We start from the raw sequence: 71,896 nt of genomic DNA on the forward strand, positions 1-71,896 counted from the left end.
GAAGGTGAAATATGATCTCTCTTTCCTAATCCAGTCAGCACTCTTGCTGCAGCATTTTGGATTAATTGAAGGCTTTTTAGAGAGTTATTAGGACACCCCAGAAGTAGGGAATTACAGTAGTCCAACCTAGAAGTAACAAATGCATGGACCAGTTTTTCGGCATCACTTTGAGACAGGATGCTTCTAATTTTAGCAATGTTCCGTAGGTGGAAGAAGGCTGTTCTAGACATTTGTCTTTTATGTGACGTAAACGCCAAATCTTGGTCAAAGATAACTCCAAGGTTCCTCACCGTAGTACTAGAGGCCAAAGTTATGTCATCTAGAGTAACTATATTGTTAGACAGCATATTTCTCATGTTTTTAGGCCCAAAGAGGATGATTTCAGTTTTGTCTGAATTTAGAAGTAGGAAATTGTAGGACATCCAGTTCTTTATGTCTTTTAGACATGCTTCAAATTTGACTAATTGGTTAGTATCTTCTGGTTTCACAGATAAATAGAGCTGGGTATCATCTGCATATCAGTGGAAGTTTATGGAATGTTTCCTAATGATTTTGCCTAAAGGTGACATGTAGAGATTAAAAAGTATTGGTCCTAACACAGAGCCCTGTGGAACTCCATAGCTGACTTTGGTGCATAAAGAAGAGTCATCATTAACATGAACAAGTTGGAATCTGTCTTACAGATAAGATTTAAACCAATATAATGTGGTTCCTTTAATCCCAAATCCATGTTCTAGTCTCTGTAATAAAATGTTGTGGTCAATGGTGTCAAATGCGGCACTAAGGTCTAGTAAGACGAGTACAGACACAAGTCCATTATCTGAAGCCAGGAGAAGATCATTGGAGACTTTTACCAGTGCTGTTTCTGTACTGTGATGAGCTCTAAATCCTGACTGAAAGTCTTCATACAAATTATTCCTGTAAAGGTGATCACATAATTGTTTTGCAACTACTTTTTCAAGGATTTTAGAAATAAACGGGAGATTTGATATTGGTCTATAGTTGGCTAAATCCCCTGGATCAAGACAAGGTTTTTTAAGTAATGGTTTGATTACAGCAACTTTATAGGCCTTTGGTACATAGCCAGTTTCTAAAGATAGGTTAATCAAATCTAATATGAAAGTGTCTATTAAAGGTAGAACATCTTTAAGCAATTTGGTTGGAACAGGGTCTAAAAGACATGTTGTTAGTTTTGAGGAGGCGGTAGTTGAACTTAGCTCAGTGAGATCTATGGGTGAAAAGCAGTCTAAGATGGATTGGGGCCTTATTGAGGATTCTATAGCTGTTGTACATGAAGATCTAGCCGTAATATTTGTAGGGAGGATCTGGTGAATCTTTTCCCTAATGGCTACAATTTTACTAGTAAAGAAAGTCATAAAGTCATTGCTGCTCAAAGTTAAGGGAATACTAGGCTCAACAGAACTATGGCTCTTAGTCAGCCTGGCTACAGTGCTGAACAGAAACCGGGGGTTGTTCTTGTTTTCCTCTATTAATGCGGAATAATATGCTGTTCTGGCATCACGGAGAGCTTTTTTGTATGTTTTTAAACTGTTTTTCCAGGCTAACCGGGATTCTTCTAAATTAGTGGAACGCCACTTCCTCTCTAACTTTCGTGTTGTCTGCTTTAAGCTGTGCATTTGTGAATTGTACCATGGAGGTCGGCTCCTCTGATTCACTGCCTTCTATTTCAAAGGGGCAACTGTATCTAGTATGCAGTGAGGCGGCAGAATCGTCAACTAAATAATCAATTTGCACAGGAGTAAGATGGCTACTCACCATAGTATTGACACATGGTGGTGAAAAAGATGAAGAAATAATTTCTTTAAATGTATTCACAGCATTTTCAGATAAACATCTGCTGTAGTGGAATTTTTTCCTAACTGCTGTATAGTCCGTTATTGTAAATTCAAATGTTATTAGAAAATGGTCAGACAGAAGAGAATTATGAGGAAATACTATTAAATTATCAGTTTCAATGCCATATGTAAGGACAAGGTCTAACGTGTGACTAAAACAATGAGTGGGTTTATTTACATTTTGGGAAAAACCAATTGAATCTAATAATGACTTAAACGCAGTGCTCAGACAGTTACTGTCAGCATCTACATGAATGTTAAAGTCACCCACTATAATGACTTTATCTGTACTAAGCACTAAATCAGATAGAAAATCAGAAAATTCAATCAAAAACTCTGAATAAGGGACTGGAGGACGGTACACGATAACAAATAATAGTGGTTTTTGAGTTTTCCAGTTTGGGTGTGAAAGGCTAAGAGTAAGACTCTCAAATGAGGTATAACTATGTTTAGGTCTAGGAATTATTGATAAGCTAGAGTGAAATATTGCTGCTACTCCTCCACCTCGGCCTGTGCATCTAGGAACATGATAATTAATATGACTTTGGGGGGTTGACTCATTTAAACTGACATATTCTTCCTGCTGCAACCGCGTTTCAGTGAGACAAAATAAACCAATTTGATGATCATTTATCAAGTCATTTACTAACAAAGATTTAGAAGAGAGAGATCTGATATTTAATAATCCACATTTGAAAGTTTTGGGTTTTGGTTCAGTATGAGCAGTTGTATTACCCAAAGGGTTCGAGTCCAATCTGGTGTGGTTCAAAGCAGAGTGGCGCAGCGGAAGCGTGCTGGGCCCATAACCCAGAGGTCGATGGATCGAAACCATCCTCTGCTAACTGTGTTTTGTAAGCTGACTTAGGGCCTTTACAACCTTTTAGTAAAGTGAACCAGATACAGAAAGTACATATTCACCTACTGTACAATTCCAGATGCATATGAGCTTGGGAATGCAATTTTTGTATATTTCACATTCTTTTCTCTGCTCTTTCAAATGCTTTCCTCCATCTTACTATACTAACTGCTTTTATTGTCATTATTGTGTTACCCAAAGGGTTCGAGTCCCATCTGGAGTGGTTGACAGCAGAGTGGCGCAGCGGAAGCGTGCTGGGCCCATAACCCAGAGGTCGATGGATCGAAACCATCCTCTGCTAACTGTGTTTTGTAAGCTGACTTAGGGCCTTTACAACCTTTTAGTAAAGTGAACCAGATACAGAAAGTACATATTCACCTACTGTACAATTCCAGATGCATATCAGCTTGGGAATGCAATTTTTGTATATTTCACATTCTTTTCTCTGCTCTTTCAAATGCTTTCCTCCATCTTACTATACTAACTGCTTTTATTGTCATTATTGTGCTACCCAAAGGGTTCGAGTCCAATCTGGGGTACAATGCCAGTTTCATATCAGCATGGCAATCTAGTTTCTACGTGTTTCACATCTTTTTCTTTGCACTTTTAAAAATTTCCCTTCTACTCACTATATCTACTGCATTTGGGGCCATTATTGTGTTACCCAAAGCCAACATGGCATGTCTCACATTATGCTCTGTCTAGGAAGCAACTGTTTGGTGGAAGAACTGATGAGTAAAGGTGTTTGAGATGCCCCAGTGGCCTATTGGATAAGGCACTGGCCTCCTAAGCCAGGGATTGTGGGTTCAAGTCCTATCTGGGGTGGTTGACAGCAGAGTGGTACAGCGGAAGCGTGCTGGACCCATAACCCAGAGGTCGATGGATCGAAACCATCCTCTGCTAACTGTGTTTTGTAAGCTGACTTAGGGCCTTTACAACCTTTTAGTAAACTGAACCAGATACAGAAAGTAAATATTCACCTCCTGTACAATTCCAGATGCATATCAGCTTGGGAATGAAATTTTTGTATATTTCAAATTCCTTTCTCTGCTCTTTTAAATGGTTTCCTCCATCTTACTATACTAACTGCTTTTATTGTCATTATTGTGTTACCCAAAGGGTTCGAGTCCAATCTGGGGTACAATGCCAGTTTCATATCAGCATTGGAAACTAGTTTCTATGTGTTTCACATCTTTTTCTTTGCACTTTTAAAAATTTCCCTTCTACTCACTATATCTACTGCATTTGGGGCCATTATTGTGTTACCCAAAGCCAACATGGCATGTCTCACATCATGCTCTGTCTAGGAAGCAACTGTTTGGTGGAAGAACTGATGAGTAAAGGTGTTTGAGATGCCCCAGTGGCCTAATGGATAAGGCACTGGCGTTGAGTGAGGATTTTTAACTATAAGCTTTATCAAAAAGGAAAGTTTTAAGCCTAGTCTTAAAAGTAGAGAGGGTGTCTGCTCCCCGAATTTGGATTGGAAGCTGGTTCCACAGGAGAGGAGCTTGATAGCTAAAGGCTCTGCCTCCCATTCTACTTTTGCAAACTCTGGGAACCACAAGTAGGCCAGTATTTTGGGATCGAAGTGGTCTAATTGGGCGATACAGGACTATGAGATCTTTTAAATATGATGGAGCTTGACCAAAAAGAGCTTTGTATGTAAGGAGGAGGGTTTTGAACTCTATTCTAGATTTTATGGGAAGCCAATGAAGAGAAGCTAGTGAAGGTGAAATATGATCTCTCTTTCCTAATCCAGTCAGCACTCTTGCTGCAGCATTTTGGATTAATTGAAGGCTTTTTAGAGAGTTATTAGGACACCCCAGAAGTAGGCAATTACAGTAGTCCAACCTAGAAGTAACAAATGCATGGACCAGTTTTTCGGCATCACTTTGAGACAGGATGCTTCTAATTTTAGCAATGTTCCGTAGGTGGAAGAAGGCTGTTCTAGACATTTGTCTTTTATGTGACGTAAACGCCAAATCTTGGTCAAAGATAACTCCAAGGTTCCTCACCGTAGTACTAGAGGCCAAAGTTATGTCATCTAGAGTAACTATATTGTTAGACAGCATATTTCTCATGTTTTTAGGCCCAAAGAGGATGATTTCAGTTTTGTCTGAATTTAGAAGTAGGAAATTGTAGGACATCCAGTTCTTTATGTCTTTTAGACATGCTTCAAATTTGACTAATTGGTTAGTATCTTCTGGTTTCACAGATAAATAGAGCTGGGTATCATCTGCATATCAGTGGAAGTTTATGGAATGTTTCCTAATGATTTTGCCTAAAGGTGACATGTAGAGATTAAAAAGTATTGGTCCTAACACAGAGCCCTGTGGAACTCCATAGCTGACTTTGGTGCATAAAGAAGAGTCATCATTAACATGAACAAGTTGGAATCTGTCTGACAGATAAGATTTAAACCAATGTAATGTGGTTCCTTTAATCCCAAATCCATGTTCTAGTCTCTGTAATAAAATGTTGTGGTCAATGGTGTCAAATGCGGCACTAAGGTCTAGTAAGACGAGTACAGACACAAGTCCATTATCTGAAGCCAGGAGAAGATCATTGGAGACTTTTACCAGTGCTGTTTCTGTACTGTGATGAGCTCTAAATCCTGACTGAAAGTCTTCATACAAATTATTCCTGTAAAGGTGATCACATAATTGTTTTGCAACTACTTTTTCAAGGATTTTAGAAATAAACGGGAGATTTGATATTGGTCTATAGTTGGCTAAATCCCCTGGATCAAGACAAGGTTTTTTAAGTAATGGTTTGATTACAGCAACTTTATAGGCCTTTGGTACATAGCCAGTTTCTAAAGATAGGTTAATCAAATCTAATATGAAAGTGTCTATTAAAGGTAGAACATCTTTAAGCAATTTGGTTGGAACAGGGTCTAAAAGACATGTTGTTAGTTTTGAGGAGGCGGTAGTTGAACTTAGCTCAGTGAGATCTATGGGTGAAAAGCAGTCTAAGATGGATTGGGGCCTTATTGAGGATTCTATAGCTGTTGTACATGAAGATCTAGCCGTAATATTTGTAGGGAGGATCTGGTGAATCTTTTCCCTAATGGCTACAATTTTACTAGTAAAGAAAGTCATAAAGTCATTGCTGCTCAAAGTTAAGGGAATACTAGGCTCAACAGAACTATGGCTCTTAGTCAGCCTGGCTACAGTGCTGAACAGAAACCGGGGGTTGTTCTTGTTTTCCTCTATTAATGCGGAATAATATGCTGTTCTGGCATCACGGAGAGCTTTTTTGTATGTTTTTAAACTGTTTTTCCAGGCTAACCGGGATTCTTCTAAATTAGTGGAACGCCACTTCCTCTCTAACTTTCGTGTTGCCTGCTTTAAGCTGTGCATTTGTGAATTGTACCATGGAGGTCGGCTCCTCTGATTCACTGCCTTCTATTTCAAAGGGGCAACTGTATCTAGTATCCTACGCAGTGAGGCGGCAGAATCGTCAACTAAATAATCAATTTGCACAGGAGTAAGATGGCTACTCACCATAGTATTGACACATGGTGGTGAAAAAGATGAAGAAATAATTTCTTTAAATGTATTCACAGCATTTTCAGATAAACAACTGCTGTAGTGGAATTTTTTCCTAACTGCTGTATAGTCCGTTATTGTAAATTCAAATGTTATTAGAAAATGGTCAGACAGAAGAGAATTATGAGGAAATACTATTAAATTATCAGTTTCAATGCCATATGTAAGGACAAGGTCTAACGTGTGACTAAAACAATGAGTGGGTTTATTTACATTTTGGGAAAAACCAATTGAATCTAATAATGAATTAAACGCAGTGCTCAGACAGTTACTGTCAGCATCTACATGAATGTTAAAGTCACCCACTATAATGACTTTATCTGTACTAAGCACTAAATCAGATAGAAAATCAGAAAATTCAATCAAAAACTCTGAATAAGGGACTGGAGGACGGTACACGATAACAAATAATAGTGGTTTTTGAGTTTTCCAGTTTGGGTGTGAAAGGCTAAGAGTAAGACTCTCAAATGAGGTATAACTATGTTTAGGTCTAGGAATTATTGATAAGCTAGAGTGAAATATTGCTGCTACTCCTCCACCTCGGCCTGTGCATCTAGGAACATGATAATTAATATGACTTTGGGGGGTTGACTCATTTAAACTGACATATTCTTCCTGCTGCAACCACGTTTCAGTGAGACAAAATAAACCAATTTGATGATCATTTATCAAGTCATTTACTAACAAAGATTTAGAAGAGAGAGATCTGATGTTTAATAATCCACATTTAAAAGTTTTGGGTTTTGGTTCAGTATGAGCAGTTGTATTACCCAAAGGGTTCGAGTCCAATCTGGTGTGGTTCAAAGCAGAGTGGCGCAGCGGAAGCGTGCTGGGCCCATAACCCAGAGGTCGATGGATCGAAACCATCCTCTGCTAACTGTGTTTTGTAAGCTGACTTAGGGCCTTTACAACCTTTTAGTAAAGTGAACCAGATACAGAAAGTACATATTCACCTACTGTACAATTCCAGATGCATATGAGCTTGGGAATGCAATTTTTGTATATTTCACATTCTTTTCTCTGCTCTTTCAAATGCTTTCCTCCATCTTACTATACTAACTGCTTTTATTGTCATTATTGTGTTACCCAAAGGGTTCGAGTCCCATCTGGGGTGGTTGACAGCAGAGTGGCTCAGCGGAAGCGTGCTGGGCCCATAACCCAAAGGTCGATGGTTCGAAACTATCCTCTGCTAACTGTGTTTTGTAAGCTGACTTAGGGCCTTTACAACCTTTTAGTAAAGTGAACCAGATACAGAAAGTACATATTCACCTACTGTACAATTCCAGATGCATATCAGCTTGGGAATGCAATTATTGTATATTTCACATTCTTTTCTCTGCTCTTTCAAATGCTTTCCTCCATCTTACTATACTAACTGCTTTTATTGTCATTATTGTGTTACCCAAAGGGTTCGAGTCCAATTTGGGGTACAATGCCAGTTTCATATCAGCATGGCATTCTAGTTTCTACGTGTTTCACATCTTTTTCTTTGCACTTTTAAAAATTTCCCTTCTACTCACTATATCTACTGCATTTGGGGCCATTATTGTGTTACCCAAAGCCAACATGGCATGGCTCACATTATGCTCTGTATAGGAAGCAACTGTTTGGTGGAAGAACTGATGAGTAAAGGTGTTTGAGATGCCCCAGTGGCCTATTGGATAAGGCACTGGCCTCCTAAGCCAGGGATTGTGGGTTCAAGTCCTATCTGGGGTGGTTGACAGCAGAGTGGTACAGCGGAAGCGTGCTGGACCCATAACCCAGAGGTCGATGGATCGAAACCATCCTCTGCTAACTGTGTTTTGTAAGCTGACTTAGGGCCTTTACAACCTTTTAGTAAACTGAACCAGATACAGAAAGTAAATATTCACCTCCTGTACAATTCCAGATGCATATCAGCTTGGGAATGAAATTTTTGTATATTTCAAATTCCTTTCTCTGCTCTTTTAAATGGTTTCCTCCATCTTACTATACTAACTGCTTTTATTGTCATTATTGTGTTACCCAAAGGGTTCGAGTCCAATCTGGGGTACAATGCCAGTTTCATATCAGCATTGGAAACTAGTTTCTATGTGTTTCACATCTTTTTCTTTGCACTTTTAAAAATTTCCCTTCTACTCACTATATCTACTGCATTTGGGGCCATTATTGTGTTACCCAAAGCCAACATGGCATGTCTCACATCATGCTCTGTCTAGGAAGCAACTGTTTGGTGGAAGAACTGATGAGTAAAGGTGTTTGAGATGCCCCAGTGGCCTAATGGATAAGGCACTGGCGTTGAGTGAGGATTTTTAACTATAAGCTTTATCAAAAAGGAAAGTTTTAAGCCTAGTCTTAAAAGTAGAGAGGGTGTCTGCTCCCCGAATTTGGATTGGAAGCTGGTTCCACAGGAGAGGAGCTTGATAGCTAAAGGCTCTGCCTCCCATTCTACTTTTGCAAACTCTGGGAACCACAAGTAGGCCAGTATTTTGGGATCGAAGTGGTCTAATTGGGCGATACAGGACTATGAGATCTTTTAAATATGATGGAGCTTGACCAAAAAGAGCTTTGTATGTAAGGAGGAGGGTTTTGAACTCTATTCTAGATTTTATGGGAAGCCAATGAAGAGAAGCTAGTGAAGGTGAAATATGATCTCTCTTTCCTAATCCAGTCAGCACTCTTGCTGCAGCATTTTGGATTAATTGAAGGCTTTTTAGAGAGTTATTAGGACACCCCAGAAGTAGGGAATTACAGTAGTCCAACCTAGAAGTAACAAATGCATGGACCAGTTTTTCGGCATCACTTTGAGACAGGATGCTTCTAATTTTAGCAATGTTCCGTAGGTGGAAGAAGGCTGTTCTAGACATTTGTCTTTTATGTGACGTAAACGCCAAATCTTGGTCAAAGATAACTCCAAGGTTCCTCACCGTAGTACTAGAGGCCAAAGTTATGTCATCTAGAGTAACTATATTGTTAGACAGCATATTTCTCATGTTTTTAGGCCCAAAGAGGATGATTTCAGTTTTGTCTGAATTTAGAAGTAGGAAATTGTAGGACATCCAGTTCTTTATGTCTTTTAGACATGCTTCAAATTTGACTAATTGGTTAGTATCTTCTGGTTTCACAGATAAATAGAGCTGGGTATCATCTGCATATCAGTGGAAGTTTATGGAATGTTTCCTAATGATTTTGCCTAAAGGTGACATGTAGAGATTAAAAAGTATTGGTCCTAACACAGAGCCCTGTGGAACTCCATAGCTGACTTTGGTGCATAAAGAAGAGTCATCATTAACATGAACAAGTTGGAATCTGTCTGACAGATAAGATTTAAACCAATGTAATGTGGTTCCTTTAATCCCAAATCCATGTTCTAGTCTCTGTAATAAAATGTTGTGGTCAATGGTGTCAAATGCGGCACTAAGGTCTAGTAAGACGAGTACAGACACAAGTCCATTATCTGAAGCCAGGAGAAGATCATTGGAGACTTTTACCAGTGCTGTTTCTGTACTGTGATGAGCTCTAAATCCTGACTGAAAGTCTTCATACAAATTATTCCTGTAAAGGTGATCACATAATTGTTTTGCAACTACTTTTTCAAGGATTTTAGAAATAAACGGGAGATTTGATATTGGTCTATAGTTGGCTAAATCCCCTGGATCAAGACAAGGTTTTTTAAGTAATGGTTTGATTACAGCAACTTTATAGGCCTTTGGTACATAGCCAGTTTCTAAAGATAGGTTAATCAAATCTAATATGAAAGTGTCTATTAAAGGTAGAACATCTTTAAGCAATTTGGTTGGAACAGGGTCTAAAAGACATGTTGTTAGTTTTGAGGAGGCGGTAGTTGAACTTAGCTCAGTGAGATCTATGGGTGAAAAGCAGTCTAAGATGGATTGGGGCCTTATTGAGGATTCTATAGCTGTTGTACATGAAGATCTAGCCGTAATATTTGTAGGGAGGATCTGGTGAATCTTTTCCCTAATGGCTACAATTTTACTAGTAAAGAAAGTCATAAAGTCATTGCTGCTCAAAGTTAAGGGAATACTAGGCTCAACAGAACTATGGCTCTTAGTCAGCCTGGCTACAGTGCTGAACAGAAACCGGGGGTTGTTCTTGTTTTCCTCTATTAATGCGGAATAATATGCTGTTCTGGCATCACGGAGAGCTTTTTTGTATGTTTTTAAACTGTTTTTCCAGGCTAACCGGGATTCTTCTAAATTAGTGGAACGCCACTTCCTCTCTAACTTTCGTGTTGCCTGCTTTAAGCTGTGCATTTGTGAATTGTACCATGGAGGTCGGCTCCTCTGATTCACTGCCTTCTATTTCAAAGGGGCAACTGTATCTAGTATCCTACGCAGTGAGGCGGCAGAATCGTCAACTAAATAATCAATTTGCACAGGAGTAAGATGGCTACTCACCATAGTATTGACACATGGTGGTGAAAAAGATGAAGAAATAATTTCTTTAAATGTATTCACAGCATTTTCAGATAAACATCTGCTGTAGTGGAATTTTTTCCTAACTGCTGTATAGTCCGTTATTGTAAATTCAAATGTTATTAGAAAATGGTCAGACAGAAGAGAATTATGAGGAAATACTATTAAATTATCAGTTTCAATGCCATATGTAAGGACAAGGTCTAACGTGTGACTAAAACAATGAGTGGGTTTATTTACATTTTGGGAAAAACCAATTGAATCTAATAATGAATTAAACGCAGTGCTCAGACAGTTACTGTCAGCATCTACATGAATGTTAAAGTCACCCACTATAATGACTTTATCTGTACTAAGCACTAAATCAGATAGAAAATCAGAAAATTCAATCAAAAACTCTGAATAAGGGACTGGAGGACAGTACACGATAACAAATAATAGTGGTTTTTGAGTTTTCCAGTTTGGGTGTGAAAGGCTAAGAGTAAGACTCTCAAATGAGGTATAACTATGTTTAGGTCTAGGAATTATTGATAAGCTAGAGTGAAATATTGCTGCTACTCCTCCACCTCGGCCTGTGCATCTAGGAACATGATAATTAATATGACTTTGGGGGGTTGACTCATTTAAACTGACATATTCTTCCTGCTGCAACCACGTTTCAGTGAGACAAAATGAACCAATTTGATGATCATTTATCAAGTCATTTACTAACAAAGATTTAGAAGAGAGAGATCTGATGTTTAATAATCCACATTTAAAAGTTTTGGGTTTTGGTTCAGTATGAGCAGTTGTATTACCCAAAGGGTTCGAGTCCAATCTGGTGTGGTTCAAAGCAGAGTGGCGCAGCGGAAGCGTGCTGGGCCCATAACCCAGAAGTCGATGGATCGAAACCATCCTCTGCTAACTGTGTTTTGTAAGCTGACTTAGGGCCTTTACAACCTTTTAGTAAAGTGAACCAGATACAGAAAGTACATATTCACCTACTGTACAATTCCAGATGCATATGAGCTTGGGAATGCAATTTTTGTATATTTCACATTCTTTTCTCTGCTCTTTCAAATGCTTTCCTCCATCTTACTATACTAACTGCTTTTATTGTCATTATTGTGTTACCCAAAGGGTTCAAGTCCCATCTGGGGTGGTTGACAGCAGAGTGGCTCAGCGGAAGCGTGCTGGGCCCATAACCCAAAGGTCGATGGTTCGAAACTATCCTCTGCTAACTGTGTTTTGTAAGCTGACTTAGGGCCTTTACAACCTTTTAGTAAAGTGAACCAGATACAGAAAGTACATATTCACCTACTGTACAATTCCAGATGCATATCAGCTTGGGAATGCAATTTTTGTATATTTCAAATTCCTTTCTCTGCTCTTTTAAATGGTTTCCTCCATCTTACTATACTAACTGCTTTTATTGTCATTATTGTGTTACCCAAAGGGTTCGAGTCCCATCTGGCGTGGTTGAAAGCAGAGTGGTTGAAAGCAGAGTGGTTGAAAGCAGAGTGGTTGAAAGCAGAGTGGTTGAAAGCAGAGTGGTTGAAAGCAGAGTGGTTGAAAGCAGAGTGGTTGAAAGCAGAGTGGCGCAGCGGAAGCGTGCTGGGCCCATAACCCAGAGGTCGATGAATCGAAACCATCCTCTGCTAACTGTGTTTTGTAAGGTGATTTAGGGCCTTTACAATGTCTTAGTAAAATGAACCAGATACAGACAGTACATATTCATCTACTATACAATTCCAGATGCATATGAGCTTGGGAATGCAATTTTTGTATATTTCACAGTCTTTTCTCTGCTCTTTCAAACGCTTTCCTCCATCTTACTATACTAACTGCTTTTATTGTCATTATTGTGTTACCCAAAGGGTTCGAGTCCAATCTGGGGTACAATGCCAGTTTCATATCAGCATGGCAATCTAGTTTCTACGTGTTTCACATCTTTTTCTTTGCACTTTTAAAAATATCCCTTCCACTGTTATGCTGATGATACCCAGCTATATTTATATATGGAACCAGATGAAAATAATCAGTTAATAAAGCTTCAAGCATGCCTACAAGACATAAAGGCCTGGATGTCCCACAATTTTTTACTTTTAAACTCAGACAAAACTGAATTCATAGTATTTGGGCCCAAAAATCTCAGAGATATGATGTCCAACCATATTGTTACACTAGATGGCATAAGCCTGGCCTCCAGTACTACTGCAAGGAACCTTGGAGTTATGTTTGATCAGGATCTGTCCTTTAACTCACATATAAAACAAATCTCTAGAACAGCCTTCTTCCACCTACGGAACATTGCCAAAATTAGGAGCATCCTGTCTCAAAGTGATGCCGAAAAACTGGTCCATGCATTTGTTACCTCTAGGTTTGACTACTGTAATTCCCTACTTTCAGGATGCCCCAGTAACTCCCTAAAGAGCCTGCAATTAATCCAAAATGCTGCAGCAAGAGTGCTGACTGGAACTAGCAAGAGAGATCATATTTCACCTTCACTAGCTTCTCTCCATTGGCTTCCAATTAAATGTAGAATAGAATTTGAAACCCTGCTTCTTACATATAAAGCTCTGAATGGTCAGGCTCCATCATATTTAGAAGACCTCATAGCACCATATCATCCCAGTAGACCACTTTGCTCTCAGAATGCAGGCCTACTTGTGGTTCCCAGAATTTCCAAAAGTAGAATGGGAGGTAGAGCCTTTAGCTATCAAGCTCCTCTCTTGTGAAACCAGCTCCCAGTTCAGATTCGGGAAGCAGACAGCCTCTCTACTTTTAAGTCTAGGCTTAAAACCTTCCTTTTTAATAAAGCATATAGTTATTTATAGTTATGCTGCCATAGGCTTAGACTGCTGGGGGACCCACCCCCCAATGCACTGAGCTCCTTTCCTCCTCTTGACCATCTCTCCTCTCCTCTCATCCCGCAATTGTCACCACTGTATGTCATTAACTCTGTGTGTTCTCTCCCGTAGTTGTCTTTGTCATCCTCTGTCCCCTTCTCTCTGTCCCTTTCTGCAGGTGTCCCCCCGGCTTTGAAGCTGTGTGTCTTCCAGCGTGAAGCTACTGGTCCTACCAATCTGCCCAATGTTTTGTTGTTGCTTTTTGTTGCTCTGTTCTTTTCCCTCTCCCCTTTCCACTCACCCCAACCGGTCGAGGCAAATGGCCGTCCACCCTGAGCCTGGTTCTGCTGGAGGTTTCTTCCGTTAAAGGGAGTTTTTCCTCTCCACTGTTGCCTATGGCTTGCTCCAGGGGGAATTGTTGGGTTCTCTTTATATATCTTTATAATCTTGACTTTATTCTGTAAAGTGCCCTGAGATGACTTTGTTGTGAATTGGCACTATATAAATAAAGTTGAATTGAATTGAACTCACTATATCTACTGCATATGGGGCCATTATTGTGTTACCCAAAGCCAACATGGCATGTCTCACATTATGCTCTGTATAGGAAGCAACTGTTTGGTGGAAGAACTGATGAGTAAAGGTGATTGAGATGCCCCAGTGGCCTAATAGATAAGGCACTGGCCTCCTAAGCCAGGGATTGTGGGTTCAAGTCCCATCTGGGGTGGTTGACAGCAGAGTGGCGCAGCGGAAGCGTGCTGGGCCCATAACCCAGAGGTCGATGGATCGGAACCATCCTCTGCTAACTGTGTTTTGTAAGCTGACTTAGGGCCTTTACAACCTCTTAGTAAAGTGAACCAGATACAGAAAGTACATATTCACCTACTATACAAATCCAGATGCATATCAGCTTGGGAATGCAATTTTTGTATATTTCACATTCTTTTCTCTGCTCTTTCAAATGCTTTCCTCCATCTTACTATACTAACTGCTTTTATTGTCATTATTGTGTTACCCAAAGGGTTCGAGTCCCATCTGGCGTGGTTGAAAGCAGAGTGGTTGAAAGCAGAGTGGTTGAAAGCAGAGTGGTTGAAAGCAGAGTGGTTGAAAGCAGAGTGGTTGAAAGCAGAGTGGCGCAGCGGAAGCGTGCTGGGCCCATAACCCAGAGGTCGATGAATCGAAACCATCCTCTGCTAACTGTGTTTTGTAAGGTGATTTAGGGCCTTTACAATGTCTTAGTAAAATGAACCAGATACAGACAGTACATATTCATCTACTATACAATTCCAGATGCATATGAGCTTGGGAATGCAATTTTTGTATATTTCACAGTCTTTTCTCTGCTCTTTCAAACGCTTTCCTCCATCTTACTATACTAACTGCTTTTATTGTCATTATTGTGTTACCCAAAGGGTTCGAGTCCAATCTGGGGTACAATGCCAGTTTCATATCAGCATGGCAATCTAGTTTCTACGTGTTTCACATCTTTTTCTTTGCACTTTTAAAAATATCCCTTCCACTGTTATGCTGATGATACCCAGCTATATTTATATATGGAACCAGATGAAAATAATCAGTTAATAAAGCTTCAAGCATGCCTACAAGACATAAAGGCCTGGATGTCCCACAATTTTTTACTTTTAAACTCAGACAAAACTGAATTCATAGTATTTGGGCCCAAAAATCTCAGAGATATGATGTCCAACCATATTGTTACACTAGATGGCATAAGCCTGGCCTCCAGTACTACTGCAAGGAACCTTGGAGTTATGTTTGATCAGGATCTGTCCTTTAACTCACATATAAAACAAATCTCTAGAACAGCCTTCTTCCACCTACGGAACATTGCCAAAATTAGGAGCATCCTGTCTCAAAGTGATGCCGAAAAACTGGTCCATGCATTTGTTACCTCTAGGTTTGACTACTGTAATTCCCTACTTTCAGGATGCCCCAGTAACTCCCTAAAGAGCCTGCAATTAATCCAAAATGCTGCAGCAAGAGTGCTGACTGGAACTAGCAAGAGAGATCATATTTCACCTTCACTAGCTTCTCTCCATTGGCTTCCAATTAAATGTAGAATAGAATTTGAAACCCTGCTTCTTACATATAAAGCTCTGAATGGTCAGGCTCCATCATATTTAGAAGACCTCATAGCACCATATCATCCCAGTAGACCACTTTGCTCTCAGAATGCAGGCCTACTTGTGGTTCCCAGAATTTCCAAAAGTAGAATGGGAGGTAGAGCCTTTAGCTATCAAACTCCTCTCTTGTGAAACCAGCTCCCAGTTCAGATTCGGGAAGCAGACAGCCTCTCTACTTTTAAGTCTAGGCTTAAAACCTTCCTTTTTAATAAAGCATATAGTTATTTATAGTTATGCTGCCATAGGCTTAGACTGCTGGGGGACCCACCCCCCAATGCACTGAGCTCCTTTCCTCCTCTTGACCATCTCTCCTCTCCTCTCATCCCGCAATTGTCACCACTGTATGTCATTAACTCTGTGTGTTCTCTCCCGTAGTTGTCTTTGTCATCCTCTGTCCCCTTCTCTCTGTCCCTTTCTGCAGGTGTCCCCCGGCTTTGAAGCTGTGTGTCTTCCAGCGTGAAGCTACTGGTCCTACCAATCTGCCCAATGTTTTGTTGTTGCTTTTTGTTGCTCTGTTCTTTTCCCTCTCCCCTTTCCACTCACCCCAACCGGTCGAGGCAAATGGCCGTCCACCCTGAGCCTGGTTCTGCTGGAGGTTTCTTCCGTTAAAGGGAGTTTTTCCTCTCCACTGTTGCCTATGGCTTGCTCCAGGGGGAATTGTTGGGTTCTCTTTATATATCTTTATAATCTTGACTTTATTCTGTAAAGTGCCCTGAGATGACTTTGTTGTGAATTGGCACTATATAAATAAAGTTGAATTGAATTGAACTCACTATATCTACTGCATATGGGGCCATTATTGTGTTACCCAAAGCCAACATGGCATGTCTCACATTATGCTCTGTATAGGAAGCAACTGTTTGGTGGAAGAACTGATGAGTAAAGGTGATTGAGATGCCCGAGTGGCCTAATGGATAAGGCACTGGCCTCCTAAGCCAGGGATTGTGGGTTCAAGTCCCATCTGGGGTGGTTGACAGCAGAGTGGCGCAGCGGAAGCGTGCTGGGCCCATAACCCAGAGGTCGATGGATCGGAACCATCCTCTGCTAACTGTGTTTTGTAAGCTGACTTAGGGCCTTTACAACCTCTTAGTAAAGTGAACCAGATACAGAAAGTACATATTCACCTACTATACAATTCCAGATGCATATCCGCTTGGGAATGCAATTATTGTATATTTCACATTCTTTTCTCTGCTCTTTCAAATGCTTTCCTCCATCTTACTATACTAACTGCTTTTATTGTCATTATTGTGCTACCCAAAGGGTTCGAGTCCAATCTGGGGTACAATGCCAGTTTCATATCAGCATGGCAATCTAGTTTCTACGTGTTTCACATCTTTTTCTTTGCACTTTTAAAAATTTCCCTTCTACTCACTATATCTACTGCATTTGGGGCCATTATTGTGTTACCCAAAGCCAACATGGCATGTCTCACATTATGCTCTGTCTAGGAAGCAACTGTTTGGTGGAAGAACTGATGAGTAAAGGTGTTTGAGATGCCCCAGTGGCCTAATGGATAAGGCACTGGCGTTGAGTGAGGATTTTTAACTATAAGCTTTATCAAAAAGGAAAGTTTTAAGCCTAGTCTTAAAAGTAGAGAGGGTGTCTGCTCCCCGAATTTGGATTGGAAGCTGGTTCCACAGGAGAGGAGCTTGATAGCTAAAGGCTCTGCCTCCCATTCTACTTTTGCAAACTCTGGGAACCACAAGTAGGCCAGTATTTTGGGATCGAAGTGGTCTAATTGGGCGATACAGGACTATGAGATCTTTTAAATATGATGGAGCTTGACCATTAAGAGCTTTGTATGTAAGGAGGAGGGTTTTGAACTCTATTCTAGATTTTATGGGAAGCCAATGAAGAGAAGCTAGTGAAGGTGAAATATGATCTCTCTTTCCTAATCCAGTCAGCACTCTTGCTGCAGCATTTTGGATTAATTGAAGGCTTTTTAGAGAGTTATTAGGACACCCCAGAAGTAGGGAATTACAGTAGTCCAACCTAGAAGTAACAAATGCATGGACCAGTTTTTCGGCATCACTTTGAGACAGGATGCTTCTAATTTTAGCAATGTTCCGTAGGTGGAAGAAGGCTGTTCTAGACATTTGTCTTTTATGTGACGTAAACGCCAAATCTTGGTCAAAGATAACTCCAAGGTTCCTCACCGTAGTACTAGAGGCCAAAGTTATGTCATCTAGAGTAACTATATTGTTAGACAGCATATTTCTCATGTTTTTAGGCCCAAAGAGGATGATTTCAGTTTTGTCTGAATTTAGAAGTAGGAAATTGTAGGACATCCAGTTCTTTATGTCTTTTAGACATGCTTCAAATTTGACTAATTGGTTAGTATCTTCTGGTTTCACAGATAAATAGAGCTGGGTATCATCTGCATATCAGTGGAAGTTTATGGAATGTTTCCTAATGATTTTGCCTAAAGGTGACATGTAGAGATTAGAAAGTATTGGTCCTAACACAGAGCCCTGTGGAACTCCATAGCTGACTTTGGTGCATAAAGAAGAGTCATCATTAACATGAACAAGTTGGAATCTGTCTGACAGATAAGATTTAAACCAATGTAATGTGGTTCCTTTAATCCCAAATCCATGTTCTAGTCTCTGTAATAAAATGTTGTGGTCAATGGTGTCAAATGCGGCACTAAGGTCTAGTAAGACGAGTACAGACACAAGTCCATTATCTGAAGCCAGGAGAAGATCATTGGAGACTTTTACCAGTGCTGTTTCTGTACTGTGATGAGCTCTAAATCCTGACTGAAAGTCTTCATACAAATTATTCCTGTAAAGGTGATCACATAATTGTTTTGCAACTACTTTTTCAAGGATTTTAGAAATAAACGGGAGATTTGATATTGGTCTATAGTTGGCTAAATCCCCTGGATCAAGACAAGGTTTTTTAAGTAATGGTTTGATTACAGCAACTTTATAGGCCTTTGGTACATAGCCAGTTTCTAAAGATAGGTTAATCAAATCTAATATGAAAGTGTCTATTAAAGGTAGAACATCTTTAAGCAATTTGGTTGGAACAGGGTCTAAAAGACATGTTGTTAGTTTTGAGGAGGCGGTAGTTGAACTTAGCTCAGTGAGATCTATGGGTGAAAAGCAGTCTAAGATGGATTGGGGCCTTATTGAGGATTCTATAGCTGTTGTACATGAAGATCTAGCCGTAATATTTGTAGGGAGGATCTGGTGAATCTTTTCCCTAATGGCTACAATTTTACTAGTAAAGAAAGTCATAAAGTCATTGCTGCTCAAAGTTAAGGGAATACTAGGCTCAACAGAACTATGGCTCTTAGTCAGCCTGGCTACAGTGCTGAACAGAAACCGGGGGTTGTTCTTGTTTTCCTCTATTAATGCGGAATAATATGCTGTTCTGGCATCACGGAGAGCTTTTTTGTATGTTTTTAAACTGTTTTTCCAGGCTAACCGGGATTCTTCTAAATTAGTGGAACGCCACTTCCTCTCTAGCTTTCGTGTTGCCTGCTTTAAGCTGTGCATTTGTGAATTGTACCATGGAGGTCGGCTCCTCTGATTCACTGCCTTCTATTTCAAAGGGGCAACTGTATCTAGTATCCTACGCAGTGAGGCGGCAGAATCGTCAACTAAATAATCAATTTGCACAGGAGTAAGATGGCTACTCACCATAGTATTGACACATGGTGGTGAAAAAGATGAAGAAATAATTTCTTTAAATGTATTCACAGCATTTTCAGATAAACATCTGCTGTAGTGGAATTTTTTCCTAACTGCTGTATAGTCCGTTATTGTAAATTCAAATGTTATTAGAAAATGGTCAGACAGAAGAGAATTATGAGGAAATACTATTAAATTATCAGTTTCAATGCCATATGTAAGGACAAGGTCTAACGTGTGACTAAAACAATGAGTGGGTTTATTTACATTTTGGGAAAAACCAATTGAATCTAATAATGAATTAAACGCAGTGCTCAGACAGTTACTGTCAGCATCTACATGAATGTTAAAGTCACCCACTATAATGACTTTATCTGTACTAAGCACTAAATCAGATAGAAAATCAGAAAATTCAATCAAAAACTCTGAATAAGGGACTGGAGGACGGTACACGATAACAAATAATAGTGGTTTTTGAGTTTTCCAGTTTGGGTGTGAAAGGCTAAGAGTAAGACTCTCAAATGAGGTATAACTATGTTTAGGTCTAGGAATTATTGATAAGCTAGAGTGAAATATTGCTGCTACTCCTCCACCTCGGCCTGTGCATCTAGGAACATGATAATTAATATGACTTTGGGGGGTTGACTCATTTAAACTGACATATTCTTCCTGCTGCAACCACGTTTCAGTGAGACAAAATAAACCAATTTGATGATCATTTATCAAGTCATTTACTAACAAAGATTTAGAAGAGAGAGATCTGATGTTTAATAATCCACATTTAAAAGTTTTGGGTTTTGGTTCAGTATGAGCAGTTGTATTACCCAAAGGGTTCGAGTCCAATCTGGTGTGGTTCAAAGCAGAGTGGCGCAGCGGAAGCGTGCTGGGCCCATAACCCAGAGGTCGATGGATCGAAACCATCCTCTGCTAACTGTGTTTTGTAAGCTGACTTAGGGCCTTTACAACCTTTTAGTAAAGTGAACCAGATACAGAAAGTACATATTCACCTACTGTACAATTCCAGATGCATATGAGCTTGGGAATGCAATTTTTGTATATTTCACATTCTTTTCTCTGCTCTTTCAAATGCTTTCCTCCATCTTACTATACTAACTGCTTTTATTGTCATTATTGTGTTACCCAAAGGGTTCGAGTCCCATCTGGGGTGGTTGACAGCAGAGTGGCTCAGCGGAAGCGTGCTGGGCCCATAACCCAAAGGTCGATGGTTCGAAACAATCCTCTGCTAACTGTGTTTTGTAAGCTGACTTAGGGCCTTTACAACCTTTTAGTAAAGTGAACCAGATACAGAAAGTACATATTCACCTACTGTACAATTCCAGATGCATATCAGCTTGGGAATGCAATTTTTGTATATTTCAAATTCCTTTCTCTGCTCTTTTAAATGGTTTCCTCCATCTTACTATACTAACTGCTTTTATTGTCATTATTGTGTTACCCAAAGGGTTCGAGTCCAATCTGGGGTACAATGCCAGTTTCATATCAGCATTGGAAACTAGTTTCTATGTGTTTCACATCTTTTTCTTTGCACTTTTAAAAATTTCCCTTCTACTCACTATATCTACTGCATTTGGGGCCATTATTGTGTTACCCAAAGCCAACATGGCATGTCTCACATTATGCTCTGTATAGGAAGCAACTGTTTGGTGGAAGAACTGATGAGTAAAGGTGTTTGAGATGCCCCAGTGGCCTAATGGATAAGGCACTGGCCTCCTAAGCCAATGATTGTGGGTTCAAATCCCATCTGGGGTGGTTGACAGCAGAGTGGTGCAGTGGAAGCGTGCTGGGCCCATAACCCAAAGGTCAATGGCTCGAAACCATCCTCTGCTAACTGTGTTTTGTAAGCTGACTTAGGACCTTTACAACCTTTTAGTAAAGTGAACCAGATACAGAAAGTACATATTCACCTACTATACAAATCCAGATGCATATCAGCTTGGGAATGCAATTTTTGTATATTTCACATTCTTTTCTCTGCTCTTTCAAATGCTTTCCTCCATCTTACTATACTAACTGCTTTTATTGTCATTTTTGTGTTACCCAAAGGGTTCGAGTCCCATCTGGCGTGGTTGAAAGCAGAGTGGTTGAAAGCAGAGTGGTTGAAAGCAGAGTGGTTGAAAGCAGAGTGGTTGAAAGCAGAGTGGTTGAAAGCAGAGTGGTTGAAAGCAGAGTGGTTGAAAGCAGAGTGGTTGAAAGCAGAGTGGCGCAGCGGAAGCGTGCTGGGCCCATAACCCAGAGGTCGATGAATCGAAACCATCCTCTGCTAACTGTGTTTTGTAAGGTGATTTAGGGCCTTTACAATGTCTTAGTAAAATGAACCAGATACAGACAGTACATATTCATCTACTATACAATTCCAGATGCATATGAGCTTGGGAATGCAATTTTTGTATATTTCACAGTCTTTTCTCTGCTCTTTCAAACGCTTTCCTCCATCTTACTATACTAACTGCTTTTATTGTCATTATTGTGTTACCCAAAGGGTTCGAGTCCAATCTGGGGTACAATGCCAGTTTCATATCAGCATGGCAATCTAGTTTCTACGTGTTTCACATCTTTTTCTTTGCACTTTTAAAAATATCCCTTCCACTGTTATGCTGATGATACCCAGCTATATTTATATATGGAACCAGATGAAAATAATCAGTTAATAAAGCTTCAAGCATGCCTACAAGACATAAAGGCCTGGATGTCCCACAATTTTTTACTTTTAAACTCAGACAAAACTGAATTCATAGTATTTGGGCCCAAAAATCTCAGAGATATGATGTCCAACCATATTGTTACACTAGATGGCATAAGCCTGGCCTCCAGTACTACTGCAAGGAACCTTGGAGTTATGTTTGATCAGGATCTGTCCTTTAACTCACATATAAAACAAATCTCTAGAACAGCCTTCTTCCACCTACGGAACATTGCCAAAATTAGGAGCATCCTGTCTCAAAGTGATGCCGAAAAACTGGTCCATGCATTTGTTACCTCTAGGTTTGACTACTGTAATTCCCTACTTTCAGGATGCCCCAGTAACTCCCTAAAGAGCCTGCAATTAATCCAAAATGCTGCAGCAAGAGTGCTGACTGGAACTAGCAAGAGAGATCATATTTCACCTTCACTAGCTTCTCTCCATTGGCTTCCAATTAAATGTAGAATAGAATTTGAAACCCTGCTTCTTACATATAAAGCTCTGAATGGTCAGGCTCCATCATATTTAGAAGACCTCATAGCACCATATCATCCCAGTAGACCACTTTGCTCTCAGAATGCAGGCCTACTTGTGGTTCCCAGAATTTCCAAAAGTAGAATGGGAGGTAGAGCCTTTAGCTATCAAGCTCCTCTCTTGTGAAACCAGCTCCCAGTTCAGATTCGGGAAGCAGACAGCCTCTCTACTTTTAAGTCTAGGCTTAAAACCTTCCTTTTTAATAAAGCATATAGTTATTTATAGTTATGCTGCCATAGGCTTAGACTGCTGGGGGACCCACCCCCCAATGCACTGAGCTCCTTTCCTCCTCTTGACCATCTCTCCTCTCCTCTCATCCCGCAATTGTCACCACTGTATGTCATTAACTCTGTGTGTTCTCTCCCGTAGTTGTCTTTGTCATCCTCTGTCCCCTTCTCTCTGTCCCTTTCTGCAGGTGTCCCCCGGCTTTGAAGCTGTGTGTCTTCCAGCGTGAAGCTACTGGTCCTACCAATCTGCCCAATGTTTTGTTGTTGCTTTTTGTTGCTCTGTTCTTTTCCCTCTCCCCTTTCCACTCACCCCAACCGGTCGAGGCAAATGGCCGTCCACCCTGAGCCTGGTTCTGCTGGAGGTTTCTTCCGTTAAAGGGAGTTTTTCCTCTCCACTGTTGCCTATGGCTTGCTCCAGGGGGAATTGTTGGGTTCTCTTTATATATCTTTATAATCTTGACTTTATTCTGTAAAGTGCCCTGAGATGACTTTGTTGTGAATTGGCACTATATAAATAAAGTTGAATTGAATTGAACTCACTATATCTACTGCATATGGGGCCATTATTGTGTTACCCAAAGCCAACATGGCATGTCTCACATTATGCTCTGTATAGGAAGCAACTGTTTGGTGGAAGAACTGATGAGTAAAGGTGATTGAGATGCCCCAGTGGCCTAATGGATAAGGCACTGGCCTCCTAAGCCAGGGATTGTGGGTTCAAGTCCCATCTGGGGTGGTTGACAGCAGAGTGGCGCAGCGGAAGCGTGCTGGGCCCATAACCCAGAGGTCGATGGATCGGAACCATCCTCTGCTAACTGTGTTTTGTAAGCTGACTTAGGGCCTTTACAACCTCTTAGTAAAGTGAACCAGATACAGAAAGTACATATTCACCTACTATACAATTCCAGATGCATATCAGCTTGGGAATGCAATTATTGTATATTTCACATTCTTTTCTCTGCTCTTTCAAATGCTTTCCTCCATCTTACTATACTAACTGCTTTTATTGTCATTATTGTGCTACCCAAAGGGTTCGAGTCCAATCTGGGGTACAATGCCAGTTTCATATCAGCATGGCAATCTAGTTTCTACGTGTTTCACATCTTTTTCTTTGCACTTTTAAAAATTTCCCTTCTACTCACTATATCTACTGCATTTGGGGCCATTATTGTGTTACCCAAAGCCAACATGGCATGTCTCACATTATGCTCTGTCTAGGAAGCAACTGTTTGGTGGAAGAACTGATGAGTAAAGGTGTTTGAGAGGCCCCAGTGGCCTAACGGATAAGGCACTGGCCTCCTAAGCCAGGGATTGTCGGTTCAAGTCCCATCTGGGGTGGTTGACAGCAGAGTGGCGCAGCGGAAGCGTGCTGGGCCCATAACCCAGAGGTCGATGGATCGAAACCATCCTCTGCTAACTGCGTTTTGTAAGCTGACTTAGGGCCTTTACAACCTCTTAGTAAAGTGAACCAGATACAGAAAGTACATATTCACCTACTATACAATTCCAGATGCATATCAGCTTGGGAATGCAATTATTGTATATTTCACATTCTTTTCTCTGCTCTTTCAAATGCTTTCCTCCATCTTACTATACTAACTGCTTTTATTGTCATTATTGTGTTACCCAAAGGGTTCGAGTCCAATCTGGGGTACAATGCCAGTTTCATATCAGCATGGCAATCTAGTTTCTACGTGTTTCACATCTTTTTCTTTGCACTTTTAAAAATTTCCCTTCTACTCACTATATCTACTGCATTTGGGGCCATTATTGTGTTACCCAAAGCCAACATGGCATGTCTCACATTATGCTCTGTCTAGGAAGCAACTGTTTGGTGGAAGAACTGATGAGTAAAGGTGTTTGAGAGGTCCCAGTGGCCTAATGGATAAGGCACTGGCCTCCTAAGCCAGGGATTGTGGGTTCAAGTCCCATCTGGGGTGGTTGACAGCAGAGTGGCGCAGCGGAAGCGTGCTGGGCCCATAACCCAGAGGTCGATGGATCGAAACCATCCTCTGCTAACTGTGTTTTGTAAGCTGACTTAGGGCCTTTGCAACTTTTTAGTAAAGTGAACCAGATACAGAATGTACATATTCACCTACTGTACAATTCCAGATGCATATCAGCTTGGGAATGCAATTTTTGTATATTTCACATTCTTTTCTCTGCTCTTTCAAATGCTTTCCTCAATCTTACTATACTAACTGCTTTTATTGTCATTATTGTGTTACCCAAAGGGTTCGAGTCCAATCTGGTTTGGTTGAAAGCAGAGTGGCGCAGCAGAAGTGTGCTGGGCCCATAACCCAGAGGTCGATGGATCGAATCCATCCTCTGCTAACTGTGTTTTGTAAAGTGATTTAGAGCCTTTACAATGTCTTAGTAAAATGAACCAGATACAGACAGTACATATTCATCTACTGTACAATTCCAGATGCATATCAGCTTGGGAATGCAATTTTTGTATATTTCAAATTCCTTTCTCTGCTCTTTCAAATGCTTTCGTCCATCTTACTATACTAACTGCTTTTATTGTCATTATTGTGTTACCCAAAGGGTTCGAGTCTAATCTGGTGTACAATGCCAGTTTCATCTCAGCATGGCAATCTAGTTTCTACGTATTTCACATCTTTTCCCTTCTACTCACTATATCTACTGCATTTGGGGCCATTACTGTGTTACCCAAAGCCAACATGGCATGTCTCACATTATGCTCTATATAGGAAGCAACTGTTAGTTGGAAGAACTGAGGAGTAAAGGTGTTTGTGATGCCCCAGTGGCCTAATGGATAATGCACTGGCCTCCTAAGCCAGGGATTGTGGGTTCGAGTCCCATCTGGGGTGGTTGACAGCAGAGTGGCGCAGCAGAAGCGTGCTGGGCCCATAACCCAGAGGTCAATAGATTGAAACCATCCTTTGCTAACTGTGTTTTGTAAGCTGACTTAGGGCCTTTACAACCTTTAAGTAAAGTGATCCAGATACAGAAAGTACATATTCACCTACTGTAATATTCCAGATGCATATCAGCTTGGGAATGCAATTTTTGTATATTTCACATTCTTTTCTCTGCTCTTTCAAATGCTTTCCTCCATCTTACTATACTAACTGCTTTTATTGTCATTATTGTGTTACCCAAAGGGTTCGAGTCCAATCTGGCGTGGTTGAAAGCAGAGTGGCGCAGCGGAAGCGTGCTGGGCCCATAACCCAGAGGTCGATGGATCGAAACCATCCTCTGCTAACTGTGCTTTGTAAGCTGACTTAGGGCCTTTACAACCTCTTAGTAAAGTGAACCAGATACAGAAAGTACATATTCACCTACTGTACAATTCCAGATGCATATCCGCTTGGGAATGCAATTATTGTATATTTCACATTCTTTTCTCTGCTCTTTCAAATGCTTTCCTCCATCTTACTATACTAACTGCTTTTATTGTCATTATTGTGCTACCCAAAGGGTTCGAGTCCAATCTGGGGTACAATGCCAGTTTCATATCAGCATGGCAATCTAGTTTCTACGTGTTTCACATCTTTTTCTTTGCACTTTTAAAAATTTCCCTTCTACTCACTATATCTACTGCATTTGGGGCCATTATTGTGTTACCCAAAGCCAACATGGCATGTCTCACATTATGCTCTGTCTAGGAAGCAACTGTTTGGTGGAAGAACTGATGAGTAAAGGTGTTTGAGATGCCCCAGTGGCCTAATGGATAAGGCACTGGCGTTGAGTGAGGATTTTTAACTATAAGCTTCATCAAAAAGGAAAGTTTTAAGCCTAGTCTTAAAAGTAGAGAGGGTGTCTGCTCCCCGAATTTGGATTGGAAGCTGGTTCCACAGGAGAGGAGCTTGATAGCTAAAGGCTCTGCCTCCCATTCTACTTTTGCAAACTCTGGGAACCACAAGTAGGCCAGTATTTTGGGATCGAAGTGGTCTAATTGGGCGATACAGGACTATGAGATCTATTAAATATGATGGAGCTTGACCATTAAGAGCTTTGTATGTAAGGAGGAGGGTTTTGAACTCTATTCTAGATTTTATGGGAAGCCAATGAAGAGAAGCTAGTGAAGGTGAAATATGATCTCTCTTTCCTAATCCAGTCAGCACTCTTGCTGCAGCATTTTGGATTAATTGAAGGCTTTTTAGAGAGTTATTAGGACACCCCAGAAGTAGGGAATTACAGTAGTCCAACCTAGAAGTAACAAATGCATGGACAAGTTTTTCGGCATCACTTTGAGACAGGATGCTTCTAATTTTAGCAATGTTCCGTAGGTGGAAGAAGTCTGTTCTAGACATTTGTCTTTTATGTGACGTAAACGCCAAATCTTGGTCAAAGATAACTCCTAGGTTCCTCACCGTAGTACTAGAGGCCAAAGTTATGTCATCTAGAGTAACTATATTGTTAGACAGCATATTTCTCATGTTTTTAGGCCCAAAGAGGATGATTTCAGTTTTGTCTGAATTTAGAAGTAGGAAATTGTAGGACATCCAGTTCTTTATGTCTTTTAGACATGCTTCAAATTTGACTAATTGGTTAGTATCTTCTGGTTTCACAGATAAATAGAGCTGGGTATCATCTGCATATCAGTGGAAGTTTATGGAATGTTTCCTAATGATTTTGCCTAAAGGTGACATGTAGAGATTAAAAAGTATTGGTCCTAACACAGAGCCCTGTGGAACTCCATAGCTGACTTTGGTGCATAAAGAAGAGTCATCATTAACATGAACAAGTTGGAATCTGTCTGACAGATAAGATTTAAACCAATGTAATGTGGTTCCTTTAATCCCAAATCCATGTTCTAGTCTCTGTAATAAAATGTTGTGGTCAATGGTGTCAAATGCGGCACTAAGGTCTAGTAAGACGAGTACAGACACAAGTCCATTATCTGAAGCCAGGAGAAGATCATTGGAGACTTTTACCAGTGCTGTTTCTGTACTGTGATGAGCTCTAAATCCTGACTGAAAGTCTTCATACAAATTATTCCTGTAAAGGTGATCACATAATTGTTTTGCAACTACTTTTTCAAGGATTTTAGAAATAAACGGGAGATTTGATATTGGTCTATAGTTGGCTAAATCCCCTGGATCAAGACAAGGTTTTTTAAGTAATGGTTTGATTACAGCAACTTTATAGGCCTTTGGTACATAGCCAGTTTCTAAAGATAGGTTAATCAAATCTAATATGAAAGTGTCTATTAAAGGTAGAACATCTTTAAGCAATTTGGTTGGAACAGGGTCTAAAAGACATGTTGTTAGTTTTGAGGAGGCGGTAGTTGAACTTAGCTCAGTGAGATCTATGGGTGAAAAGCAGTCTAAGATGGATTGGGGCCTTATTGAGCATTCTATAGCTGTTGTACATGAAGATCTAGCCGTAATATTTGTAGGGAGGATCTGGTGAATCTTTTCCCTAATGGCTACAATTTTACTAGTAAAGAAAGTCACAAAGTCATTGCTGCTCAAAGTTAAGGGAATACTAGGCTCAACAGAACTATGGCTCTTAGTCAGCCTGGCTACAGTGCTGAACAGAAACCGGGGGTTGTTCTTGTTTTCCTCTATTAATGCGGAATAATATGCTGTTCTGGCATCACGGAGAGCTTTTTTGTATGTTTTTAAACTGTTTTTCCAGGCTAACCGGGATTCTTCTAAATTAGTGGAACGCCACTTCCTCTCTAGCTTTCGTGTTGCCTGCTTTAAGCTGTGCATTTGTGAATTGTACCATGGAGGTCGGCTCCTCTGATTCACTGCCTTCTATTTCAAAGGGGCAACTGTATCTAGTATCCTACGCAGTGAGGCGGCACAATCGTCAACTAAATAATCAATTTGCACAGGAGTAAGATGGCTACTCACCATAGTATTGACACATGGTGGTGAAAAAGATGAAGAAATAATTTCTTTAAATGTATTCACAGCATTTTCAGATAAACATCTGCTGTAGTGGAATTTTTTCCTAACTGCTGTATAGTCCGTTATTGTAAATTCAAATGTTATTAGAAAATGGTCAGACAGAAGAGAATTATGAGGAAATACTATTAAATTATCAGTTTCAATGCCATATGTAAGGACAAGGTCTAACGTGTGACTAAAACAATGAGTGGGTTTATTTACATTTTGGGAAAAACCAATTGAATCTAATAATGAATTAAACGCAGTGCTCAGACAGTTACTGTCAGCATCTACATGAATGTTAAAGTCACCCACTATAATGACTTTATCTGTACTAAGCACTAAATCAGATAGAAAATCAGAAAATTCAATCAAAAACTCTGAATAAGGGACTGGAGGACGGTACACGATAACAAATAATAGTGGTTTTTGAGTTTTCCAGTTTGGGTGTGAAAGGCTAAGAGTAAGACTCTCAAATGAGGTATAACTATGTTTAGGTCTAGGAATTATTGATAAGCTAGAGTGAAATATTGCTGCTACTCCTCCACCTCGGCCTGTGCATCTAGGAACATGATAATTAATATGACTTTGGGGGGTTGACTCATTTAAACTGACATATTCTTCCTGCTGCAACCACGTTTCAGTGAGACAAAATAAACCAATTTGATGATCATTTATCAAGTCATTTACTAACAAAGATTTAGAAGAGAGAGATCTGATGTTTAATAATCCACATTTAAAAGTTTTGGGTTTTGGTTCAGTATGAGCAGTTGTATTACCCAAAGGGTTCGAGTCCAATCTGGTGTGGTTCAAAGCAGAGTGGCGCAGCGGAAGCGTGCTGGGCCCATAACCCAGAGGTCGATGGATCGAAACCATCCTCTGCTAACTGTGTTTTGTAAGCTGACTTAGGGCCTTTACAACCTTTTAGTAAAGTGAACCAGATACAGAAAGTACATATTCACCTACTGTACAATTCCAGATGCATATGAGCTTGGGAATGCAATTTTTGTATATTTCACATTCTTTTCTCTGCTCTTTCAAATGCTTTCCTCCATCTTACTATACTAACTGCTTTTATTGTCATTATTGTGTTACCCAAAGGGTTCGAGTCCCATCTGGGGTGGTTGACAGCAGAGTGGCTCAGCGGAAGCGTGCTGGGCCCATAACCCAAAGGTCGATGGTTCGAAACTATCCTCTGCTAACTGTGTTTTGTAAGCTGACTTAGGACCTTTACAACCTTTTAGTAACGTGAACCAGATACAGAAAGTACATATTCACCTACTGTAATATTCCAGATGCATATCAGCTTGGGAATGCAATTTTTGTATATTTCACATTCTTTTCTCTGCTCTTTCAAATGCTTTCCTCCATCTTACTATACTAACTGCTTTTATTGTCATTATTGTGTTACCCAAAGGGTTCGAGTCCAATCTGGGGTACAATGCCAGTTTCATATCAGCATGGCATTCTAGTTTCTACGTGTTTCACATCTTTTTCTTTGCACTTTTAAAAATTTCCCTTCTACTCACTATATCTACTGCATTTGGGGCCATTATTGTGTTACCCAAAGCCAACATGGCATGGCTCACATTATGCTCTGTATAGGAAGCAACTGTTTGGTGGAAGAACTGATGAGTAAAGGTGTTTGAGATGCCCCAGTGGCCTATTGGATAAGGCACTGGCCTCCTAAGCCAGGGATTGTGGGTTCAAGTCCTATCTGGGGTGGTTGACAGCAGAGTGGTACAGCGGAAGCGTGCTGGACCCATAACCCAGAGGTCGATGGTTCGAAACCATCCTCTGCTAACTGTGTTTTGTAAGCTGACTTAGGGCCTTTGCAACCTTTTAGTAAACTGAACCAGATACAGAAAGTAAATATTCACCTCCTGTACAATTCCAGATGCATATCAGCTTGGGAATGCAATTTTTGTATATTTCAAATTCCTTTCTCTGCTCTTTTAAATGGTTTCCTCCATCTTACTATACTAACTGCTTTTATTGTCATTATTGTGTTACCCAAAGGGTTCGAGTCCAATCTGGGGTACAATGCCAGTTTCATATCAGCATTGGAAACTAGTTTCTATGTGTTTCACATCTTTTTCTTTGCACTTTTAAAAATTTCCCTTCTACTCACTATATCTACTGCATTTGGGGCCATTATTGTGTTACCCAAAGGGTTCGAGTCCAATCTGGTGTACAATGCCAGTTTCATCTCAGCATGGCAATCTAGTTTCTACGTATTTCACATCTTTTCCCTTCTACTCACTATATCTACTGCATTTGGGGCCATTACTGTGTTACCCAAAGCCAACATGGCATGTCTCACATTATGCTCTGTATAGGAAGCAACTGTTAGTTGGAAGAACTGAGGAGTAAAGGTGTTTGTGATGCCCCAGTGGCCTAATGGATAATGCACTGGCCTCCTAAGCCAGGGATTGTGGGTTCGAGTCCCATCTGGGGTGGTTGACAGCAGAGTGGCGCAGCAAAAGCGTGCTGGGCCCATAACCCAGAGGTCAATAGATTGAAACCATCCTTTGCTAACTGTGTTTTGTAAGCTGACTTAGGGCCTTTACAACCTTTAAGTAAAGTGATCCAGATACAGAAAGTACATATTCACCTACTGTAATATTCCAGATGCATATCAGCTTGGGAATGCAATTTTTGTATATTTCACATTCTTTTCTCTGCTCTTTCAAATGCTTTCCTCCATCTTACTATACTAACTGCTTTTATTGTCATTATTGTGTTACCCAAAGGGTTCGAGTCCAATCTGGCGTGGTTGAAAGCAGAGTGGCGCAGCGGAAGCGTGCTGGGCCCATAACCCAGAGGTCAATAGATTGAAACCATCCTTTGCTAACTGTGTTTTGTAAGCTGACTTAGGGCCTTTACAACCTTTAAGTAAAGTGATCCAGATACAGAAAGTACATATTCACCTACTGTAATATTCCAGATGCATATCAGCTTGGGAATGCAATTTTTGTATATTTCACAGTCTTTTCTCTGCTCTTTCAAACGCTTTCCTCCATCTTACTATACTAACTGCTTTTATTGTCATTATTGTGTTACCCAAAGGGTTCGAGTCCAATCTGGGGTACAATGCCAGTTTCATATCAGCATGGCAATCTAGTTTCTACGTGTTTCACATCTTTTTCTTTGCACTTTTAAAAATATCCCTTCCACTGTTATGCTGATGATACCCAGCTATATTTATATATGGAACCAGATGAAAATAATCAGTTAATAAAGCTTCAAGCATGCCTACAAGACATAAAGGCCTGGATGTCCCACAATTTTTTACTTTTAAACTCAGACAAAACTGAATTCATAGTATTTGGGCCCAAAAATCTCAGAGATATGATGTCCAACCATATTGTTACACTAGATGGCATAAGCCTGGCCTCCAGTACTACTGCAAGGAACCTTGGAGTTATGTTTGATCAGGATCTGTCCTTTAACTCACATACAAAACAAATCTCTAGAACAGCCTTCTTCCACCTACGGAACATTGCCAAAATTAGGAGCATCCTGTCTCAAAGTGATGCCGAAAAACTGGTCCATGCATTTGTTACCTCTAGGTTTGACTACTGTAATTCCCTACTTTCAGGATGCCCCAGTAACTCCCTAAAGAGCCTGCAATTAATCCAAAATGCTGCAGCAAGAGTGCTGACTGGAACTAGCAAGAGAGATCATATTTCACCTTCACTAGCTTCTCTCCATTGGCTTCCAATTAAATGTAGAATAGAATTTGAAACCCTGCTTCTTACATATAAAGCTCTGAATGGTCAGGCTCCATCATATTTAGAAGACCTCATAGCACCATATCATCCCAGTAGACCACTTTGCTCTCAGAATGCAGGCCTACTTGTGGTTCCCAGAATTTCCAAAAGTAGAATGGGAGGTAGAGCCTTTAGCTATCAAGCTCCTCTCTTGTGAAACCAGCTCCCAGTTCAGATTCGGGAAGCAGACAGCCTCTCTACTTTTAAGTCTAGGCTTAAAACCTTCCTTTTTAATAAAGCATATAGTTATTTATAGTTATGCTGCCATAGGCTTAGACTGCTGGGGGACCCACCCCCCAATGCACTGAGCTCCTTTCCTCCTCTTGACCATCTCTCCTCTCCTCTCATCCCGCAATTGTCACCACTGTATGTCATTAACTCTGTGTGTTCTCTCCCGTAGTTGTCTTTGTCATCCTCTGTCCCCTTCTCTCTGTCCCTTTCTGCAGGTGTCCCCCGGCTTTGAAGCTGTGTGTCTTCCAGCGTGAAGCTACTGGTCCTACCAATCTGCCCAATGTTTTGTTGTTGCTTTTTGTTGCTCTGTTCTTTTCCCTCTCCCCTTTCCACTCACCCCAACCGGTCGAGGCAAATGGCCGTCCACCCTGAGCCTGGTTCTGCTGGAGGTTTCTTCCGTTAAAGGGAGTTTTTCCTCTCCACTGTTGCCTATGGCTTGCTCCAGGGGGAATTGTTGGGTTCTCTTTATATATCTTTATAATCTTGACTTTATTCTGTAAAGTGCCCTGAGATGACTTTGTTGTGAATTGGCACTATATAAATAAAGTTGAATTGAATTGAACTCACTATATCTACTGCATATGGGGCCATTATTGTGTTACCCAAAGCCAACATGGCATGTCTCACATTATGCTCTGTATAGGAAGCAACTGTTTGGTGGAAGAACTGATGAGTAAAGGTGATTGAGATGCCCCAGTGGCCTAATGGATAAGGCACTGGCCTCCTAAGCCAGGGATTGTGGGTTCAAGTCCCATCTGGGGTGGTTGACAGCAGAGTGGCGCAGCGGAAGCGTGCTGGGCCCATAACCCAGAGGTCGATGGATCGAAACCATCCTCTGCTAACTGTGTTTTGTAAGCTGACTTAGGGCCTTTACAACCTCTTAGTAAAGTGAACCAGATACAGAAAGTACATATTCACCTACTATACAATTCCAGATGCATATCAGCTTGGGAATGCAATTATTGTATATTTCACATTCTTTTCTCTGCTCTTTCAAATGCTTTCCTCCATCTTACTATACTAACTGCTTTTATTGTCATTATTGGTCTACCCAAAGGGTTCGAGTCCAATCTGGGGTACAATGCCAGTTTCATATCAGCATGGCAATCTAGTTTCTACGTGTTTCACATCTTTTTCTTTGCACTTTTAAAAATTTCCCTTCTACTCACTATATCTACTGCATTTGGGGCCATTATTGTGTTACCCAAAGCCAACATGGCATGTCTCACATTATGCTCTGTCTAGGAAGCAACTGTTTGGTGGAAGAACTGATGAGTAAAGGTGTTTGAGAGGCCCCAGTGGCCTAATGGATAAGGCACTGGCCTCCTAAGCCAGGGATTGTGGGTTCAAGTCCCATCTGGGGTGGTTGACAGCAGAGTGGCGCAGCGGAAGCGTGCTGGGCCCATAACCCAGAGGTCGATGGATCGAAACCATCCTCTGCTAACTGTGTTTTGTAAGCTGACTTAGGGCCTTTGCAACTTTTTAGTAAAGTGAACCAGATACAGAATGTACATATTCACCTACTGTACAATTCCAGATGCATATCAGCTTGGGAATGCAATTTTTGTATATTTCACATTCTTTTCTCTGCTCTTTCAAATGCTTTCCTCAATCTTACTATACTAACTGCTTTTATTGTCATTATTGTGTTACCCAAAGGGTTCGAGTCCAATCTGGTTTGGTTGAAAGCAGAGTGGCGCAGCAGAAGTGTGCTGGGCCCATAACCCAGAGGTCGATGGATCGAATCCATCCTCTGCTAACTGTGTTTTGTAAAGTGATTTAGAGCCTTTACAATGTCTTAGTAAAATGAACCAGATACAGACAGTACATATTCATCTACTGTACAATTCCAGATGCATATCAGCTTGGGAATGCAATTTTTGTATATTTCAAATTCCTTTCTCTGCTCTTTCAAATGCTTTCGTCCATCTTACTATACTAACTGCTTTTATTGTCATTATTGTGTTACCCAAAGGGTTCGAGTCCAATCTGGTGTACAATGCCAGTTTCATCTCAGCATGGCAATCTAGTTTCTACGTATTTCACATCTTTTCCCTTCTACTCACTATATCTACTGCATTTGGGGCCATTACTGTGTTACCCAAAGCCAACATGGCATGTCTCACATTATGCTCTATATAGGAAGCAACTGTTAGTTGGAAGAACTGAGGAGTAAAGGTGTTTGTGATGCCCCAGTGGCCTAATGGATAATGCACTGGCCTCCTAAGCCAGGGATTGTGGGTTCGAGTCCCATCTGGGGTGGTTGACAGCAGAGTGGCGCAGCAGAAGCGTGCTGGGCCCATAACCCAGAGGTCAATAGATTGAAACCATCCTTTGCTAACTGTGTTTTGTAAGCTGACTTAGGGCCTTTACAACCTTTAAGTAAAGTGATCCAGATACAGAAAGTACATATTCACTTACTGTAATATTCCAGATGCATATCAGCTTGGGAATGCAATTTTTGTATATTTCACATTCTTTTCTCTGCTCTTTCAAATGCTTTCCTCCATCTTACTATACTAACTGCTTTTATTGTCATTATTGTGTTACCCAAAGGGTTCGAGTCCAATCTGGCGTGGTTGAAAGCAGAGTGGCGCAGCGGAAGCGTGCTGGGCCCATAACCCAGAGGTCGATGGATCGAAACCATCCTCTGCTAACTGTGTTTTGTAAGCTGACTTAGGGCCTTTACAACCTTTTAGTAAAGTGAACCAGATACAGAAAATACATATTCGCCTACTGTACAATTCCAGATGCATATCAGCTTGGGAATGCAATTATTGTATATTTCACTTTCTTTTCTCTGCTCTTTCAAATGCTTTCCTCCATCTTACTATACTAACTGCTTTTATTGTCATTATTGTGCTACCCAAAGGGTTCGAGTCCAATCTGGGGTACAATGCCAGTTTCATATCATCATGGCAATCTAGTTTCTACGTGTTTCACATCTTTTTCTTTGCACTTTTAAAAATATCCTTTCCACTGTTATGCTGATGATACCCAGCTATATTTATATATGGAACCAGATGAAAATAATCAGTTAATAAAGCTTCAAGCATGCCTACAAGACATAAAGGCCTGGATGTCCCACAATTTTTTACTTTTAAACTCAGACAAAACTGAATTCATAGTATTTGGGCCCAAAAATCTCAGAGATATGATGTCCAACCATATTGTTACACTAGATGGCATAAGCCTGGCCTCCAGTACTACTGCAAGGAACCTTGGAGTTATGTTTGATCAGGATCTGTCCTTTAACTCACATATAAAACAAATCTCTAGAACAGCCTTCTTCCACCTACGGAACATTGCCAAAATTAGGAGCATCCTGTCTCAAAGTGATGCCGAAAAACTGGTCCATGCATTTGTTACCTCTAGGTTTGACTACTGTAATTCCCTACTTTCAGGATGCCCCAGTAACTCCCTAAAGAGCCTGCAATTAATCCAAAATGCTGCAGCAAGAGTGCTGACTGGAACTAGCAAGAGAGATCATATTTCACCTTCACTAGCTTCTCTCCATTGGCTTCCAATTAAATGTAGAATAGAATTTGAAACCCTGCTTCTTACATATAAAGCTCTGAATGGTCAGGCTCCATCATATTTAGAAGACCTCATAGCACCATATCATCCCAGTAGACCACTTTGCTCTCAGAATGCAGGCCTACTTGTGGTTCCCAGAATTTCCAAAAGTAGAATGGGAGGTAGAGCCTTTAGCTATCAAGCTCCTCTCTTGTGAAACCAGCTCCTAGTTCAGATTCGGGAAGCAGACAGCCTCTCTACTTTTAAGTCTAGGCTTAAAACCTTCCTTTTTAATAAAGCATATAGTTATTTATAGTTATGCTGCCATAGGCTTAGACTGCTGGGGGACCCACCCCCCAATGCACTGAGCTCCTTTCCTCCTCTTGACCATCTCTCCTCTCCTCTCATCCCGCAATTGTCACCACTGTATGTCATTAACTCTGTGTGTTCTCTCCCGTAGTTGTCTTTGTCATCCTCTGTCCCCTTCTCTCTGTCCCTTTCTGCAGGTGTCCCCCGGCTTTGAAGCTGTGTGTCTTCCAGCGTGAAGCTACTGGTCCTACCAATCTGCCCAATGTTTTGTTGTTGCTTTTTGTTGCTCTGTTCTTTTCCCTCTCCCCTTTCCACTCACCCCAACCGGTCGAGGCAAATGGCCGTCCACCCTGAGCCTGGTTCTGCTGGAGGTTTCTTCCGTTAAAGGGAGTTTTTCCTCTCCACTGTTGCCTATGGCTTGCTCCAGGGGGAATTGTTGGGTTCTCTTTATATATCTTTATAATCTTGACTTTATTCTGTAAAGTGCCCTGAGATGACTTTGTTGTGAATTGGCACTATATAAATAAAGTTGAATTGAATTGAACTCACTATATCTACTGCATATGGGGCCATTATTGTGTTACCCAAAGCCAACATGGCATGTCTCACATTATGCTCTGTATAGGAAGCAACTGTTTGGTGGAAGAACTGATGAGTAAAGGTGATTGAGATGCCCCAGTGGCCTAATGGATAAGGCACTGGCCTCCTAAGCCAGGGATTGTGGGTTCAAGTCCCATCTGGGGTGGTTGACAGCAGAGTGGCGCAGCGGAAGCGTGCTGGGCCCATAACCCAGAGGTCGATGGATCGAAACCATCCTCTGCTAACTGTGTTTTGTAAGCTGACTTAGGGCCTTTACAACCTCTTAGTAAAGTGAACCAGATACAGAAAGTACATATTCACCTACTATACAATTCCAGATGCATATCAGCTTGGGAATGCAATTATTGTATATTTCACATTCTTTTCTCTGCTCTTTCAAATGCTTTCCTCCATCTTACTATACTAACTGCTTTTATTGTCATTATTGTGCTACCCAAAGGGTTCGAGTCCAATCTGGGGTACAATGCCAGTTTCATATCAGCATGGCAATCTAGTTTCTACGTGTTTCACATCTTTTTCTTTGCACTTTTAAAAATTTCCCTTTCGGAAATCTGGGGTGGTTGACAGCAGAGTGGTACAGCGGAAGCGTGCTGGACCCATAACCCAGAGGTCGATGGATCGAAACCATCCTCTGCTAACTGTGTTTTGTAAGCTGACTTAGGGCCTTTACAACCTTTTAGTAAACTGAACCAGATACAGAAAGTAAATATTCACCTCCTGTACAATTCCAGATGCATATCAGCTTGGGAATGCAATTTTTGTATATTTCAAATTCCTTTCTCTGCTCTTTTAAATGGTTTCCTCCATCTTACTATACTAACTGCTTTTATTGTCATTATTGTGTTACCCAAAGGGTTCGAGTCCAATCTGGGGTACAATGCCAGTTTCATATCAGCATTGGAAACTAGTTTCTATGTGTTTCACATCTTTTTCTTTGCACTTTTAAAAATTTCCCTTCTACTCACTATATCTACTGCATTTGGGGCCATTATTGTGTTACCCAAAGGGTTCGAGTCCAATCAGGCGTGGTTGAAAGCAGAGTGGCGCAGCGGAAGCGTGCTGGGCCCATAACCCAGAGGTCGATGGATCGAAACCATCCTCTGCTAACTGTGTTTTGTAAGCTGACTTAGGGCCTTTACAACCTTTTAGTAAAGTGAACCAGATACAGAAAATACATAGTCGCCTACTGTACAATTCCAGATGCATATCAGCTTGGGAATGCAATTTTTGTATATTTCACATTCTTTTCTCTGCTCTTTCAAATGCTTTCCTCCATCTTACTATACTAACTGCTTTTATTGTCATTATTGTGTTACCCAAAGGGTTAGAGTCCCATCTGGGGTGGTTGACAGCAGAGTGGCGCAGCGGAAGCGTGCTGGGCCCATAACCCAGAGGTCGATGGATCGAAACCATCCTCTGCTAACTGTGTTTTGTAAGCTGACTTAGGGCCTTTACAACCTTTTAGTAAAGTGAACCAGATACAGAAAGTACATATTCACCTACTGTACAATTCCAGATGCATATCAGCTTGGGAATGCAATTATTGTATATTTCACATTCTTTTCTCTGCTCTTTCAAATGCTTTCCTCCATCTTACTATACTAACTGCTTTTATTGTCATTATTGTGCTACCCAAAGGGTTCGAGTCCAATCTGGGGTACAATGCCAGTTTCATATCAGCATGGCAATCTAGTTTCTACGTGTTTCACATCTTTTTCTTTGCACTTTTAAAAATTTCCCTTCTACTCACTATATCTACTGCATTTGGGGCCATTATTGTGTTACCCAAAGCCAACATGGCATGTCTCACATTATGCTCTGTCTAGGAAGCAACTGTTTGGTGGAAGAACTGATGAGTAAAGGTGTTTGAGATGCCCCAGTGGCCTAATGGATAAGGCACTGGCGTTGAGTGAGGATTTTTAACTATAAGCTTTATCAAAAAGGAAAGTTTTAAGCCTAGTCTTAAAAGTAGAGAGGGTGTCTGCTCCCCGAATTTGGATTGGAAGCTGGTTCCACAGGAGAGGAGCTTGATAGCTAAAGGCTCTGCCTCCCATTCTACTTTTGCAAACTCTGGGAACCACAAGTAGGCCAGTATTTTGGGATCGAAGTGGTCTAATTGGGCGATACAGGACTATGAGATCTTTTAAATATGATGGAGCTTGACCATTAAGAGCTTTGTATGTAAGGAGGAGGGTTTTGAACTCTATTCTAGATTTTATGGGAAGCCAATGAAGAGAAGCTAGTGAAGGTGAAATATGATCTCTCTTTCCTAATCCAGTCAGCACTCTTGCTGCAGCATTTTGGATTAATTGAAGGCTTTTTAGAGAGTTATTAGGACACCCCAGAAGTAGGGAATTACAGTAGTCCAACCTAGAAGTAACAAATGCATGGACCAGTTTTTCGGCATCACTTTGAGACAGGATGCTTCTAATTTTAGCAATGTTCCGTAGGTGGAAGAAGGCTGTTCTAGACATTTGTCTTTTATGTGACGTAAACGCCAAATCTTGGTCAAAGATAACTCCAAGGTTCCTCACCGTAGTACTAGAGGCCAAAGTTATGTCATCTAGAGTAACTATATTGTTAGACAGCATATTTCTCATGTTTTTAGGCCCAAAGAGGATGATTTCAGTTTTGTCTGAATTTAGAAGTAGGAAATTGTAGGACATCCAGTTCTTTATGTCTTTTAGACATGCTTCAAATTTGACTAATTGGTTAGTATCTTCTGGTTTCACAGATAAATAGAGCTGGGTATCATCTGCATATCAGTGGAAGTTTATGGAATGTTTCCTAATGATTTTGCCTAAAGGTGACATGTAGAGATTAAAAAGTATTGGTCCTAACACAGAGCCCTGTGGAACTCCATAGCTGACTTTGGTGCATAAAGAAGAGTCATCATTAACATGAACAAGTTGGAATCTGTCTGACAGATAAGATTTAAACCAATGTAATGTGGTTCCTTTAATCCCAAATCCATGTTCTAGTCTCTGTAATAAAATGTTGTGGTCAATGGTGTCAAATGCGGCACTAAGGTCTAGTAAGACGAGTACAGACACAAGTCCATTATCTGAAGCCAGGAGAAGATCATTGGAGACTTTTACCAGTGCTGTTTCTGTACTGTGATGAGCTCTAAATCCTGACTGAAAGTCTTCATACAAATTATTCCTGTAAAGGTGATCACATAATTGTTTTGCAACTACTTTTTCAAGGATTTTAGAAATAAACGGGAGATTTGATATTGGTCTATAGTTGGCTAAATCCCCTGGATCAAGACAAGGTTTTTTAAGTAATGGTTTGATTACAGCAACTTTATAGGCCTTTGGTACATAGCCAGTTTCTAAAGATAGGTTAATCAAATCTAATATGAAAGTGTCTATTAAAGGTAGAACATCTTTAAGCAATTTGGTTGGAACAGGGTCTAAAAGACATGTTGTTAGTTTTGAGGAGGCGGTAGTTGAACTTAGCTCAGTGAGATCTATGGGTGAAAAGCAGTCTAAGATGGATTGGGGCCTTATTGAGGATTCTATAGCTGTTGTACATGAAGATCTAGCCGTAATATTTGTAGGGAGGATCTGGTGAATCTTTTCCCTAATGGCTACAATTTTACTAGTAAAGAAAGTCATAAAGTCATTGCTGCTCAAAGTTAAGGGAATACTAGGCTCAACAGAACTATGGCTCTTAGTCAGCCTGGCTACAGTGCTGAACAGAAACCGGGGGTTGTTCTTGTTTTCCTCTATTAATGCGGAATAATATGCTGTTCTGGCATCACGGAGAGCTTTTTTGTATGTTTTTAAACTGTTTTTCCAGGCTAACCGGGATTCTTCTAAATTAGTGGAACGCCACTTCCTCTCTAACTTTCGTGTTGCCTGCTTTAAGCTGTGCATTTGTGAATTGTACCATGGAGGTCGGCTCCTCTGATTCACTGCCTTCTATTTCAAAGGGGCAACTGTATCTAGTATCCTACGCAGTGAGGCGGCAGAATCGTCAACTAAATAATCAATTTGCACAGGAGTAAGATGGCTACTCACCATAGTATTGACACATGGTGGTGAAAAAGATGAAGAAATAATTTCTTTAAATGTATTCACAGCATTTTCAGATAAACATCTGCTGTAGTGGAATTTTTTCCTAACTGCTGTATAGTCCGTTATTGTAAATTCAAATGTTATTAGAAAATGGTCAGACAGAAGAGAATTATGAGGAAATACTATTAAATTATCAGTTTCAATGCCATATGTAAGGACAAGGTCTAACGTGTGACTAAAACAATGAGTGGGTTTATTTACATTTTGGGAAAAACCAATTGAATCTAATAATGAATTAAACGCAGTGCTCAGACAGTTACTGTCAGCATCTACATGAATGTTAAAGTCACCCACTATAATGACTTTATCTGTACTAAGCACTAAATCAGATAGAAAATCAGAAAATTCAATCAAAAACTCTGAATAAGGGACTGGAGGACGGTACACGATAACAAATAATAGTGGTTTTTGAGTTTTCCAGTTTGGGTGTGAAAGGCTAAGAGTAAGACTCTCAAATGAGGTATAACTATGTTTAGGTCTAGGAATTATTGATAAGCTAGAGTGAAATATTGCTGCTACTCCTCCACCTCGGCCTGTGCATCTAGGAACATGATAATTAATATGACTTTGGGGGGTTGACTCATTTAAACTGACATATTCTTCCTGCTGCAACCACGTTTCAGTGAGACAAAATAAACCAATTTGATGATCATTTATCAAGTCATTTACTAACAAAGATTTAGAAGAGAGAGATCTGATGTTTAATAATCCACATTTAAAAGTTTTGGGTTTTGGTTCAGTATGAGCAGTTGTATTACCCAAAGGGTTCGAGTCCAATCTGGTGTGGTTCAAAGCAGAGTGGCGCAGCGGAAGCGTGCTGGGCCCATAACCCAGAGGTCGATGGATCGAAACCATCCTCTGCTAACTGTGTTTTGTAAGCTGACTTAGGGCCTTTACAACCTTTTAGTAAAGTGAACCAGATACAGAAAGTACATATTCACCTACTGTACAATTCCAGATGCATATGAGCTTGGGAATGCAATTTTTGTATATTTCACATTCTTTTCTCTGCTCTTTCAAATGCTTTCCTCCATCTTACTATACTAACTGCTTTTATTGTCATTATTGTGTTACCCAAAGGGTTCGAGTCCAATCTGGGGTACAATGCCAGTTTCATATCAGCATTGGAAACTAGTTTCTATGTGTTTCACATCTTTTTCTTTGCACTTTTAAAAATTTCCCTTCTACTCACTATATCTACTGCATTTGGGGCCATTATTGTGTTACCCAAAGGGTTCGAGTCCAATCTGGTGTACAATGCCAGTTTCATCTCAGCATGGCAATCTAGTTTCTACGTATTTCACATCTTTTCCCTTCTACTCACTATATCTACTGCATTTGGGGCCATTACTGTGTTACCCAAAGCCAACATGGCATGTCTCACATTATGCTCTGTATAGGAAGCAACTGTTAGTTGGAAGAACTGAGGAGTAAAGGTGTTTGTGATGCCCCAGTGGCCTAATGGATAATGCACTGGCCTCCTAAGCCAGGGATTGTGGGTTCGAGTCCCATCTGGGGTGGTTGACAGCAGAGTGGCGCAGCAAAAGCGTGCTGGGCCCATAACCCAGAGGTCAATAGATTGAAACCATCCTTTGCTAACTGTGTTTTGTAAGCTGACTTAGGGCCTTTACAACCTTTAAGTAAAGTGATCCAGATACAGAAAGTACATATTCACCTACTGTAATATTCCAGATACATATCAGCTTGGGAATGCAATTTTTGTATATTTCACATTCTTTTCTCTGCTCTTTCAAATGCTTTCCTCCATCTTACTATACTAACTGCTTTTATTGTCATTATTGTGTTACCCAAAGGGTTCGAGTCCAATCTGGCGTGGTTGAAAGCAGAGTGGCGCAGCGGAAGCGTGCTGGGCCCATAACCCAGAGGTCAATAGATTGAAACCATCCTTTGCTAACTGTGTTTTGTAAGCTGACTTAGGGCCTTTACAACCTTTTAGTAAAGTGATCCAGATACAGAAAGTACATATTCACCTACTGTAATATTCCAGATGCATATCAGCTTGGGAATGCAATTTTTGTATATTTCACATTCTTTTCTCTGCTCTTTCAAATGCTTTCCTCCATCTTACTATACTAACTGCTTTTATTGTCATTATTGTGTTACCCAAAGGGTTCGAGTCCAATCTGGGGTACAATGCCAGTTTCATATCAGCATGGCAATCTAGTTTCTACGTGTTTCACATCTTTTTCTTTGCACTTTTAAAAATATCCCTTCCACTGTTATGCTGATGATACCCAGCTATATTTATATATGGAACCAGATGAAAATAATCAGTTAATAAAGCTTCAAGCATGCCTACAAGACATAAAGGCCTGGATGTCCCACAATTTTTTACTTTTAAACTCAGACAAAACTGAATTCATAGTATTTGGGCCCAAAAATCTCAGAGATATGATGTCCAACCATATTGTTACACTAGATGGCATAAGCCTGGCCTCCAGTACTACTGCAAGGAACCTTGGAGTTATGTTTGATCAGGATCTGTCCTTTAACTCACATATAAAACAAATCTCTAGAACAGCCTTCTTCCACCTACGGAACATTGCCAAAATTAGGAGCATCCTGTCTCAAAGTGATGCCGAAAAACTGGTCCATGCATTTGTTACCTCTAGGTTTGACTACTGTAATTCCCTACTTTCAGGATGCCGCAGTAACTCCCTAAAGAGCCTGCAATTAATCCAAAATGCTGCAGCTGCAACTAGCAAGAGAGATCATATTTCACCTTCACTAGCTTCTCTCCATTGGCTTCCAATTAAATGTAGAATAGAATTTGAAACCCTGCTTCTTACATATAAAGCTCTGAATGGTCAGGCTCCATCATATTTAGAAGACCTCATAGCACCATATCATCCCAGTAGACCACTTTGCTCTCAGAATGCAGGCCTACTTGTGGTTCCCAGAATTTCCAAAAGTAGAATGGGAGGTAGAGCCTTTAGCTATCAAGCTCCTCTCTTGTGAAACCAGCTCCCAGTTCAGATTCGGGAAGCAGACAGCCTCTCTACTTTTAAGTCTAGGCTTAAAACCTTCCTTTTTAATAAAGCATATAGTTATTTATAGTTATGCTGCCATAGGCTTAGACTGCTGGGGGACCCACCCCCCAATGCACTGAGCTCCTTTCCTCCTCTTGACCATCTCTCCTCTCCTCTCATCCCGCAATTGTCACCACTGTATGTCATTAACTCTGTGTGTTCTCTCCCGTAGTTGTCTTTGTCATCCTCTGTCCCCTTCTCTCTGTCCCTTTCTGCAGGTGTCCCCCGGCTTTGAAGCTGTGTGTCTTCCAGCGTGAAGCTACTGGTCCTACCAATCTGCCCAATGTTTTGTTGTTGCTTTTTGTTGCTCTGTTCTTTTCCCTCTCCCCTTTCCACTCACCCCAACCGGTCGAGGCAAATGGCCGTCCACCCTGAGCCTGGTTCTGCTGGAGGTTTCTTCCGTTAAAGGGAGTTTTTCCTCTCCACTGTTGCCTATGGCTTGCTCCAGGGGGAATTGTTGGGTTCTCTTTATATATCTTTATAATCTTGACTTTATTCTGTAAAGTGCCCTGAGATGACTTTGTTGTGAATTGGCACTATATAAATAAAGTTGAATTGAATTGAACTCACTATATCTACTGCATATGGGGCCATTATTGTGTTACCCAAAGCCAACATGGCATGTCTCACATTATGCTCTGTATAGGAAGCAACTGTTTGGTGGAAGAACTGATGAGTAAAGGTGATTGAGATGCCCCAGTGGCCTAATGGATAAGGCACTGGCCTCCTAAGCCAGGGATTGTGGGTTCAAGTCCCATCTGGGGTGGTTGACAGCAGAGTGGCGCAGCGGAAGCGTGCTGGGCCCATAACCCAGAGGTCGATGGATCGGAACCATCCTCTGCTAACTGTGTTTTGTAAGCTGACTTAGGGCCTTTACAACCTCTTAGTAAAGTGAACCAGATACAGAAAGTACATATTCACCTACTATACAATTCCAGATGCATATCAGCTTGGGAATGCAATTATTGTATATTTCACATTCTTTTCTCTGCTCTTTCAAATGCTTTCCTCCATCTTACTATACTAACTGCTTTTATTGTCATTATTGTGCTACCCAAAGGGTTCGAGTCCAATCTGGGGTACAATGCCAGTTTCATATCAGCATGGCAATCTAGTTTCTACGTGTTTCACATCTTTTTCTTTGCACTTTTAAAAATTTCCCTTCTACTCACTATATCTACTGCATTTGGGGCCATTATTGTGTTACCCAAAGCCAACATGGCATGTCTCACATTATGCTCTGTCTAGGAAGCAACTGTTTGGTGGAAGAACTGATGAGTAAAGGTGTTTGAGAGGCCCCAGTGGCCTAATGGATAAGGCACTGGCCTCCTAAGCCAGGGATTGTGGGTTCAAGTCCCATCTGGGGTGGTTGACAGCAGAGTGGCGCAGCGGAAGCGTGCTGGGCCCATAACCCAGAGGTCGATGGATCGAAACCATCCTCTGCTAACTGTGTTTTGTAAGCTGACTTAGGGCCTTTGCAACTTTTTAGTAAAGTGAACCAGATACAGAATGTACATATTCACCTACTGTACAATTCCAGATGCATATCAGCTTGGGAATGCAATTTTTGTATATTTCACATTCTTTTCTCTGCTCTTTCAAATGCTTTCCTCAATCTTACTATACTAACTGCTTTTATTGTCATTATTGTGTTACCCAAAGGGTTCGAGTCCAATCTGGTTTGGTTGAAAGCAGAGTGGCGCAGCAGAAGTGTGCTGGGCCCATAACCCAGAGGTCGATGGATCGAATCCATCCTCTGCTAACTGTGTTTTGTAAGCTGACTTAGGGCCTTTACAACCTCTTAGTAAAGTGAACCAGATACAGAAAGTACATATTCACCTACTGTACAATTCCAGATGCATATCCGCTTGGGAATGCAATTATTGTATATTTCACATTCTTTTCTCTGCTCTTTCAAATGCTTTCCTCCATCTTACTATACTAACTGCTTTTATTGTCATTATTGTGCTTCCCAAAGGGTTCGAGTCCAATCTGGGGTACAATGCCAGTTTCATATCAGCATGGCAATCTAGTTTCTACGTGTTTCACATCTTTTTCTTTGCACTTTTAAAAATTTCCCTTCTACTCACTATATCTACTGCATTTGGGGCCATTATTGTGTTACCCAAAGCCAACATGGCATGTCTCACATTATGCTCTGTCTAGGAAGCAACTTTTTGGTGGAAGAACTGATGAGTAAAGGTGTTTGAGATGCCCCAGTGGCCTAATGGATAAGGCACTGGCGTTGAGTGAGGATTTTTAACTATAAGCTTCATCAAAAAGGAAAGTTTTAAGCCTAGTCTTAAAAGTAGAGAGGGTGTCTGCTCCCCGAATTTGGATTGGAAGCTGGTTCCACAGGAGAGGAGCTTGATAGCTAAAGGCTCTGCCTCCCATTCTACTTTTGCAAACTCTGGGAACCACAAGTAGGCCAGTATTTTGGGATCGAAGTGGTCTAATTGGGCGATACAGGACTATGAGATCTATTAAATATGATGGAGCTTGACCATTAAGAGCTTTGTATGTAAGGAGGAGGGTTTTGAACTCTATTCTAGATTTTATGGGAAGCCAATGAAGAGAAGCTAGTGAAGGTGAAATATGATCTCTCTTTCCTAATCCAGTCAGCACTCTTGCTGCAGCATTTTGGATTAATTGAAGGCTTTTTAGAGAGTTATTAGGACACCCCAGAAGTAGGGAATTACAGTAGTCCAACCTAGAAGTAACAAATGCATGGACAAGTTTTTCGGCATCACTTTGAGACAGGATGCTTCTAATTTTAGCAATGTTCCGTAGGTGGAAGAAGTCTGTTCTAGACATTTGTCTTTTATGTGACGTAAACGCCAAATCTTGGTCAAAGATAACTCCTAGGTTCCTCACCGTAGTACTAGAGGCCAAAGTTATGTCATCTAGAGTAACTATATTGTTAGACAGCATATTTCTCATGTTTTTAGGCCCAAAGAGGATGATTTCAGTTTTGTCTGAATTTAGAAGTAGGAAATTGTAGGACATCCAGTTCTTTATGTCTTTTAGACATGCTTCAAATTTGACTAATTGGTTAGTATCTTCTGGTTTCACAGATAAATAGAGCTGGGTATCATCTGCATATCAGTGGAAGTTTATGGAATGTTTCCTAATGATTTTGCCTAAAGGTGACATGTAGAGATTAAAAAGTATTGGTCCTAACACAGAGCCCTGTGGAACTCCATAGCTGACTTTGGTGCATAAAGAAGAGTCATCATTAACATGAACAAGTTGGAATCTGTCTGACAGATAAGATTTAAACCAATGTAATGTGGTTCCTTTAATCCCAAATCCATGTTCTAGTCTCTGTAATAAAATGTTGTGGTCAATGGTGTCAAATGCGGCACTAAGGTCTAGTAAGACGAGTACAGACACAAGTCCATTATCTGAAGCCAGGAGAAGATCATTGGAGACTTTTACCAGTGCTGTTTCTGTACTGTGATGAGCTCTAAATCCTGACTGAAAGTCTTCATACAAATTATTCCTGTAAAGGTGATCACATAATTGTTTTGCAACTACTTTTTCAAGGATTTTAGAAATAAACGGGAGATTTGATATTGGTCTATAGTTGGCTAAATCCCCTGGATCAAGACAAGGTTTTTTAAGTAATGGTTTGATTACAGCAACTTTATAGGCCTTTGGTACATAGCCAGTTTCTAAAGATAGGTTAATCAAATCTAATATGAAAGTGTCTATTAAAGGTAGAACATCTTTAAGCAATTTGGTTGGAACAGGGTCTAAAAGACATGTTGTTAGTTTTGAGGAGGCGGTAGTTGAACTTAGCTCAGTGAGATCTATGGGTGAAAAGCAGTCTAAGATGGATTGGGGCCTTATTGAGGATTCTATAGCTGTTGTACATGAAGATCTAGCCGTAATATTTGTAGGGAGGATCTGGTGAATCTTTTCCCTAATGGCTACAATTTTACTAGTAAAGAAAGTCATAAAGTCATTGCTGCTCAAAGTTAAGGGAATACTAGGCTCAACAGAACTATGGCTCTTAGTCAGCCTGGCTACAGTGCTGAACAGAAACCGGGGGTTGTTCTTGTTTTCCTCTATTAATGCGGAATAATATGCTGTTCTGGCATCACGGAGAGCTTTTTTGTATGTTTTTAAACTGTTTTTCCAGGCTAACCGGGATTCTTCTAAATTAGTGGAACGCCACTTCCTCTCTAGCTTTCGTGTTGCCTGCTTTAAGCTGTGCATTTGTGAATTGTACCATGGAGGTCGGCTCCTCTGATTCACTGCCTTCTATTTCAAAGGGGCAACTGTATCTAGTATCCTACGCAGTGAGGCGGCAGAATCGTCAACTAAATAATCAATTTGCACAGGAGTAAGATGGCTACTCACCATAGTATTGACACATGGTGGTGAAAAAGATGAAGAAATAATTTCTTTAAATGTATTCACAGCATTTTCAGATAAACATCTGCTGTAGTGGAATTTTTTCCTAACTGCTGTATAGTCCGTTATTGTAAATTCAAATGTTATTAGAAAATGGTCAGACAGAAGAGAATTATGAGGAAATACTATTAAATTATCAGTTTCAATGCCATATGTAAGGACAAGGTCTAACGTGTGACTAAAACAATGAGTGGGTTTATTTACATTTTGGGAAAAACCAATTGAATCTAATAATGAATTAAACGCAGTGCTCAGACAGTTACTGTCAGCATCTACATGAATGTTAAAGTCACCCACTATAATGACTTTATCTGTACTAAGCACTAAATCAGATAGAAAATCAGAAAATTCAATCAAAAACTCTGAATAAGGGACTGGAGGACGGTACACGATAACAAATAATAGTGGTTTTTGAGTTTTCCAGTTTGGGTGTGAAAGGCTAAGAGTAAGACTCTCAAATGAGGTATAACTATGTTTAGGTCTAGGAATTATTGATAAGCTAGAGTGAAATATTGCTGCTACTCCTCCACCTCGGCCTGTGCATCTAGGAACATGATAATTAATATGACTTTGGGGGGTTGACTCATTTAAACTGACATATTCTTCCTGCTGCAACCACGTTTCAGTGAGACAAAATAAACCAATTTGATGATCATTTATCAAGTCATTTACTAACAAAGATTTAGAAGAGAGAGATCTGATGTTTAATAATCCACATTTAAAAGTTTTGGGTTTTGGTTCAGTATGAGCAGTTGTATTACCCAAAGGGTTCGAGTCCAATCTGGTGTGGTTCAAAGCAGAGTGGCGCAGCGGAAGCGTGCTGGGCCCATAACCCAGAGGTCGATGGATCGAAACCATCCTCTGCTAACTGTGTTTTGTAAGCTGACTTAGGGCCTTTACAACCTTTTAGTAAAGTGAACCAGATACAGAAAGTACATATTCACCTACTGTACAATTCCAGATGCATATGAGCTTGGGAATGCAATTTTTGTATATTTCACATTCTTTTCTCTGCTCTTTCAAATGCTTTCCTCCATCTTACTATACTAACTGCTTTTATTGTCATTATTGTGTTACCCAAAGGGTTCGAGTCCCATCTGGGGTGGTTGACAGCAGAGTGGCTCAGCGGAAGCGTGCTGGGCCCATAACCCAAAGGTCGATGGTTCGAAACTATCCTCTGCTAACTGTGTTTTGTAAGCTGACTTAGGGCCTTTACAACCTTTTAGTAAAGTGAACCAGATACAGAAAGTACATATTCACCTACTGTAATATTCCAGATGCATATCAGCTTGGGAATGCAATTTTTGTATATTTCACATTCTTTTCTCTGCTCTTTCAAATGCTTTCCTCCATCTTACTATACTAACTGCTTTTATTGTCATTATTGTGTTACCCAAAGGGTTCGAGTCCAATCTGGGGTACAATGCCAGTTTCATATCAGCATGGCATTCTAGTTTCTACGTGTTTCACATCTTTTTCTTTGCACTTTTAAAAATTTCCCTTCTACTCACTATATCTACTGCATTTGGGGCCATTATTGTGTTACCCAAAGCCAACATGGCATGGCTCACATTATGCTCTGTATAGGAAGCAACTGTTTGGTGGAAGAACTGATGAGTAAAGGTGTTTGAGATGCCCCAGTGGCCTATTGGATAAGGCACTGGCCTCCTAAGCCAGGGATTGTGGGTTCAAGTCCTATCTGGGGTGGTTGACAGCAGAGTGGTACAGCGGAAGCGTGCTGGACCCATAACCCAGAGGTCGATGGATCGAAACCATCCTCTGCTAACTGTGTTTTGTAAGCTGACTTAGGGCCTTTACAACCTTTTAGTAAACTGAACCAGATACAGAAAGTAAATATTCACCTCCTGTACAATTCCAGATGCATATAAGCTTGGGAATGCAATTTTTGTATATTTCAAATTCCTTTCTCTGCTCTTTTAAATGGTTCCCTCCATCTTACTATACTAACTGCTTTTATTGTCATTATTGTGTTACCCAAAGGGTTCGAGTCCAATCTGGGGTACAATGCCAGTTTCATATCAGCATTGGAAACTAGTTTCTATGTGTTTCACATCTTTTTCTTTGCACTTTTAAAAATTTCCCTTCTACTCACTATATCTACTGCATTTGGGGCCATTATTGTGTTACCCAAAGGGTTCGAGTCCAATCTGGTGTACAATGCCAGTTTCATCTCAGCATGGCAATCTAGTTTCTACGTATTTCAAATGCTTTCCTCCATCTTACTATACTAACTGCTTTTATTGTCATTATTGTGTTACCCAAAGGGTTCGAGTCCAATCTGGGGTACAATGCCAGTTTCATATCAGCATGGCAATCTAGTTTCTACGTGTTTCACATCTTTTTCTTTGCACTTTTAAAAATATCCCTTCCACTGTTATGCTGATGATACCCAGCTATATTTATATATGGAACCAGATGAAAATAATCAGTTAATAAAGCTTCAAGCATGCCTACAAGACATAAAGGCCTGGATGTCCCACAATTTTTTGCCCCATGTGAAATATGCCCCAGTGGCCTAATGGATAATGCACTGGCCTCCTAAGCCAGGGATTGTGGGTTCGAGTCCCATCTGGGGTGGTTGACAGCAGAGTGGCGCAGCAAAAGCGTGCTGGGCCCATAACCCAGAGGTCAATAGATTGAAACCATCCTTTGCTAACTGTGTTTTGTAAGCTGACTTAGGGCCTTTACAACCTTTAAGTAAAGTGATCCAGATACAGAAAGTACATATTCACCTACTGTAATATTCCAGATGCATATCAGCTTGGGAATGCAATTTTTGTATATTTCACATTCTTTTCTCTGCTCTTTCAAATGCTTTCCTCCATCTTACTATACTAACTGCTTTTATTGTCATTATTGTGTTACCCAAAGGGTTCGAGTCCAATCTGGCGTGGTTGAAAGCAGAGTGGCGCAGCGGAAGCGTGCTGGGCCCATAACCCAGAGGTCAATAGATTGAAACCATCCTTTGCTAACTGTGTTTTGTAAGCTGACTTAGGGCCTTTACAACCTTTAAGTAAAGTGATCCAGATACAGAAAGTACATATTCACCTACTGTAATATTCCAGATGCATATCAGCTTGGGAATGCAATTTTTGTAAATTTCACATTCTTTTCTCTGCTCTTTCAAATGCTTTCCTCCATCTTACTATACTAACTGCTTTTATTGTCATTATTTTGTTACCCAAAGGGTTCGAGTCCAATCTGGGGTACAATGCCAGTTTCATATCAGCATGGCAATCTAGTTTCTACGTGTTTCACATCTTTTTCTTTGCACTTTTAAAAATATCCCTTCCACTGTTATGCTGATGATACCCAGCTATATTTATATATGGAACCAGATGAAAATAATCAGTTAATAAAGCTTCAAGCATGCCTACAAGACATAAAGGCCTGGATGTCCCACAATTTTTTACTTTTAAACTCAGACAAAACTGAATTCATAGTATTTGGGCCCAAAAATCTCAGAGATATGATGTCCAACCATATTGTTACACTAGATGGCATAAGCCTGGCCTCCAGTACTACTGCAAGGAACCTTGGAGTTATGTTTGATCAGGATCTGTCCTTTAACTCACATATAAAACAAATCTCTAGAACAGCCTTCTTCCACCTACGGAACATTGCCAAAATTAGGAGCATCCTGTCTCAAAGTGATGCCGAAAAACTGGTCCATGCATTTGTTACCTCTAGGTTTGACTACTGTAATTCCCTACTTTCAGGATGCCCCAGTAACTCCCTAAAGAGCCTGCAATTAATCCAAAATGCTGCAGCAAGAGTGCTGACTGGAACTAGCAAGAGAGATCATATTTCACCTTCACTAGCTTCTCTCCATTGGCTTCCAATTAAATGTAGAATAGAATTTGAAACCCTGCTTCTTACATATAAAGCTCTGAATGGTCAGGCTCCATCATATTTAGAAGACCTCATAGCACCATATCATCCCAGTAGACCACTTTGCTCTCAGAATGCAGGCCTACTTGTGGTTCCCAGAATTTCCAAAAGTAGAATGGGAGGTAGAGCCTTTAGCTATCAAGCTCCTCTCTTGTGAAACCAGCTCCCAGTTCAGATTCGGGAAGCAGACAGCCTCTCTACTTTTAAGTCTAGGCTTAAAACCTTCCTTTTTAATAAAGCATATAGTTATTTATAGTTATGCTGCCATAGGCTTAGACTGCTGGGGGACCCACCCCCCAATGCACTGAGCTCCTTTCCTCCTCTTGACCATCTCTCCTCTCCTCTCATCCCGCAATTGTCACCACTGCATGTCATTAACTCTGTGTGTTCTCTCCCGTAGTTGTCTTTGTCATCCTCTGTCCCCTTCTCTCTGTCCCTTTCTGCAGGTGTCCCCCGGCTTTGAAGCTGTGTGTCTTCCAGCGTGAAGCTACTGGTCCTACCAATCTGCCCAATGTTTTGTTGTTGCTTTTTGTTGCTCTGTTCTTTTCCCTCTCCCCTTTCCACTCACCCCAACCGGTCGAGGCAAATGGCCGTCCACCCTGAGCCTGGTTCTGCTGGAGGTTTCTTCCGTTAAAGGGAGTTTTTCCTCTCCACTGTTGCCTATGGCTTGCTCCAGGGGGAATTGTTGGGTTCTCTTTATATATCTTTATAATCTTTACTTTATTCTGTAAAGTGCCCTGAGATGACTTTGTTGTGAATTGGCACTATATAAATAAAGTTGAATTGAATTGAACTCACTATATCTACTGCATATGGGGCCATTATTGTGTTACCCAAAGCCAACATGGCATGTCTCACATTATGCTCTGTATAGGAAGCAACTGTTTGGTGGAAGAACTGATGAGTAAAGGTGATTGAGATGCCCCAGTGGCCTAATGGATAAGGCACTGGCCTCCTAAGCCAGGGATTGTGGGTTCAAGTCCCATCTGGGGTGGTTGACAGCAGAGTGGCGCAGCGGAAGCGTGCTGGGCCCATAACCCAGAGGTCGATGGATCGGAACCATCCTCTGCTAACTGTGTTTTGTAAGCTGACTTAGGGCCTTTACAACCTCTTAGTAAAGTGAACCAGATACAGAAAGTACATATTCACCTACTATACAATTCCAGATGCATATCAGCTTGGGAATGCAATTATTGTATATTTCACATTCTTTTCTCTGCTCTTTCAAATGCTTTCCTCCATCTTACTATACTAACTGCTTTTATTGTCATTATTGTGCTACCCAAAGGGTTCGAGTCCAATCTGGGGTACAATGCCAGTTTCATATCAGCATGGCAATCTAGTTTCTACGTGTTTCACATCTTTTTCTTTGCACTTTTAAAAATTTCCCTTCTACTCACTATATCTACTGCATTTGGGGCCATTATTGTGTTACCCAAAGCCAACATGGCATGTCTCACATTATGCTCTGTCTAGGAAGCAACTGTTTGGTGGAAGAACTGATGAGTAAAGGTGTTTGAGAGGCCCCAGTGGCCTAACGGATAAGGCACTGGCCTCCTAAGCCAGGGATTGTCGGTTCAAGTCCCATCTGGGGTGGTTGACAGCAGAGTGGCGCAGCGGAAGCGTGCTGGGCCCATAACCCAGAGGTCGATGGATCGAAACCATCCTCTGCTAACTGTGTTTTGTAAGCTGACTTAGGGCCTTTACAACCTCTTAGTAAAGTGAACCAGATACAGAAAGTACATATTCACCTACTATACAATTCCAGATGCATATCAGCTTGGGAATGCAATTATTGTATATTTCACATTCTTTTCTCTGCTCTTTCAAATGCTTTCCTCCATCTTACTATACTAACTGCTTTTATTGTCATTATTGTGTTACCCAAAGGGTTCGAGTCCAATCTGGGGTACAATGCCAGTTTCATATCAGCATGGCAATCTAGTTTCTACGTGTTTCACATCTTTTTCTTTGCACTTTTAAAAATTTCCCTTCTACTCACTATATCTACTGCATTTGGGGCCATTATTGTGTTACCCAAAGCCAACATGGCATGTCTCACATTATGCTCTGTCTAGGAAGCAACTGTTTGGTGGAAGAACTGATGAGTAAAGGTGTTTGAGAGGCCCCAGTGGCCTAATGGATAAGGCACTGGCCTCCTAAGCCAGGGATTGTGGGTTCAAGTCCCATCTGGGGTGGTTGACAGCAGAGTGGCGCAGCGGAAGCGTGCTGGGCCCATAACCCAGAGGTCGATGGATCGAAACCATCCTCTGCTAACTGTGTTTTGTAAGCTGACTTAGGGCCTTTGCAACTTTTTAGTAAAGTGAACCAGATACAGAATGTACATATTCACCTACTGTACAATTCCAGATGCATATCAGCTTGGGAATGCAATTTTTGTATATTTCACATTCTTTTCTCTGCTCTTTCAAATGCTTTCCTCAATCTTACTATACTAACTGCTTTTATTGTCATTATTGTGTTACCCAAAGGGTTCGAGTCCAATCTGGTTTGGTTGAAAGCAGATTGGCGCAGCAGAAGTGTGCTGGGCCCATAACCCAGAGTTCGATGGATTGAATCCATCCTCTGCTAACTGTGTTTTGTAAAGTGATTTAGAGCCTTTACAATGTCTTAGTAAAATGAACCAGATAAGGACAGTACATATTCATCTACTGTACAATTCCAGATGCATATCAGCTTGGGAATGCAATTTTTGTATATTTCAAATTCCTTTCTCTGCTCTTTCAAATGCTTTCGTCCATCTTACTATACTAACTGCTTTTATTGTCATTATTGTGTTACCCAAAGGGTTCGAGTCCAATCTGGTGTACAATGCCAGTTTCATCTCAGCATGGCAATCTATTTTCTACGTATTTCACATCTTTCCCCTTCTACTCACTATATCTACTGCATTTGGGGCCATTACTGTGTTACCCAAAGCCAACATGGCATGTCTCACATTATGCTCTATATAGGAAGCAACTGTTAGTTGGAAGAACTGAGGAGTAAAGGTGTTTGTGATTCCCCAGTGGCCTAATGGATAATGCACTGGCCTCCTAAGCCAGGGATTGTGGGTTCGAGTCCCATCTGGGGTGGTTGACAGCAGAGTGGCGCAGCAGAAGCGTGCTGGGCCCATAACCCAGAGGTCAATAGATTGAAACCATCCTTTGCTAACTGTGTTTTGTAAGCTGACTTAGGGCCCTTACAACCTTTAAGTAAAGTGATCCAGATACAGAAAGTACATATTCACCTACTGTAATATTCCAGATGCATATCAGCTTGGGAATGCAATTTTTGTATATTTCACATTCTTTTCTCTGCTCTTTCAAATGCTTTCCTCCATCTTACTATACTAACTGCTTTTATTGTCATTATTGTGTTACCCAAAGGGTTCGAGTCCAATCTGGCGTGGTTGAAAGCAGAGTGGCGCAGCGGAAGCGTGCTGGGCCCATAACCCAGAGGTCGATGGATCGAAACCATCCTCTGCTAACTGTGTTTTGTAAGCTGACTTAGGGCCTTTACAACCTTTTAGTAAAGTGAACCAGATACAGAAAATACATATTCGCCTACTGTACAATTCCAGATGCATATCAGCTTGGGAATGCAATTTTTGTATATTTCACATTCTTTTCTCTGCTCTTTCAAATGCTTTCCTCCATCTTACTATACTAACTGCTTTTATTGTCATTATTGTGTTACCCAAAGGGTTCGAGTCCAATCTGGTGTGGTTGAAAGCAGAGTGGCGCAGCGGAAGCGTGCTGGGCCCAAAACCCAGAGGTCGATGGATCGAAACCATCCTCTGCTAACTGTGTTTTGTAAGCTGACTTAGGGCCTTTACAACCTCTTAGTAAAGTGAACCAGATACAGAAAGTACATATTCACCTACTGTACAATTCCAGATGCATATCCGCTTGGGAATGCAATTATTGTATATTTCACATTCTTTTCTCTGCTCTTTCAAATGCTTTCCTCCATCTTACTATACTAACTGCTTTTATTGTCATTATTGTGCTACCCAAAGGGTTCGAGTCCAATCTGGGGTACAATGCCAGTTTCATATCAGCATGGCAATCTAGTTTCTACGTGTTTCACATCTTTTTCTTTGCATTTTTAAAAATTTCCCTTCTACTCACTATATCTACTGCATTTGGGGCCATTATTGTGTTACCCAAAGCCAACATGGCATGTCTCACATTATGCTCTGTCTAGGAAGCAACTGTTTGGTGGAAGAACTGATGAGTAAAGGTGTTTGAGATGCCCCAGTGGCCTAATGGATAAGGCACTGGCGTTGAGTGAGGATTTTTAACTATAAGCTTTATCAAAAAGGAAAGTTTTAAGCCTAGTCTTAAAAGTAGAGAGGGTGTCTGCTCCCCGAATTTGGATTGGAAGCTGGTTCCACAGGAGAGGAGCTTGATAGCTAAAGGCTCTGCCTCCCATTCTACTTTTGCAAACTCTGGGAACCACAAGTAGGCCAGTATTTTGGGATCGAAGTGGTCTAATTGGGCGATACAGGACTATGAGATCTTTTAAATATGATGGAGCTTGACCATTAAGAGCTTTGTATGTAAGGAGGAGGGTTTTGAACTCTATTCTAGATTTTATGGGAAGCCAATGAAGAGAAGCTAGTGAAGGTGAAATATGATCTCTCTTTCCTAATCCAGTCAGCACTCTTGCTGCAGCATTTTGGATTAATTGAAGGCTTTTTAGAGAGTTATTAGGACACCCCAGAAGTAGGGAATTACAGTAGTCCAACCTAGAAGTAACAAATGCATGGACCAGTTTTTCGGCATCACTTTGAGACAGGATGCTTCTAATTTTAGCAATGTTCCGTAGGTGGAAGAAGGCTGTTCTAGACATTTGTCTTTTATGTGACGTAAACGCCAAATCTTGGTCAAAGATAACTCCAAGGTTCCTCACCGTAGTACTAGAGGCCAAAGTTATGTCATCTAGAGTAACTATATTGTTAGACAGCATATTTCTCATGTTTTTAGGCCCAAAGAGGATGATTTCAGTTTTGTCTGAATTTAGAAGTAGGAAATTGTAGGACATCCAGTTCTTTATGTCTTTTAGACATGCTTCAAATTTGACTAATTGGTTAGTATCTTCTGGTTTCACAGATAAATAGAGCTGGGTATCATCTGCATATCAGTGGAAGTTTATGGAATGTTTCCTAATGATTTTGCCTAAAGGTGACATGTAGAGATTAAAAAGTATTGGTCCTAACACAGAGCCCTGTGGAACTCCATAGCTGACTTTGGTGCATAAAGAAGAGTCATCATTAACATGAACAAGTTGGAATCTGTCTGACAGATAAGATTTAAACCAATGTAATGTGGTTCCTTTAATCCCAAATCCATGTTCTAGTCTCTGTAATAAAATGTTGTGGTCAATGGTGTCAAATGCGGCACTAAGGTCTAGTAAGACGAGTACAGACACAAGTCCATTATCTGAAGCCAGGAGAAGATCATTGGAGACTTTTACCAGTGCTGTTTCTGTACTGTGATGAGCTCTAAATCCTGACTGAAAGTCTTCATACAAATTATTCCTGTAAAGGTGATCACATAATTGTTTTGCAACTACTTTTTCAAGGATTTTAGAAATAAACGGGAGATTTGATATTGGTCTATAGTTGGCTAAATCCCCTGGATCAAGACAAGGTTTTTTAAGTAATGGTTTGATTACAGCAACTTTATAGGCCTTTGGTACATAGCCAGTTTCTAAAGATAGGTTAATCAAATCTAATATGAAAGTGTCTATTAAAGGTAGAACATCTTTAAGCAATTTGGTTGGAACAGGGTCTAAAAGACATGTTGTTAGTTTTGAGGAGGCGGTAGTTGAACTTAGCTCAGTGAGATCTATGGGTGAAAAGCAGTCTAAGATGGATTGGGGCCTTATTGAGGATTCTATAGCTGTTGTACATGAAGATCTAGCCGTAATATTTGTAGGGAGGATCTGGTGAATCTTTTCCCTAATGGCTACAATTTTACTAGTAAAGAAAGTCATAAAGTCATTGCTGCTCAAAGTTAAGGGAATACTAGGCTCAACAGAACTATGGCTCTTAGTCAGCCTGGCTACAGTGCTGAACAGAAACCGGGGGTTGTTCTTGTTTTCCTCTATTAATGCGGAATAATATGCTGTTCTGGCATCACGGAGAGCTTTTTTGTATGTTTTTAAACTGTTTTTCCAGGCTAACCGGGATTCTTCTAAATTAGTGGAACGCCACTTCCTCTCTAACTTTCGTGTTGCCTGCTTTAAGCTGTGCATTTGTGAATTGTACCATGGAGGTCGGCTCCTCTGATTCACTGCCTTCTATTTCAAAGGGGCAACTGTATCTAGTATCCTACGCAGTGAGGCGGCAGAATCGTCAACTAAATAATCAATTTGCACAGGAGTAAGATGGCTACTCACCATAGTATTGACACATGGTGGTGAAAAAGATGAAGAAATAATTTCTTTAAATGTATTCACAGCATTTTCAGATAAACATCTGCTGTAGTGGAATTTTTTCCTAACTGCTGTATAGTCCGTTATTGTAAATTCAAATGTTATTAGAAAATGGTCAGACAGAAGAGAATTATGAGGAAATACTATTAAATTATCAGTTTCAATGCCATATGTAAGGACAAGGTCTAACGTGTGACTAAAACAATGAGTGGGTTTATTTACATTTTGGGAAAAACCAATTGAATCTAATAATGAATTAAACGCAGTGCTCAGACAGTTACTGTCAGCATCTACATGAATGTTAAAGTCACCCACTATAATGACTTTATCTGTACTAAGCACTAAATCAGATAGAAAATCAGAAAATTCAATCAAAAACTCTGAATAAGGGACTGGAGGACGGTACACGATAACAAATAATAGTGGTTTTTGAGTTTTCCAGTTTGGGTGTGAAAGGCTAAGAGTAAGACTCTCAAATGAGGTATAACTATGTTTAGGTCTAGGAATTATTGATAAGCTAGAGTGAAATATTGCTGCTACTCCTCCACCTCGGCCTGTGCATCTAGGAACATGATAATTAATATGACTTTGGGGGGTTGACTCATTTAAACTGACATATTCTTCCTGCTGCAACCGCGTTTCAGTGAGACAAAATAAACCAATTTGATGATCATTTATCAAGTCATTTACTAACAAAGATTTAGAAGAGAGAGATCTGATATTTAATAATCCACATTTGAAAGTTTTGGGTTTTGGTTCAGTATGAGCAGTTGTATTACCCAAAGGGTTCGAGTCCAATCTGGTGTGGTTCAAAGCAGAGTGGCGCAGCGGAAGCGTGCTGGGCCCATAACCCAGAGGTCGATGGATCGAAACCATCCTCTGCTAACTGTGTTTTGTAAGCTGACTTAGGGCCTTTACAACCTTTTAGTAAAGTGAACCAGATACAGAAAGTACATATTCACCTACTGTACAATTCCAGATGCATATGAGCTTGGGAATGCAATTTTTGTATATTTCACATTCTTTTCTCTGCTCTTTCAAATGCTTTCCTCCATCTTACTATACTAACTGCGTTTATTGTCATTATTGTGTTACCCAAAGGGTTCGAGTCCCATCTGGAGTGGTTGACAGCAGAGTGGCGCAGCGGAAGCGTGCTGGGCCCATAACCCAGAGGTCGATGGATCGAAACCATCCTCTGCTAACTGTGTTTTGTAAGCTGACTTAGGGCCTTTACAATCTTTTAGTAAAGTGAACCAGATACAGAAAGTACATATTCACCTACTGTACAATTCCAGATGCATATCAGCTTGGGAATGCAATTTTTGTATATTTCACATTCTTTTCTCTGCTCTTTCAAATGCTTTCCTCCATCTTACTATACTAACTGCTTTTATTGTCATTATTGTGTTACCCAAAGGGTTAGAGTCCCATCTGGGGTGGTTGACAGCAGAGTGGCGCAGCGGAAGCGTGCTGGGCCCATAACCCAGAGGTCGATGGATCGAAACCATCCTCTGCTAACTGTGTTTTGTAAGCTGACTTAGGGCCTTTACAACCTTTTAGTAAAGTGAACCAGATACAGAAAGTACATATTCACCTACTGTACAATTCCAGATGCATATCAGCTTGGGAATGCAATTTTTGTATATTTCACATTCTTTTCTCTGCTCTTTCAAATGCTTTCCTCCATCTTACTATACTAACTGCTTTTATTGTCATTATTGTGCTACCCAAAGGGTTCGAGTCCAATCTGGGGTACAATGCCAGTTTCATATCAGCATGGCAATCTAGTTTCTACGTGTTTCACATCTTTTTCTTTGCACTTTTAAAAATTTCCCTTCTACTCACTATATCTACTGCATTTGGGGCCATTATTGTGTTACCCAAAGCCAACATGGCATGTCTCACATTATGCTCTGTCTAGGAAGCAACTGTTTGGTGGAAGAACTGATGAGTAAAGGTGTTTGAGATGCCCCAGTGGCCTAATGGAAAAGGCACTGGCGTTGAGTGAGGATTTTTAACTATAAGCTTTATCAAAAAGGAAAGTTTTAAGCCTAGTCTTAAAAGTAGAGAGGGTGTCTGCTCCCCGAATTTGGATTGGAAGCTGGTTCCACAGGAGAGGAGCTTGATAGCTAAAGGCTCTGCCTCCCATTCTACTTTTGCAAACTCTGGGAACCACAAGTAGGCCAGTATTTTGGGATCAAAGTGGTCTAATTGGGCGATACAGGACTATGAGATCTTTTAAATATGATGGAGCTTGACCATTAAGAGCTTTGTATGTAAGGAGGAGGGTTTTGAACTCTATTCTAGATTTTATGGGAAGCCAATGAAGAGAAGCTAGTGAAGGTGAAATATGATCTCTCTTTCCTAATCCAGTCAGCACTCTTGCTGCAGCATTTTGGATTAATTGAAGGCTTTTTAGAGAGTTATTAGGACACCCCAGAAGTAGGCAATTACAGTAGTCCAACCTAGAAGTAACAAATGCATGGACCAGTTTTTCGGCATCACTTTGAGACAGGATGCTTCTAATTTTAGCAATGTTCCGTAGGTGGAAGAAGGCTGTTCTAGACATTTGTCTTTTATGTGACGTAAACGCCAAATCTTGGTCAAAGATAACTCCAAGGTTCCTCACCGTAGTACTAGAGGCCAAAGTTATGTCATCTAGAGTAACTATATTGTTAGACAGCATATTTCTCATGTTTTTAGGCCCAAAGAGGATGATTTCAGTTTTGTCTGAATTTAGAAGTAGGAAATTGTAGGACATCCAGTTCTTTATGTCTTTTAGACATGCTTCAAATTTGACTAATTGGTTAGTATCTTCTGGTTTCACAGATAAATAGAGCTGGGTATCATCTGCATATCAGTGGAAGTTTATGGAATGTTTCCTAATGATTTTGCCTAAAGGTGACATGTAGAGATTAAAAAGTATTGGTCCTAACACAGAGCCCTGTGGAACTCCATAGCTGACTTTGGTGCATAAAGAAGAGTCATCATTAACATGAACAAGTTGGAATCTGTCTGACAGATAAGATTTAAACCAATGTAATGTGGTTCCTTTAATCCCAAATCCATGTTCTAGTCTCTGTAATAAAATGTTGTGGTCAATGGTGTCAAATGCGGCACTAAGGTCTAGTAAGACGAGTACAGACACAAGTCCATTATCTGAAGCCAGGAGAAGATCATTGGAGACTTTTACCAGTGCTGTTTCTGTACTGTGATGAGCTCTAAATCCTGACTGAAAGTCTTCATACAAATTATTCCTGTAAAGGTGATCACATAATTGTTTTGCAACTACTTTTTCAAGGATTTTAGAAATAAACGGGAGATTTGATATTGGTCTATAGTTGGCTAAATCACCTGGATCAAGACAAGGTTTTTTAAGTAATGGTTTGATTACAGCAACTTTATAGGCCTTTGGTACATAGCCAGTTTCTAAAGATAGGTTAATCAAATCTAATATGAAAGTGTCTATTAAAGGTAGAACATCTTTAAGCAATTTGGTTGGAACAGGGTCTAAAAGACATGTTGTTAGTTTTGAGGAGGCGGTAGTTGAACTTAGCTCAGTGAGATCTATGGGTGAAAAGCAGTCTAAGATGGATTGGGGCCTTATTGAGGATTCTATAGCTGTTGTACATGAAGATCTAGCCGTAATATTTGTAGGGAGGATCTGGTGAATCTTTTCCCTAATGGCTACAATTTTACTAGTAAAGAAAGTCATAAAGTCATTGCTGCTCAAAGTTAAGGGAATACTAGGCTCAACAGAACTATGGCTCTTAGTCAGCCTGGCTACAGTGCTGAACAGAAACCGGGGGTTGTTCTTGTTTTCCTCTATTAATGCGGAATAATATGCTGTTCTGGCATCACGGAGAGCTTTTTTGTATGTTTTTAAACTGTTTTTCCAGGCTAACCGGGATTCTTCTAAATTAGTGGAACGCCACTTCCTCTCTAACTTTCGTGTTGTCTGCTTTAAGCTGTGCATTTGTGAATTGTACCATGGAGGTCGGCTCCTCTGATTCACTGCCTTCTATTTCAAAGGGGCAACTGTATCTAGTATGCAGTGAGGCGGCAGAATCGTCAACTAAATAATCAATTTGCACAGGAGTAAGATGGCTACTCACCATAGTATTGACACTTGGTGGTGAAAAAGATGAAGAAATAATTTCTTTAAATGTATTCACAGCATTTTCAGATAAACATCTGCTGTAGTGGAATTTTTTCCTAACTGCTGTATAGTCCGTTATTGTAAATTCAAATGTTATTAGAAAATGGTCAGACAGAAGAGAATTATGAGGAAATACTATTAAATTATCAGTTTCAATGCCATATGTAAGGACAAGGTCTAACGTGTGACTAAAACAATGAGTGGGTTTATTTACATTTTGGGAAAAACCAATTGAATCTAATAATGAATTAAACGCAGTGCTCAGACAGTTACTGTCAGCATCTACATGAATGTTAAAGTCACCCACTATAATGACTTTATCTGTACTAAGCACTAAATCAGATAGAAAATCAGAAAATTCAATCAAAAACTCTGAATAAGGGACTGGAGGACGGTACACGATAACAAATAATAGTGGTTTTTGAGTTTTCCAGTTTGGGTGTGAAAGGCTAAGAGTAAGACTCTCAAATGAGGTATAACTATGTTTAGGTCTAGGAATTATTGATAAGCTAGAGTGAAATATTGCTGCTACTCCTCCACCTCGGCCTGTGCATCTAGGAACATGATAATTAATATGACTTTGGGGGGTTGACTCATTTAAACTGACATATTCTTCCTGCTGCAACCACGTTTCAGTGAGACAAAATAAACCAATTTGATGATCATTTATCAAGTCATTTACTAACAAAGATTTAGAAGAGAGAGATCTGATATTTAATAATCCACATTTGAAAGTTTTGGGTTTTGGTTCAGTATGAGCAGTTGTATTACCCAAAGGGTTCGAGTCCAATCTGGTGTGGTTCAAAGCAGAGTGGCGCAGCGGAAGCGTGCTGGGCCCATAACCCAGAGGTCGATGGATCGAAACCATCCTCTGCTAACTGTGTTTTGTAAGCTGACTTAGGGCCTTTACAACCTTTTAGTAAAGTGAACCAGATACAGAAAGTACATATTCACCTACTGTACAATTCCAGATGCATATGAGCTTGGGAATGCAATTTTTGTATATTTCACATTCTTTTCTCTGCTCTTTCAAATGCTTTCCTCCATCTTACTATACTAACTGCGTTTATTGTCATTATTGTGTTACCCAAAGGGTTCGAGTCCCATCTGGAGTGGTTGACAGCAGAGTGGCGCAGCGGAAGCGTGCTGGGCCCATAACCCAGAGGTCGATGGATCGAAACCATCCTCTGCTAACTGTGTTTTGTAAGCTGACTTAGGGCCTTTACAACCTTTTAGTAAAGTGAACCAGATACAGAAAGTACATATTCACCTACTGTACAATTCCAGATGCATATCAGCTTGGGAATGCAATTTTTGTATATTTCACATTCTTTTCTCTGCTCTTTCAAATGCTTTCCTCCATCTTACTATACTAACTGCTTTTATTGTGATTATTGTGTTACCCAAAGGGTTAGAGTCCCATCTGGGGTGGTTGACAGCAGAGTGGCGCAGCAGAAGTGTGCTGGGCCCATAACCCAGAGGTCGATGGATCGAAACCATCCTCTGCTAACTGTGTTTTGTAAGCTGACTTAGGGCCTTTACAACCTTTTAGTAAAGTGAACCAGATACAGAAAGTACATATTCACCTACTGTACAATTCCAGATGCATATCAGCTTGGGAATGCAATTTTTGTATATTTCACATTCTTTTCTCTGCTCTTTCAAATGCTTTCCTCCATCTTACTATACTAACTGCTTTTATTGTCATTATTGTGCTACCCAAAGGGTTCGAGTCCAATCTGGGGTACAATGCCAGTTTCATATCAGCATGGCAATCTAGTTTCTACGTGTTTCACATCTTTTTCTTTGCACTTTTAAAAATTTCCCTTCTACTCACTATATCTACTGCATTTGGGGCCATTATTGTGTTACCCAAAGCCAACATGGCATGTCTCACATTATGCTCTGTCTAGGAAGCAACTGTTTGGTGGAAGAACTGATGAGTAAAGGTGTTTGAGATGCCCCAGTGGCCTAATGGAAAAGGCACTGGCGTTGAGTGAGGATTTTTAACTATAAGCTTTATCAAAAAGGAAAGTTTTAAGCCTAGTCTTAAAAGTAGAGAGGGTGTCTGCTCCCCGAATTTGGATTGGAAGCTGGTTCCACAGGAGAGGAGCTTGATAGCTAAAGGCTCTGCCTCCCATTCTACTTTTGCAAACTCTGGGAACCACAAGTAGGCCAGTATTTTGGGATCAAAGTGGTCTAATTGGGCGATACAGGACTATGAGATCTTTTAAATATGATGGAGCTTGACCATTAAGAGCTTTGTATGTAAGGAGGAGGGTTTTGAACTCTATTCTAGATTTTATGGGAAGCCAATGAAGAGAAGCTAGTGAAGGTGAAATATGATCTCTCTTTCCTAATCCAGTCAGCACTCTTGCTGCAGCATTTTGGATTAATTGAAGGCTTTTTAGAGAGTTATTAGGACACCCCAGAAGTAGGCAATTACAGTAGTCCAACCTAGAAGTAACAAATGCATGGACCAGTTTTTCGGCATCACTTTGAGACAGGATGCTTCTAATTTTAGCAATGTTCCGTAGGTGGAAGAAGGCTGTTCTAGACATTTGTCTTTTATGTGACGTAAACGCCAAATCTTGGTCAAAGATAACTCCAAGGTTCCTCACCGTAGTACTAGAGGCCAAAGTTATGTCATCTAGAGTAACTATATTGTTAGACAGCATATTTCTCATGTTTTTAGGCCCAAAGAGGATGATTTCAGTTTTGTCTGAATTTAGAAGTAGGAAATTGTAGGACATCCAGTTCTTTATGTCTTTTAGACATGCTTCAAATTTGACTAATTGGTTAGTATCTTCTGGTTTCACAGATAAATAGAGCTGGGTATCATCTGCATATCAGTGGAAGTTTATGGAATGTTTCCTAATGATTTTGCCTAAAGGTGACATGTAGAGATTAAAAAGTATTGGTCCTAACACAGAGCCCTGTGGAACTCCATAGCTGACTTTGGTGCATAAAGAAGAGTCATCATTAACATGAACAAGTTGGAATCTGTCTGACAGATAAGATTTAAACCAATATAATGTGGTTCCTTTAATCCCAAATCCATGTTCTAGTCTCTGTAATAAAATGTTGTGGTCAATGGTGTCAAATGCGGCACTAAGGTCTAGTAAGACGAGTACAGACACAAGTCCATTATCTGAAGCCAGGAGAAGATCATTGGAGACTTTTACCAGTGCTGTTTCTGTACTGTGATGAGCTCTAAATCCTGACTGAAAGTCTTCATACAAATTATTCCTGTAAAGGTGATCACATAATTGTTTTGCAACTACTTTTTCAAGGATTTTAGAAATAAACGGGAGATTTGATATTGGTCTATAGTTGGCTAAATCACCTGGATCAAGACAAGGTTTTTTAAGTAATGGTTTGATTACAGCAACTTTATAGGCCTTTGGTACATAGCCAGTTTCTAAAGATAGGTTAATCAAATCTAATATGAAAGTGTCTATTAAAGGTAGAACATCTTTAAGCAATTTGGTTGGAACAGGGTCTAAAAGACATGTTGTTAGTTTTGAGGAGGCGGTAGTTGAACTTAGCTCAGTGAGATCTATGGGTGAAAAGCAGTCTAAGATGGATTGGGGCCTTATTGAGGATTCTATAGCTGTTGTACATGAAGATCTAGCCGTAATATTTGTAGGGAGGATCTGGTGAATCTTTTCCCTAATGGCTACAATTTTACTAGTAAAGAAAGTCATAAAGTCATTGCTGCTCAAAGTTAAGGGAATACTAGGCTCAACAGAACTATGGCTCTTAGTCAGCCTGGCTACAGTGCTGAACAGAAACCGGGGGTTGTTCTTGTTTTCCTCTATTAATGCGGAATAATATGCTGTTCTGGCATCACGGAGAGCTTTTTTGTATGTTTTTAAACTGTTTTTCCAGGCTAACCGGGATTCTTCTAAATTAGTGGAACGCCACTTCCTCTCTAACTTTCGTGTTGTCTGCTTTAAGCTGTGCATTTGTGAATTGTACCATGGAGGTCGGCTCCTCTGATTCACTGCCTTCTATTTCAAAGGGGCAACTGTATCTAGTATGCAGTGAGGCGGCAGAATCGTCAACTAAATAATCAATTTGCACAGGAGTAAGATGGCTACTCACCATAGTATTGACACATGGTGGTGAAAAAGATGAAGAAATAATTTCTTTAAATGTATTCACAGCATTTTCAGATAAACATCTGCTGTAGTGGAATTTTTTCCTAACTGCTGTATAGTCCGTTATTGTAAATTCAAATGTTATTAGAAAATGGTCAGACAGAAGAGAATTATGAGGAAATACTATTAAATTATCAGTTTCAATGCCATATGTAAGGACAAGGTCTAACGTGTGACTAAAACAATGAGTGGGTTTATTTACATTTTGGGAAAAACCAATTGAATCTAATAATGACTTAAACGCAGTGCTCAGACAGTTACTGTCAGCATCTACATGAATGTTAAAGTCACCCACTATAATGACTTTATCTGTACTAAGCACTAAATCAGATAGAAAATCAGAAAATTCAATCAAAAACTCTGAATAAGGGACTGGAGGACGGTACACGATAACAAATAATAGTGGTTTTTGAGTTTTCCAGTTTGGGTGTGAAAGGCTAAGAGTAAGACTCTCAAATGAGGTATAACTATGTTTAGGTCTAGGAATTATTGATAAGCTAGAGTGAAATATTGCTGCTACTCCTCCACCTCGGCCTGTGCATCTAGGAACATGATAATTAATATGACTTTGGGGGGTTGACTCATTTAAACTGACATATTCTTCCTGCTGCAACCGCGTTTCAGTGAGACAAAATAAACCAATTTGATGATCATTTATCAAGTCATTTACTAACAAAGATTTAGAAGAGAGAGATCTGATATTTAATAATCCACATTTGAAAGTTTTGGGTTTTGGTTCAGTATGAGCAGTTGTATTACCCAAAGGGTTCGAGTCCAATCTGGTGTGGTTCAAAGCAGAGTGGCGCAGCGGAAGCGTGCTGGGCCCATAACCCAGAGGTCGATGGATCGAAACCATCCTCTGCTAACTGTGTTTTGTAAGCTGACTTAGGGCCTTTACAACCTTTTAGTAAAGTGAACCAGATACAGAAAGTACATATTCACCTACTGTACAATTCCAGATGCATATGAGCTTGGGAATGCAATTTTTGTATATTTCACATTCTTTTCTCTGCTCTTTCAAATGCTTTCCTCCATCTTACTATACTAACTGCTTTTATTGTCATTATTGTGTTACCCAAAGGGTTCGAGTCCCATCTGGAGTGGTTGACAGCAGAGTGGCGCAGCGGAAGCGTGCTGGGCCCATAACCCAGAGGTCGATGGATCGAAACCATCCTCTGCTAACTGTGTTTTGTAAGCTGACTTAGGGCCTTTACAACCTTTTAGTAAAGTGAACCAGATACAGAAAGTACATATTCACCTACTGTACAATTCCAGATGCATATCAGCTTGGGAATGCAATTTTTGTATATTTCACATTCTTTTCTCTGCTCTTTCAAATGCTTTCCTCCATCTTACTATACTAACTGCTTTTATTGTCATTATTGTGCTACCCAAAGGGTTCGAGTCCAATCTGGGGTACAATGCCAGTTTCATATCAGCATGGCAATCTAGTTTCTACGTGTTTCACATCTTTTTCTTTGCACTTTTAAAAATTTCCCTTCTACTCACTATATCTACTGCATTTGGGGCCATTATTGTGTTACCCAAAGCCAACATGGCATGTCTCACATTATGCTCTGTCTAGGAAGCAACTGTTTGGTGGAAGAACTGATGAGTAAAGGTGTTTGAGATGCCCCAGTGGCCTAATGGATAAGGCACTGGCGTTGAGTGAGGATTTTTAACTATAAGCTTTATCAAAAAGGAAAGTTTTAAGCCTAGTCTTAAAAGTAGAGAGGGTGTCTGCTCCCCGAATTTGGATTGGAAGCTGGTTCCACAGGAGAGGAGCTTGATAGCTAAAGGCTCTGCCTCCCATTCTACTTTTGCAAACTCTGGGAACCACAAGTAGGCCAGTATTTTGGGATCAAAGTGGTCTAATTGGGCGATACAGGACTATGAGATCTTTTAAATATGATGGAGCTTGACCATTAAGAGCTTTGTATGTAAGGAGGAGGGTTTTGAACTCTATTCTAGATTTTATGGGAAGCCAATGAAGAGAAGCTAGTGAAGGTGAAATATGATCTCTCTTTCCTAATCCAGTCAGCACTCTTGCTGCAGCATTTTGGATTAATTGAAGGCTTTTTAGAGAGTTATTAGGACACCCCAGAAGTAGGGAATTACAGTAGTCCAACCTAGAAGTAACAAATGCATGGACCAGTTTTTCGGCATCACTTTGAGACAGGATGCTTCTAATTTTAGCAATGTTCCGTAGGTGGAAGAAGGCTGTTCTAGACATTTGTCTTTTATGTGACGTAAACGCCAAATCTTGGTCAAAGATAACTCCAAGGTTCCTCACCGTAGTACTAGAGGCCAAAGTTATGTCATCTAGAGTAACTATATTGTTAGACAGCATATTTCTCATGTTTTTAGGCCCAAAGAGGATGATTTCAGTTTTGTCTGAATTTAGAAGTAGGAAATTGTAGGACATCCAGTTCTTTATGTCTTTTAGACATGCTTCAAATTTGACTAATTGGTTAGTATCTTCTGGTTTCACAGATAAATAGAGCTGGGTATCATCTGCATATCAGTGGAAGTTTATGGAATGTTTCCTAATGATTTTGCCTAAAGGTGACATGTAGAGATTAAAAAGTATTGGTCCTAACACAGAGCCCTGTGGAACTCCATAGCTGACTTTGGTGCATAAAGAAGAGTCATCATTAACATGAACAAGTTGGAATCTGTCTGACAGATAAGATTTAAACCAATATAATGTGGTTCCTTTAATCCCAAATCCATGTTCTAGTCTCTGTAATAAAATGTTGTGGTCAATGGTGTCAAATGCGGCACTAAGGTCTAGTAAGACGAGTACAGACACAAGTCCATTATCTGAAGCCAGGAGAAGATCATTGGAGACTTTTACCAGTGCTGTTTCTGTACTGTGATGAGCTCTAAATCCTGACTGAAAGTCTTCATACAAATTATTCCTGTAAAGGTGATCACATAATTGTTTTGCAACTACTTTTTCAAGGATTTTAGAAATAAACGGGAGATTTGATATTGGTCTATAGTTGGCTAAATCCCCTGGATCAAGACAAGGTTTTTTAAGTAATGGTTTGATTACAGCAACTTTATAGGCCTTTGGTACATAGCCAGTTTCTAAAGATAGGTTAATCAAATCTAATATGAAAGTGTCTATTAAAGGTAGAACATCTTTAAGCAATTTGGTTGGAACAGGGTCTAAAAGACATGTTGTTAGTTTTGAGGAGGCGGTAGTTGAACTTAGCTCAGTGAGATCTATGGGTGAAAAGCAGTCTAAGATGGATTGGGGCCTTATTGAGGATTCTATAGCTGTTGTACATGAAGATCTAGCCGTAATATTTGTAGGGAGGATCTGGTGAATCTTTTCCCTAATGGCTACAATTTTACTAGTAAAGAAAGTCATAAAGTCATTGCTGCTCAAAGTTAAGGGAATACTAGGCTCAACAGAACTATGGCTCTTAGTCAGCCTGGCTACAGTGCTGAACAGAAACCGGGGGTTGTTCTTGTTTTCCTCTATTAATGCGGAATAATATGCTGTTCTGGCATCACGGAGAGCTTTTTTGTATGTTTTTAAACTGTTTTTCCAGGCTAACCGGGATTCTTCTAAATTAGTGGAACGCCACTTCCTCTCTAACTTTCGTGTTGTCTGCTTTAAGCTGTGCATTTGTGAATTGTACCATGGAGGTCGGCTCCTCTGATTCACTGCCTTCTATTTCAAAGGGGCAACTGTATCTAGTATGCAGTGAGGCGGCAGAATCGTCAACTAAATAATCAATTTGCACAGGAGTAAGATGGCTACTCACCATAGTATTGACACATGGTGGTGAAAAAGATGAAGAAATAATTTCTTTAAATGTATTCACAGCATTTTCAGATAAACATCTGCTGTAGTGGAATTTTTTCCTAACTGCTGTATAGTCCGTTATTGTAAATTCAAATGTTATTAGAAAATGGTCAGACAGAAGAGAATTATGAGGAAATACTATTAAATTATCAGTTTCAATGCCATATGTAAGGACAAGGTCTAACGTGTGACTAAAACAATGAGTGGGTTTATTTACATTTTGGGAAAAACCAATTGAATCTAATAATGACTTAAACGCAGTGCTCAGACAGTTACTGTCAGCATCTACATGAATGTTAAAGTCACCCACTATAATGACTTTATCTGTACTAAGCACTAAATCAGATAGAAAATCAGAAAATTCAATCAAAAACTCTGAATAAGGGACTGGAGGACGGTACACGATAACAAATAATAGTGGTTTTTGAGTTTTCCAGTTTGGGTGTGAAAGGCTAAGAGTAAGACTCTCAAATGAGGTATAACTATGTTTAGGTCTAGGAATTATTGATAAGCTAGAGTGAAATATTGCTGCTACTCCTCCACCTCGGCCTGTGCATCTAGGAACATGATAATTAATATGACTTTGGGGGGTTGACTCATTTAAACTGACATATTCTTCCTGCTGCAACCGCGTTTCAGTGAGACAAAATAAACCAATTTGATGATCATTTATCAAGTCATTTACTAACAAAGATTTAGAAGAGAGAGATCTGATATTTAATAATCCACATTTGAAAGTTTTGGGTTTTGGTTCAGTATGAGCAGTTGTATTACCCAAAGGGTTCGAGTCCAATCTGG

The 71,896-nt window shown here is 40.2% G+C and overlaps 13 non-coding genes across 13 annotated transcripts; all 13 read left to right on the forward strand.

Annotated features, from left to right (window-relative positions):
• Positions 1-14,160: 14,160 nt before the first annotated feature.
• On the forward strand, positions 14,161-14,233 carry trnar-ccu (transfer RNA arginine (anticodon CCU)). The gene has a single exon. It is a non-coding gene; the product is annotated as a tRNA-Arg (tRNA).
• Positions 14,234-16,543: 2,310 nt separating this feature from the next.
• On the forward strand, positions 16,544-16,616 carry trnar-ccu (transfer RNA arginine (anticodon CCU)). The gene has a single exon. It is a non-coding gene; the product is annotated as a tRNA-Arg (tRNA).
• Positions 16,617-20,985: 4,369 nt separating this feature from the next.
• On the forward strand, positions 20,986-21,058 carry trnar-ccu (transfer RNA arginine (anticodon CCU)). Its single transcript has one exon. It is a non-coding gene; the product is annotated as a tRNA-Arg (tRNA).
• Positions 21,059-23,413: 2,355 nt separating this feature from the next.
• On the forward strand, positions 23,414-23,486 carry trnar-ccu (transfer RNA arginine (anticodon CCU)). Its single transcript has one exon. It is a non-coding gene; the product is annotated as a tRNA-Arg (tRNA).
• Positions 23,487-24,617: 1,131 nt separating this feature from the next.
• On the forward strand, positions 24,618-24,690 carry trnar-ccu (transfer RNA arginine (anticodon CCU)). The gene has a single exon. It is a non-coding gene; the product is annotated as a tRNA-Arg (tRNA).
• Positions 24,691-33,314: 8,624 nt separating this feature from the next.
• Positions 33,315-33,387, forward strand: trnar-ccu (transfer RNA arginine (anticodon CCU)). Its single transcript has one exon. It is a non-coding gene; the product is annotated as a tRNA-Arg (tRNA).
• Positions 33,388-33,916: 529 nt separating this feature from the next.
• On the forward strand, positions 33,917-33,989 carry trnar-ccu (transfer RNA arginine (anticodon CCU)). Its single transcript has one exon. It is a non-coding gene; the product is annotated as a tRNA-Arg (tRNA).
• Positions 33,990-37,121: 3,132 nt separating this feature from the next.
• On the forward strand, positions 37,122-37,194 carry trnar-ccu (transfer RNA arginine (anticodon CCU)). The gene has a single exon. It is a non-coding gene; the product is annotated as a tRNA-Arg (tRNA).
• Positions 37,195-44,874: 7,680 nt separating this feature from the next.
• trnar-ccu (transfer RNA arginine (anticodon CCU)) lies at positions 44,875-44,947 on the forward strand. Its single transcript has one exon. It is a non-coding gene; the product is annotated as a tRNA-Arg (tRNA).
• A 529-nt stretch (positions 44,948-45,476) lies between these two features.
• Positions 45,477-45,549, forward strand: trnar-ccu (transfer RNA arginine (anticodon CCU)). Its single transcript has one exon. It is a non-coding gene; the product is annotated as a tRNA-Arg (tRNA).
• A 7,884-nt stretch (positions 45,550-53,433) lies between these two features.
• trnar-ccu (transfer RNA arginine (anticodon CCU)) lies at positions 53,434-53,506 on the forward strand. The gene has a single exon. It is a non-coding gene; the product is annotated as a tRNA-Arg (tRNA).
• A 1,131-nt stretch (positions 53,507-54,637) lies between these two features.
• On the forward strand, positions 54,638-54,710 carry trnar-ccu (transfer RNA arginine (anticodon CCU)). The gene has a single exon. It is a non-coding gene; the product is annotated as a tRNA-Arg (tRNA).
• A 1,535-nt stretch (positions 54,711-56,245) lies between these two features.
• Positions 56,246-56,317, forward strand: trnal-caa (transfer RNA leucine (anticodon CAA)). Its single transcript has one exon. It is a non-coding gene; the product is annotated as a tRNA-Leu (tRNA).
• The last annotated feature ends 15,579 nt before the right edge of the window (positions 56,318-71,896 follow it).

This window comes from Channa argus, unplaced genomic scaffold (assembly GCF_033026475.1).
Source record: "Channa argus isolate prfri unplaced genomic scaffold, Channa argus male v1.0 Contig013, whole genome shotgun sequence".
NCBI lineage: Eukaryota > Metazoa > Chordata > Actinopteri > Anabantiformes > Channidae > Channa > Channa argus.